Below are 54,768 nucleotides of genomic sequence, written 5' to 3'. Positions count from 1 at the left end.
AAACTTACTGTCCCAAAATTTGCTGATCATGATCATTTCTAATTTTAATTTTCCTTTAATATCATGCTCTTATTGCAACACATTCTCGAGTTGACTTGGTTCTTTTGTCATTCTCGAGTTTTGTTGTGTAATCTATCTACAAAAATTTATTTTGACTCCAAAATTTTTACTCATTTTTTACATCATTGATGTGTCCACTAACTTTTGTTTTTTTATTTTTTATTTTGTTATTTCTTTGCAAGGGCACACATGTGGAAGGTAAGGAGGGAAACTGAAATTAGCATATGAAGAAAGATGAATCCCAAAACGTTTGAGCGAAAACTAGAGAATCAACTTGATGAGAGAGAACCCCCAAATTGGTTTTGAGAGAGAAGTCAAAGTTCCCTCCTTTTGGCAGATCACTTCAATGAAAAAAGAAGCAATGCCTCGCAACTTCAACGAACAAAGAAACATGGCCTGAGGTTTGGGTTGTTGATGACGATCGGTGGTTTATCAGTGCATTTTATTCTTCATTTCATTCTTGCAATCACCCACGATTTGTGTTAGGTTCCTTTGCATTGTCCATTGTCGACTTCATTTGTGACACCCTGACTACTATAATAAATAATAATTATTTGATAAAAAGATGGAATTGATTTTTTTTTGTACAATAAGATTTTTCTTAAGAGGACACTAACAATAACATAACTTCATATATATATATATATATATATATATATATATATATATATATATATATATATATATATATATATATATATATATATATATATCAATAGTTTACATATCTGTAATTGTTCATGAAATATTATAAAAATATGTATTTGTATAATATTAAGAGTTCTACATCAGAATAGAAGATTATCTATATTTTTAATATCTTCTCAAGATATTAATATAAATTATAAAAAACAAGTCAATCTTCAGAAGATCTACCAATAATATCCCGAACAACTCTCACTAAGTAGGTTCCCCTTCTACTCATGCCACACGTACATATGAAAGAAAAATATGGAGGGAGTGAGGTATTTATAAGCCTTAAATATCAATCTTAATAAACTCAACAAACAATACATTTATAGACACATAAAAGAGATATATACTCACTACCTAACCTTTGCGATGCCAAGCAGGTATAGAATAGTCCTAAGTTTGGCCTATGAATATCTTAGTCTAGTGTGATATTCTGAACTATCCAGATATCACCTACTTGGTAAAACTTGTTGGCACAAGCAAACTTGAAGCGAAGAATTGATAAAGCCCTGTGCATGAAGATCATAGGTGTTTGATGAAGATTGATGAAGATCCATTTGAAGATTTAGTTTTAATGTATTAAATCTGAAAATACCATGTTAAATGTAATGTGTTGTGTTATATCTTGTTCGTAGGCTATATGACATAGGTTAGATGTCTTGTGTGCCTTAGTGTGTCTCTTTTAATTTGTTAAAATGAGTTTTAACAGGTTCAAAGGCTTGTTGTATATAGTTTCTGGTATGAATGCATTCAGTTAGTTGAATTATTTTTCAATCGACTGATTTCACTTAAGTAAAGTGAAATCAACTGACTGTATGGAAAATTCAATCGATTATTTTCACTTAAACCAAACTATATAAGTTGTGTTTTCGCGAGCAGAGGTGCGAATCTAAGATTTTTATGCACGAAACTTTGTCATTCTTCTCTAGAAAGCTCTCTCTCTTTGCAATACACAACTACAACTCGTGTTTTGAAGATCTTGGTTGATCTTGGAGGCATTTTGGCTTGTGAGTAGCTTGAAGAACACATGTATAGTTGGCTAGGGACAACCACCATCAAGTTTGGATGTTCTTGTGCCTTTGGTTGGTTTGCTTGATGTGATTTCAGGTATGTAAGTGTGATTCTTGCAGGGTGTGTGTTTAGATTTTTGTGTGAGTCAAAAATCTTGTGAGTTTCTTTGTTCAAAAGTATAATCTTGGTGTGTGATTTGTAAAACTTTTGAATGTAGTGGAAACCAGGCTCAGGTTGTCCTGGTAAACTAGATGTAGCTTTGTGATTGAGTGAACCAATATAAAAACAATTGTGCAATTCTCTCTCCCTCATCTCACTCACTTTGAATCTCTTTAAAAACTCAAGAAAACTAAGTAATTCGTTCTTTGGTGTGATTGAATGTGTTCTTATGTAATCTAAGGCTTTATACATGTATGTAAAAGATTGTTGTTTGAGTTGAATTTGTGAATTCTGCATTCTGCATAAATCTCCATTATTTTAGCCGACTGATTTGTCTTTTTAATCGATTGTTTCATAGCTACAAGAACAAATTAGTCTGCTGATTTATATTTTAATCGACTGAAAGTGTAATGGTCTTGTGCATTTACATCCAAACTTTTCAGTCCATTAGATTCAATTGAAAAGAGGATTAAACTTTCAAAATTTTTTTATAAAGCTAATTCAACCCCTCTTCTTGGCTAAAATCACCATTTCAAAACTAACAAAACTTCCTTAGACCCCACTATGGTCCTTGCCTTTCTTCTCGTAGTGTACCAAACTGTGACTTCCTAAATACAAACACTCTGACTGATTTAATCTCAACTTATTGAAACCAGAATTAACTCTACTTAACTAACATACTCTTGGACATTTTCAAAGGTCATAAAATGTGATGACTATCAAATTATGTCATTGTATAAACTATACACAAAGAATATAAAATAACAATAAAGTGTACATGTAATTTTTTTTCCATCCAAGATCACTGAATAAAATAATATTTACTTTTACTTTTTTTAACTTTTTTTTGAATTATAAAATATTGATAAAATAAGAATGAAAGCAAGAATTTTAAATAAATAACTAGATAAGGATTTAGAATGTTATAAATAAATATAATAACAAAAATATAAATTAAACAAGACTAGTGCGTAACTGCAGATATATTAGAAATAAATAAACAGACCAATGCATAACTGGAGATAGATTAAATAAAATAAATAAACAAGACCAATGCATAACTAGAGATAAATTAAACGAAATAAATAAATAGAACCCGTGCGTAACTGGAGATAAATAAAATAAAATAAATAAACAGGACCAATGCATAACTGAAGATAAATTAAATAAACAGGACCAGTGCATAACTAGAGATAAATTAAATAAAATAAGTAAACAAGACTAGTGCATAATTGGAGAAAAATTAAATCAATTAAATAAACAGGACTAGTACGTAAGTGAAGATTAAATAAAATAAATAAATGGGACTAATGCATAAGATAAATAAAATAAAATAAAGGAACATGACCAGTAGATAACTTGAGATAAATTAAATAAAATAATTAAATAGGATAAGTGCATAACTGAATATCGACTAAATAATATAAATATAAGAGGATAATAAATGAAAATAAGTTAAATGGAAGTAAATAAAATAATATATGATTCAAAATAAATAAAAGATTAATACAACACCAATAAGTTTATCAAGATTAATATAAAAATAGTTTAGCCTCACTCCCCCCTTACCTCCTTGTTAGTTGGGGGGACACTCTAGCAATACTTTTAGAAGTCTAAGATCTCTCTTTCAATCTTTATCTTCAACTTTCTCTCTTTCTTTCTCTCTCTCTCTCTCACTCTCTTTTCTTTTCTTCTCTTTTTTTCACATAACTCACCTTCACTCTTTTTACATCTCTTCCATGTATTTATAGGTTAGGATAAGATTCCTTTCATTAATGAAAGGTAAGCCAAAATTTTCCAAAGTGATCCATGTAATACATGTGTATGAAGTAATCTTAGGTCATCTTTCTTTCATCCATTTACAAGCCAAGCATGTGCCAACTTGTCCAAGTAATGAGTGCATGCATTAAATGTAAGGTTATCACTTCTAATTATTCTTATCTTCCATGTATTAAGATTAAACTCCTTTAAATCTCCTTATCTTCTTTCTTTTTGTTTTATTTCTATTCTTTTCTTTGTTTTTCTTTTTCTTATTTCCTTGTCTACTCATGTTCTCATCTTTTAGAAGTTTCGTTCTTTCTTTCTTTTTTTTATAATGCTTTAATATGTATATATATATATATATATATATATATATTTTTTTTTTTTTTTCTTCCTATTATTTACTTTTATTATTATTTTTATTTTACTTACTTATAATATTTCTTAAAACTACTCGATTTTTTTTAATGTTTAAACTATATCTAGATATAATATAAAACATTAGTAAAAGCACATAATTTTCTAACTCTTAAATTTAAAGTAAAGATACAATAAATAATAAAATTTATTAAAACTAAGGATGTTACACCATTCGATGGTTGTTTAGTGTGTTTGTTCACCAATTCAAGCATAGGTTATTGATGTTTTACCTTTTTCTTGGTTTAGAAATTGTTAGGGCATTCGTGCCTATATGTTAGGATTGTTGGGCAACGGTTTCGCGTTTGTGCGTGTGTTGTGGGGTGTAATGTTTGGTTGTTTGGAGGTTGTTTGAATGCTTATGAAATGAAATTCATGAAATGGTTTGACAGGTATCCTAAAAAAAGAAACAACATCTGTCACATTAATGTGGAAACCCCAGTGTAATTAAGTGGGGACCTGCGTTTTAGTTTTTGAACAAAATTTCAGAGATTTAATATATTTAAGGGTTGTGTTAGAAATGTGGTATGTGTGTGTCTGTTGTTGATTCTTCTTTGTTTTTTTTTTTTGCAGTTGATAGGATTTGTTCAAGTGATGGTTGGGAACAGTGCACATAACAAAAAGGTAATTCAAATGTGTTGTTAATTTCAGTTTTGTATTTTGTGCATTTTTTTGGCATAAATAATGTGAATATGTTATTTGAAATATATTTCCCTGTTTGAAGTTCAACAAGAAATAAGACTAATCCAACCAAACACATTAGTCATTACAATTATATGGTGAATGAATCTTTTTTATGACATTTGGATGTTAAATTATTGGTTTATATTGGTTTTTGTAGATATGATTCTGGCGTAATTGTTCTAAAGACTATGGAGCTGTGGGATGGTGTCAAAAAGTTTGATGGTAATAACATGCTTGATTACACCAATGTAAGGACTTCAATGTTACATTGACTAAGGTGTTGATATATGTTGTTTATTTATTGGTTTTATTTTTGTCTACACCAATCTGTGTGGTGTGAGTGAGAATATGTCGTTGTGAAGTAACAACTTAAGTATATTCGACAACAATACATATGTCAATCGATACTAGATGGAGACAACAATAAAAGGTAACAAGTTCTTCGAGAATATGACTTATTAGTTTAGGAGTTAGAAGTTATTCATCAAACCTGTCCACAATTTGTACAAAAACACCTGTGGAAATCCCCACTTATTTCCACATGACTCCCACATGTAATTACGACAGATGGTTTGAGATTTTTCCATAGAGACTGAATGCAATCCACTATTTTTTTCTCATAATTATTCCATTGTAATATGTTTGGTCCATTTTATGTACATAGAACATTTTGCAACTGTCCATAATTTGTACAAAACCCTAACATAACTTTTCACTTATTTACACATGACTTCCTACATGTGTGTCACTACTGTTGTGATATATATATTTCTTCGTTAAGATTGAGTCTAATGGATTATTTTGTTGTTCGTAAGGACTCCAATGTAATTTTTATGGTCCATATTAGTTACATAGAGTATGGTATATGTTCATGTCAAACTTGTCCATTATTTGTACAAAAAACCTCAATGCAACTCCCTCGTTATTTCTCCATGGCTTCCCACATGTCTTTATGACATGATGTGAGATTTGTTTCGTACATATTACATGCAATCCACTTGTGTACATAAAACGGGTGTGTCATAATTTGAAACCTCTTCATAATTTGTACAAAAATCCCAGCACAACTTTCCACTTATTTCCACATGTCTCTTCACATGTGTGCCACTGCTGCTGTGATATATATATATATATATATATATATATATATATATATATATTCTTCTTTTTTGTTTTTTTTGTTAAGATTGAGTCCAACGAACTATTTTGTCATTCATAAGGACTCCAATGTCATTTTTATTGTCCATTTTAGGTACATAGAAGATGGTCTATGTTCATGTCAAGCCTGTGGAAATTTATGCAAAAACCTCAACGCAACTCCCCACTTATTTCCACTAGCTCCCCACATGTGTTTGACTACTGTTGTGATACTTTATTATTATTATTATTAAGACTTAGTCTTATGGACTATTTTGTTGTTCGTAAGTACTCCAATGTTATTTGTATGATCCATTTCAAGTACATACAACATGAAATGTTAATTTCAAGTACATGCAACTTCCCACTTATTTTCAGATGGCTCCCCACATGTGTTTATGGCAGTTGGTGTTGGATTATTTTTGTAAAGACTGAATGCAATCCTCTATTTTCTTCTTTAGAATTATTCTTGTGTAATTTGTACGATTCATTTTAGGTACATAGAAGATGGACTGTGATTATTTGACCTAACATGAATGGTTAATAAATTAAGTCTGTTAAATTTTGTTCAAAGACTAAAACATAAGTCCCCACTTAATTGCACTAGGGTTCCCACATCGATGTGACAGATGTTGTTCCCTTTTTTTGGGATACTAGTCAACCCATTTCATGACTTTGATTTCATAAGCATTCAAACAACTCCCAAACAACCAAACATTACACCCCACAACACACGCACAAACACGAAATCGTTGCCCAACAATCCAAACACATAGGCACGAATGCCCTAAAATTTTCTAAACCAATAAAGGAAAAACACGAATAACATATGCTTGAATCGGTGAACGAACACACTGAACAACCACCGAATGTTGTCGACAATGGACAATGTAAAGGAATCCAACACAAATCATGGTCAATTGCAAGAACGAAACGAAGAACAAAGTGCACTGGTAAACCACCGATCATCGTCGACAAACTAAACCCTAGGCGTTGCTTTTTTGTTCGCTGATGTTGCGAGACAATGTTTCTCTTTTCGTTGAATTCGCAGATCTCTCTACTAAAAGGATGAATCTTTGGCTTCTCTCTCCCGAAACCAATTTGGGGTTCGCTCTCATCAACTGGGTTCTCTAGTTTTCGCTCAAACATTTTGGGGCTCATCTTTCTTCATATGCTAATTTCAGTTTCCCTCCTTACCTTCCACACGTGTGCCCTTGCAAAGAAATAACAAAAAGAAAAATAAAAAAGCAAAAGTTAGTGGACACATCATTGGTGTAAAAACTCAGTAAAAATTTTGGAGTCAAAATAAAATTTTTGATCTATCTATGTATATTCCTCTTTTACTTTTAGATATGCCATTTTTTATTGGCATTTTAGTGTTTGCATAACCCATTGTTATTATGATGCCAACACTAGCTGAAAGACATGATGGATGTCTAATGCTTTCAAATGTCTATCCATTTCAGGAAGCCATTTTCCAAGCTCTCTCCAACAAATACTTTTCATTTTTGTGCCTATCTCAAACCCTCAAACAAACGTTTTTCATTTCTATGCCTATCTCAAACCCTATGGAGACTAAATAGGGTTCATCATGTGATCGTTGTCATTTTTTTTTGTTAAATTTTTATTGACCTTTTGATTATTGTTATTGTTTATTTTGAGTGCTTGATTACCATGTTTTATAAACTTGTTAGACCTTGGTTTGTGGTTGTTTTTGGAAAGCTATCTTCAAAAAGTCTTTTTGCTTTCTATGCCGATCTACGGAGCATAAATGGAGATTCATAGTTGTTTCGCTAAAGAAGATTGGAGGCTTCACCAAAGACAAATAGTAAGAAGATCTTTCTTGACCTATGTAAGGGAGAGTACTAAGGTAAAAAAATTGTTTCGTCCCTTGGCTAGGTAGTTTATATTTTTATTTATAACAAAAGATCATTACAAAGTCAAATATCTATTGCTAATATTTAGGAAATATCCTCTTTGAATTGGATCGATAAAAATTAAAACAGAATAACCACTAACAACCCCTAGCCTTCCTCCATACGCTTGGTAAAAAGAATTTGGGATGTCAGGCCTAGCACAATACTCGACCCATATCTTAAAGAACTACTTCGACCCATATCAGATTGCTGCATGATAGGTGTTTGTTGAGTCTTTTGTTAGAGTAGCTATGTTAAGGTTGACCCTTTCTTGGACGGTACAATAGTGCAATGGTTGTATTTGTTGGTTAAATTTCTATTGAGCTTTCATCAATTAAGATTTTACTGTTAATGTTTGCTTGGATTACTTCATTATCATGTTGTATCATTTTCTATATTTATTTGGATTGCTTGGATTGTGGTTGTTTTCTTAAGTTCATATGTTTTCTATATTTATTTCAAATTTCGGCTTAGAATGCAGAAATAGTTGTATTTGAGGTTCATATCTATTCTCGTATGGTCAGATCGGGTATTCAAAGTGGAGCCGAGGCCACAATGAGACATCGAATTAATGGATAGACTAGATCTCTCGGTTTACTCTCTATTTCTTCTCCTTGAATCTTGTGTCCTTTTCTTAGGGGTGTTTGGTGCCTTTATAATCGTATTCTCATTCGATTCTCTGATATTCCGGTCCCTAGGAGGTTGGGATGTTCGTGTCTTAGTGGGTAGACATGCCTCTGATCCTCTCGAGAGGGTGGTTTCATGCATTTTTAGATGGGTCAAACGTTGAAGAGTTGTAGGCGAGATTAGGGGCCTGTATCTGAGCATGGCCTAGGTGTGTTGTGGCCCAATGTGTTGAGCGGACCCAGTTTGGCCCAAACTGAACAAGACTTTACGCGTCAGGTTGGCCGGAACCCGCCAGGATGTACAATATCTTTTATTCAACTAAGTACTAATATTTGAACTTAATATTTTGGTTCACCTTTGATGATGTAAGGTTACAGGATTAAGATTTGTTTGGAATGTTTTAGATGTATGATATCTGTCGTAACCGGAATCGCGACGGGACGACGAACCGAAAAAAAATGTGGGTTTAAAAAGAGATTGGGAGTCGCCACCACAGTTATTTTTGGAAAACTATGGAAAATCATAAAATAAAGAAAGTCTACGAAAAACCAAATTTTGGATCCGGAAGTCGGTTACGCGTAGGGAAGGTGTTAGCACCCTACGCGCCCACCCAAAGACGGTACCTTTAATTAAAAATGCAAAGTCGATGTGCTTTTCAAAATGTTAATTTTCCCCCAAAAGAAATAATAAGACAAAAATGCTAAAAAGAAACAATTTTTTTTTTAATTTTTTGGGTCCGGCAAAGATTGACCTTGGTCCTACGTATTCTCATTAAAGATGAGAAATCAGGGTTACATAGTTCTTTAAAAGATATTTGAAAAATAGTTGAGAAAAAGATTTGATTTTTTAGAGGTAAACCTGACAAGGACTGGTCTTGCTCCTACGTATCTCACGGTGGAGAATCAAGGATCACATAATTCTTAAAAAGATATATTGTTTAAAAACGTTGATGATTTTATATTTTGAAATTTTATATATTTTTTTGGTGTTTTTTGAATTATTTGAAAACATGTGTCATACGATGTGAGCGATCGGATAGACATAGACACTAAAGTATAAAGAAAACCATTTTTGGTATTTTGAAAATGAGTGTCACAGGTGCGGGCGACCGAACAGACACAATAAAACAAAAGAGAACATCTTTCGTTTTTTAGATTTTTCTATTTTTTGTAATTTTTTATAATTTAAAATATTTTCATTTTTCTCTTTTTTAGAAAAAGAAAAAAAATTAATTAACAAAAAAAAAAGATAAAAGTAAAAAAACAATAGTAGGGTGATGAGTAATGTGGGAGGTGCAACGAATAATACATAATCACATGCCCAAAAATGAAAAAAAAATATATATAGGGGGTGCAGTTATCAGATATGGGAGGTGCACGCAGTAAGTAGGCGGGGTGTGTGAGGTAAATGTGAAACAAGTACGGCAGGGTGCGAGATTAGTAATTATGGAGGTGTATGAAGTGAAAACAGAGGTGCAGAGATTAAGAAAAATGGGGTGCGCAGAGATAAAAAATGGGGGGTGTGCAGAGATTAAGATGGGATGCACAAAGATAAAAAAACGGGGGTGCCCAGAGTAAAGATGGTCTTCCAGCCCAAATCCAACTTTATTTTCTTAAAAAAACAGAAACCCTAAAAGGGTTTATTTCTGTTTCTCTTTCTTCCGCAGCCGCCACACCACTATGCCACCACACCACCATGCCACGCCACCATGCCACCGCGCCACCGCTGGAGGTCCCGTCGGCGAGACCCGCAGCCGTCGACGCCAACCACCACCGGAGGCGTCGCCGGCGAGAACCCAAGTCCCCAAATCCTCGCGTTTCGTTTCTTCTCCCGCGCGAGACAGTGTCGTGACCACCACCACCGGAGCAACACCGTCGACACCACTCTTCACCACTGGTTTCGTCGACGTCGGGGCCTCCTTCTCCATCTGCGTCGCGTTTGGGACACCAACTCTAGGGCCAACTATCACGCCTCCAACTCCGTTAGAAGCTTCAACTCATCACCGGAAATACCGCCAACGATTCTTTTCCGTCTCTTGGTTTTACCGTTTCCAATGGCATTGAATGGAATGGGGTTTGGTTTTGGTTCTTGTGGTTGGGGCGTGATGGTCAAGCCGAGGGTGGAAGAAAGGGATTAAGGCGTTGAATGTTATTCGGTGATGGAAGTCCGTTAGTGACTCTTTGGAAGAAGATTGGGTCTCTGTTTTTGGGTCTCTGTTTTTACGCAGGTGAGCAACGAAGACAAGACAATAAATAAGAATTTTGTAGCGTTTATGATGGTGTTGTATGGTAGCCATTATTCGATTTAACGGAGAAGTAAGAAAAAATAAATAAAATAAAATAAAATAAAATTTGTGTTCTGTTTTTTATTGTTTTTACGCAGGTGCGATGGGAATAAACAAAATAAATAATAGATGTAACTATGCTCACCTCAAATCATCTTTCATCCATACATTCATGAACATCAATATCAATTCACGTTAACAGAAGCTTCAATCATACATCCATGAACATCAACAACAATATCAAGTCACGGTAACATAAGCAGGAGTTAAGAACACTTACAGTGAAAATAAAACTTAATGCATTAACAGCTTTGCTTCGGTTTTCAATTTTGACTCCTTCTCTGATTTCTAGTGCCTTCTCCCCTCTGTAGTAATCCAAAAAAACCCCTCCTTTCATGAATCTTCCCTTTTTACTATGTAACTATCTCCTGTACACTTTTCTCTACATTTTCCAATCTCGAAATTTGGGATAAGACTGAGAACAGATGTTGCTTCCTGCTCCTTCAGCCATCATGACCATGTTACAGGTCATTCCCAATACAAAACCATGATAGCATAGCAGCCATGGGTTTGATAGTTACCTCTACCTTTCTTTCCCTTTTTCCTTTTCTTTTTTTTTTCTTTTTGTTGTTGTTTTTTTGTTTTGTTGTTTATTTTTCTTTTTTTTATTAAACTAGAATGAGAGACGTAAAACAAAAATGGAGCTATAATAATAGAAAGAAAAATAATTTAATAATAAAAATAATAAGCCCAAATAAATAAATAAATAAAACAAAATTAAATTAAAAAAATAATAATAATAAAATAAACATAGATATTTATTTTTTCTCAAACTAAAACATTTTTTTACCCTTTTCTTTTCTTTTATTAATTATTTATTTATTATTCTCAATTGAACTTTAATTAATTAATTTTTTTGTTTATTATTTTTATCATTGTTACCCGGACGAAATTGGGTGTTGACAATATCTCATCACCGTCTTACAACTTAGACTGTTGTTCTATTTTGATGTTTCTATTTAACAGAAATATTTTGATGTTTTAGCTAATTGAAAGATTGTGCAATTCCATAATGCTTTGTTTTAGCTAGCTAAAACTACCAAACCTACAAAGTTAAGTTCACATTTTTTAAAAACACGAAATGAACAAAAATTTCTCAGAATTAAGAGCTTTAAAAAAAATTTAAACAAGAGCTTTATATTTTAAAAAATAAAATCTTGGAGCTATTATTTAAATATTTTTAGATGGAGATTATAGTTTGATATTTCTTTCATTGAAGTTGACTTTTATAAGTTCTTTTAAAATTGAGTAAAATTTCCAAGTGATCTTGTTCCAATTCTTTTTATTTTTGTATTGTTTGTCTAGTTACTAAAGTAATCAAGGTGTTTTTGTGTTCAATAGAAGTTCTTATGATAGAGTTTCATCAAGTTTTATGTTGAAGATCCTATAGAGTTTAATTTCTTATATATTGTATTGCTCCTTATTGTCCCAAACAACCATGTAAAACTTGAAATTGTAATTGTAATGCATTGGCTTAATCATGGTCATTAAGCAATTAGATGTAACTTTCTTATGGACAAACAATAACATCAGTGGAATCCCCTCAACAAAGTCTCTAACCTTGTGATATAGAAATGCAAGAATAAATGTGGTGTCAAATTCAAATGCAATGACTTGCACAAGATACAAAAAGCTTGTAATAATGCTTAACTATTTGGGTAATGTTGTGTTGTGTAACATCACGGTCAGATATTACTAAATTTAAATAAAAAAAAATAAAGTCACATTTAATTAAATGTCTTTCCCAAAATGAGGGACAATGAAAACCTTTATTAAATCTCTATTAAATTATAATCCACAAAATTTAAATATCACTACAAGTTCCAAGTCTGATAAATGTAAATGTTTACAAAATATCTTAAATCCATAAATAATAAAAACTTGGTAAAAACTTTTCTCAGCTAGCCTTCTCTCTGATGCTATGCCTCACCAGCACCACTTGCAACATCATTTGCTCCCGTGTAACGCATTAGACCAAATTGGTTAATAATGTTAACAAAAATTGGGACCTAATTGAACAAAAATAACAAATATAGGGACCAAATTGAATTTAGAACATTGACTTTGACACGTGGCATGCTACTGGGTTGACACGTGGACATTTAAAAAGAATTTAAAAAATATTTAAAAAATATTTTTAAAAAATTCAAAAAAAAAAAAAAAACCACGAAGTGACACGTGGCACACTCCTGGGTTGACACGTGCACATTTAAAAAAAATTAAAAAAAATTAAAAAAAATTAAAAAATAATAATAATAAAAAAAATAAAAAAATTCAAAAAAACCACGAAGTGACACGTGGCAGTCACTGTTCATGGCCGTTTGATTTAAACGATGTTAGTAAAAAAGGACCCAATTGAACAAAATTAACGAAAATTGGGACCTATTTGAACACAACCAAAATTAGGACTTATTTGAAAAAACATGACGAAAATTGGGACCAAAAAGGTATTTTAACCTTTAATTAATGTATGATTGGTGTCATTTACCTGAATTGTAACTTAATCTATATTCATAATTGTGTTGACTTTTTGTGAATTAGTTGATGACCTGTGGTATATATTTTGTAATGATTTTGTAGGAGTAATTTTTTTCCCATTTAATTTATGGATTAAGTTTAACATTATTCACAATTGTTAGAGATAATTTTACAGGACAATATTTGCTGTATTTTTGACATGGGTCGTAAACGACAAGAAAATTTTTCTCCACAAGTGTGTTATAAAAGCAAGAAGACAAAGAAGGAAGAGAAGGATGAACAAGTTATTTTTTAGGCCTTGTGTTAATTTCAATAGATTTTTTTTTTAATTTGAGTAAAAAAAAATTTCTTGTTTAAATATATGTAAGAATTGTTCATAATTGTGACACAAAATACATTGTTGAAGCCAACAATTTACTCAAACACAGTGACCATAGAAGAATCGAAGTTACACCTTTTAGGTGGTGTTTGGAGCTGGGGAAGGTGTTGGAAATAAACCCCCCCTTGATTATGGAAGTTTTCTATAGGTGGGTTCCTGATGGGGACTTCATTCGTGTTGGGCAGTAGTTGCTCTAGTTATCAATATATGATGTTTGTATTTGCTTATGTGTAAGTATGGTTGGTAAATATGTTGAGTTTGATAGTGATGTAAGTGGCTTAGTAGGTTCACTCTTTAACAAAAAACCAATTACAGCAGGAGACATAAGTGAGAAGATTAAGATCTATGTGGGTAGGGATGATGATGATGTGGATAGTGTGTGTAGGCTTTATTTGTTACTCTGTTTTTATGTGTTTTATTTTCCTAGGACCTCTAGGACTGTCTCAAATATGCCTTCCAAAATCTTAGACAAGCTGGACAACTTAAGTGACTTTAATTGGGCAGAATGTGTCAATACGTTTTTGGTTGGTGCTTTGAGTCGTGGATATAAGGTTGTACGAGAAAAGCAAAATTCTCGTAGCCTTAATATAGTCGGTTATGTTGTAGTTGTACAAGAAAATAATAATTTGAAGAGCTCTTTATTTTTTTTGTTAATGATTTGTATATGATATCCCATTTTCCATTGACATAACTATGGGCTGCTCGTCAACTTCAGTTAGAAGATGTACATGGGAAAAATCATTTTCCACAAATTTTGTAGTGGCCATTGGTAAAGATTAAGACCGTTAACATTGAGTCCATATTTGAAAAAGCAATGGTAATGCTGTTTGATAAATTGATCTTTTTATGCGTGTTTGATTTTTTTAAACTACTTTGAATATGTTTTTTATTTATCGCATGGTGTGTCTGATTGGTCCCTAAGTGAGGATGACATGAAGAATCCAATTGTTGTAAGTGCACTCCAGATTCAGGATGAAGACACTTTTAAATTTTCTTACAGGGGCGGTGATGCTCGTTCTGCAGAAAATGCAGCTTTACAAGTGAAATTCGAAAAGCATGAGATGCTTATTATGGAGATGAAGGCTGAAATCAGGAACTTGCGGCTGAGTACTTTGGAAGTGGTCATGCTGACCCTCCTACTCCTAAAGGTTATGATCTTAATGAAGTTGGCGGTTCTCCTTCTAAACAAAATAAGTATGAACAGGTAGAAGAAAAGAACGTCCATGGTGATTTGAATACAACAGTTGAAGCAGACCCTTGTGATGTTGTAGAAAAATTTAAGTTCAGTTGTGGGTTCTGGTTCGTAGCAGAATGAGTGTGAGGAAGCTCACGTTTCTCCTTCACAGACATGTGGTCATGAAGGAAATGATTTTATTGAAGTTGGGGGTTCTTCTTCTCACCAAAAGTAGTGTCAATATGCAGAAGAAAAGAATATCCATGATAATTTGAGAACATGGGCTGAATCTGACCATTGTCACGGTGAACAAAATATTTTGATAACATGGTAACTTCTGCCAGCTAAAACAATCGAATTTGAATCTTAATTTGAAAGTCATGGAATAAAATAATGATTCCAACTGTGTTTAGTCTATTTTGTTTGTAGCCAACAACTACATGTACAAAGAGAAAAGACTGATTGGCCGAGTAAATAGAGTAATATTCATTCCTTTGTTTACGGTAAGTGGAATTACTTTGATAATCATGTGGTAATTCAATTACTTTGATAACTAATTTGCTTGATGTTTTTAGGACATTTAAATTTCAACGGTCATTTGTTATTTATCTGTGTTTGCAACTGCAGAATTTGAAGCACCTATTGTGGCTTTTGGTGGGTGATAAGAACCAAGACAAAGCATCCTTTGAACTCCTCGTTGATGATCTTCTTCAGCAACCAAATTTGTAAAGATAACAAGTTCAATAATTAGACTTCCATGTTAGATTAATCTGTTGATGTGTATTAATATTGTCTTCTTGATATTCAGGCATGATTGTGGCATTTTGGTGTTAAAGTATCTTGAGAAGTGGGATGGATTTAAAAGATTTGATGGGAAAACTATGCCCCCTTATTCCTCTGTTAGTAGGCTAACCTTCAAATTAATTATATTGATGCAAAGATTATTTTAACCCATACCATTCTGATTTTTTTTTTTGCCATAGGAGGAGCTCCAACATTTCAAACAAGAATACGTCTGTGAATGGATTCTTGACCCTGAAATATCCATTGGGAGACCGTTCTTCAAAATTTTTAACCATTTGTATATAAGTAGAAGTTATAAGGCACTTTGTAGGAGTTGGTGCACATATGTTGTTTTATTTGAACTAGTGTGCTTTAACGTACAAAAAGTTGTTGTTTATATGCATTGACAATAATCCTTTTTGTAATTTTGCCTTCACAATTAATTTGAAGCACCCAAGTTATTATTAAAGTCCACAAAAATAGAATACCATGATTTAATTGTCTCAAACAGTTGAATCAAATTTTCAGACCTGTGGGTGAAATTAAATGGTGGTCATGTATAAAAAGTATAAGGTTGGTCATCACTTGAAATATCCTTGCTAATCACTTAAGATTTCTAGTGAACTTAGGAGATATGTTGTTTGTTAATTTTTTAAAAACTTATTGAAGATTGAAGCACCCGAGTTATTATTAACCTCCACAAAAATAGAATATCATGATTTAATTGTCTAAAATAGGTGAATCAAATTTTCATACCTGTGGGTGAAGTTAAATGTGGTCATGTACAAAAAGTATAAGGTAGGTCATCATTTAAAGTGTCTTTGCTAATCACCTAAGATTTCTAATGAACTTCAGAGATATGTTGTTTGTTAATTTTTTAAAATCTTAGTGAAGATTACCATAACTTTAATAAACCTTGAAGCCCACTTTTTCATCACTTTTTCAAGATTACTTAGGTAGGTACTTGAGGTATGTTTTTGCAATAAGGTTTAACCAAATAGGAAAATAATCTGCTTACGCAAACATAATTGAAAATGATAGTTATGGAAGCTTGTCAATGCAATTTCAGTGCATTTAAAGCACTCACTGATAAATTATAAAGATCAAAATAATGAAATAATACATTTTCCAAGTTCTTATTATGTGATGGATTCTGACAAATTAAGTGGTGAGTCATGAATAAAGTTTTTCACATACATCACTATAGTGAACAAAACCAGAGTAAGACTTAAAAACTATGAAACTATCCATAACTAAACATGTAATTAACAAACACAAATCCTAATACCAAAAGGTGTTTTGTAATGCCATGTTGATCATGCCTATTGATCCAAAAGTGGGTGTTGTTTGGAAATTATTTCCTGCACAAGATGAGGCATACTTTAATCAAAGTTAACATCATAATAAATTATAAGAAATAAATATAGCATATGTATATTTTACCTAAATATTTCTCCACTTCCACAAACACACTACAAAATATCTTGTTAATTACGACAATTATTTGTGATATAAAATGACGCTTATGACTGCCATATTTTGCACCTGTGACGGGTCCAGGTACCGCCATATATCCTACCGCCACAAAGTATAATGTGACGGTGTCATGCGAAGCGCCGCAACACCCGTCATTTTATGCACTAGGCAAATAATGGCAGTTCAGACCGTCGTATTTGATACGTAAAATGGCAAGGGAAACTGTCGTAATTTGATTATTTTAAAAGAATTTGATATGCAGATAATGGCAAGTGAAACTATCGTAATGTGTTTATTTAAAAAGAATTCTAATGCAAAAAAAGACACATAAAAACGTCATTATTTGCACTCTACATAAAAGAAATACAATGTTTCAAACTGTCATAATTTGAATGTAAAATTATTTTTTCAATTCATTATTTATTTAACCTTTTTTTCGTAAAATCAGAAAAAGTTTAAAAAAATATTAGATAGACAATTTTTTCAATCACATTTTCATTCATAATTGATATAAAAAAAAGTCATTTATCCAACATCATCCAAAGGTTTGCATGTTAAACACCAAACAAAAAAATTCTTTCATCACTATAATACATCCTCATGTTGCTCACACACAAAAGAAAATCCTAAATTTCAATAATTACATTCTTAGCTAGTCTTGTTTCCCTCACTTGATCTTCTTTCACCAATCACTGATGGAACACCACCTTCCAACATCCGGTACCTGAAATTAAAAAAAAAAATTATAAGTTATTTAATTTCAATATTTATTGTAATAAACTATTTTAATTTCTTAAGTAAAGTACTAAATTTTATAAATGTTCAGCAGAGTATTAAATGCTGAAAAAATGTATAAATGTGGTCTTGAGAAAAAAAAAAAAAGTCTTTGTTAAAGCAATGGGGTCTTGGTAACTAGTGGTACTAACGACCAATAGGAAGCATAGACAAGTTTTAATGGCATAGCTTCAGGAACATGCCAGAATCCACCACACACAAAAAACCAGAAATACATAGAAAAAGAGAAGCATATTCAAACATTATAGCAATATACTATAACTATCATACAATGCTACTACAGTACTGTGTATGAATTTTACTTTTCAGTTTTCCTCTTTATGATATGGCAACGTTCAAGTCTCAACTTCAACTTCAAGCCTTCTTTCTCATTAAGCCAAACCTGCAAAGTATAATGGTAATACATATGGTAATAATATAGTATATATACCCACCATACACCATAAACAAATTTGTTGGATATTACTCAATGCAAGATGAATTGGGATTAGTGATACATTTAGGTACCTTGATCGCTAGATTCATTTTCTTCTCATTTACAATTTTTATCCTTTGCTTTATATACTTAAAGAGATAAGATCACAGGAAAAATGAAATATCAAATTTCTAGCTCACCTTAAATTTTGAAGGTCATACTTAGGTATCTCAAATTAAATCCTTAGATTGAAACACACATTAGGAATTAAGGTTGAAAATAAATAATATATTCCTCTATTTCAATCATTAATCTTGTTGGATTTGAATACTTCCACGGCATATATATATATATATATATATATATATATATATATAGGGATGTGTTATTACGAATTCCTATATCAGAAATGAAACATAGATGATACAAGAATAAACTAAACAAAAAAATTGCTTAAAATAATAGCAAACAAAAAAGAACTCATGTACAACTTTCATATACCCATCCCATTTAAGTAAGGCAAATAAACTCTAGCTTTTTAGAGTTTTAAAATGCAAACTTTAGCATGAGTAGATTCAGTTTTGGTTCTGAAATAAAATTTTGTGAATTTAGTTTTGGGTGAGTAGAATCAACCACATACGAAAAAACTCACATTCCATATCTTGTTACTATCCTCGAAATGTCCAAAGGCAGTAGGTCCTGTAGAACAATTATGGCAAAACATGGTACAATTTTAGTGGTAAGAACCTTAGCAAAGCAAATCATAAGCCATCCACCAACACAGAAAACACCGAATACTCTCATTGCTTGCATATTCGGAAATCAACCTTTTCACACCTTGGAAACCCGAAATAAAAGTAGTTAAGAAGTTAATCCCAAACAACTATCATAATTTCTTTGAACTACCATAATTTTCACACCTTGTACTTTTGCTGATGAATATTTGTAAAAGATTGAACAGGATCAAAGGGACAAATAGATTTATGCTGGCCTAAAGAGTGCATGAAAAGTGATATAGTTTATCACCATGTTGGACAAATAGATTTAGTTAACATCACCATGATATCAGTTTATCACCTGATAAACAAAATGTTGAAACTTAGAAACCAAACGACATTCAAAATGAAGAGTAAAAATGTTTTTTCTTTTCTTTTTATCGAGAGTTGTTGCAAATCTCTAGTTTACTGGTATCTGCAAAAGATATTGTAAATATAGTTAATAAAGAGAAGAAACATAAGTATGAATCAATATCCAATACTCAAAAGCAAGTTCGACTTTTTCTATTTCTCCAAATTGCACGGGAATCACCACAATATGTTACGGTACATATTCCATTAATTAAAATTAAGAGAAAAATCCAGAACAAAAACACAATTGGCAAGAATGTCCTTGAATTCGTGAGTGGAACATTTCAAGAGTTTCCTTGTCGGTGTTGATGAAAAACATTAATATTTTCAATCTCAATCAAAAGCAAGAGAGAACACTCAAATTTAATTGTGGAAGAAACTCGTAACAGAGGGAAAGACCTCGTCCGTACCAGTAATGGCTTTGGTGGAAATGAGTAGATGCAGAACGATGCTCGTGGCGACTGCCGGTGAATACGTAGAAGAAATGGCCCGTAACTGAAGCTATAACATCCCGAACAGATATTACGGATTTAAATAATAAAATAATGAAGTAAATAATAAAACTTCATTTATTATACCTGATATTCCCAAAACGCGGAAAATTAAAAACTTTTATTACTTTCATAATAAACCAAAATAATTACAATTTATTTGAAAGCATAAAAAAAACTTCATAAAAGTTTTGATAAAATCTTCTCCCAAAACTAGTCCCACTCCGTCTCTAGGCCTCACCAGATCCACCTGCAATAACATTTGCTCCCGTATACCGTGTACACGATCATCACCAAACACAAACAGATAGGGTGAGCTAACAAATTACACACACACACACACATATATATATATATATATATATATATATATATATATATATATATATATTGCACAATTATATATATCACACAATCACACCAATACTGTTGTAGTAAAATCGTTTGGTGGGGGACATGTACTGCCAAGCGCTGCTCGCTTCAAAACCGCTTGGAAGGTATGGTGAGTCGAACCTTGACTCACATTCAATAATTAAATTTTAGGAATTTAATATTATTTTTGCGCTTAAAAAATTGTATTTAGTTGCATATTACATTATTGGATATTCTTGAGTTTAATAATGCAACAATAATTTAATTTAGGTCCTTAAGAGTGTAAATAATGAATATTTTAATTCATTAATTATGTCCCAAAATAGGAATTTTGGAGAGAAATAGTTCTAGTACTAAATGCACCTCCAATTCTCATGTTTACACCCTTTTTTCAATTGGATTATCTAATTTTGAACAAAGACATTTCTGGAGCTAACTGCACCCCCTATTTTCAGGTTTACACCCCCTTTTGCAATTGGACTTTATATTTCTTTTTTGCACTCTATCTTTTTACTAATTTTCACTCCTAATATCATTTAAACTTCAGTCCACTAGATTGTGCCATGTGACAATCCTCCACTTACTACATTAACCAATTAAAATTTGCCATGTCCTTAATCCCACACTCACACACTCACTAAAATAACCACTCACAGTTTGCCACATCATCAATCCTCCACTAACTCAAATCATCAATCAAAACTTGCCACCTCATCACTCTCTCTCTCTCATTCATACCACCAAAACCCTAACCCTAATCTCTTTCTTCCTCTCCATCACTCTTCCGCCGCCGGCATCCTCCATGGCCGCCATGATTGCATCCGGCCACCGCTGCTCATGCCGAAATGCAGCCTTCCCGTCACACCATCATCGGAAAACATCGTCACCGTCTTTGGCAAACAAAAAAAATGTTAATTTCAAACTATTGTACAAGAATAAATATTACAAAAAATACTTTAACTTAATTCATTATTAATATACTTTTTACGTTTATTAGCAAATAATAAATAAAAAATTGAAGAAAAAATTCAACAATTTAAATTGATGTAACATTTATTAACAATTTAAATGATGAAGTACATTTCGATTCAAAAATAGTATATTTTAATTCAAAATTAGTGTGGTTTAGTTCAAAAATGGTTAAAAAAGAGTGTAATGCAGTTAAAAAACAATACAGTTCATAAAACAGTTCAGTTTATAACAATTCAAATCAGTCCATATTATAGTGCAATGCAATTTAGTTCAGTTTATTAGAAAAAGAAACAGTTTAGTTCAGTACATTTTACCCAGCCCTAATAAAATATAATTCTTTGTAAATATTTTGTTCAATTGCAGACTATAATTAACAATAAGGATTAAAAACATTAAGAAAAATGACAGATATTTATAAATGGATAAATTTTTTATAGAAACCAAGACACGACCATATTTGTACGAAGAAATTTTTAAATATTTAAAAACAAATACATAAAATATCTATCATTTCTTGTAATCACTAGTACAATTAAATTGCGGGGCAAATGCATTTCCTTCCTTCCACCATGTCAATTTTCTATTCACGTTGCATCTTTCACTTCTTTTAAAAATAAAATATAATGAACATTTCTTTTCATTTTAATTAATGTCTCTTACTATGATAACTTAATGGTACTCACTTTAGATGAAATGAAGTGTGTCAAATTGGTATGTGCAAAAAAAAAGTGTCAATTTGATCCCCTAATAAATTTAAGTGTATTAATCAAGTTCATCTCGTTAAATTCTCAGAAACAGCGTTAAGATTGTGGTGATGTGACAATGAAGAACGGATAGTGTGATTCTCTTAACATGTGTGAAAAAACTCCATCTTCTTCTTCACCTTTGGGATCCAACACGTCAAACCATCGTGACTTTTATTTCTATTCACATCCAACCTAATCTTCAACATTCCTAAATCCCCATTTTCACGCTGCCTTTTCCAAACACCATCTCCATACATCTCACACACTCCATGGCACTAAGATAACTGGATTTTCTCTATCCATTCGGTCATCAACCAATACACACTCAAAACACCCACACTTTAAAAGCTCACATCCTCTCCAACCACAATAGCCCATTCATCAACTCCACATTTTCATCTTCCATCACCATTCAAGACTACACATAAAAGCAAATTCACCCATACTTCCATCATCTTTTTCATCCAAAAATTACCCATTACAAAAGAGATATACATCTTCTTCCTCTGGGGCTCCTCATCTTTCTCCTCCATTATCATTAAAAACCTTCATACAATCCCATCTTCCCTTTACTCCTCCATTCACATAACACAGAGAGAATCTTCATGCTAACACACACATTTTCAACCTTCAACCTCCGTTCTCAACTCCTTACATCGAATACCAAATACAGAGACCCAATTCCCTCTTCCACTAAATTACTAAATCAGCACATGGACCAACCACCCCCATCTCTTTCCTTTTAATTTCCAAGAGGGAGCATCACTATGTCACATAGAAAATCCCTCATCCAATATTTATCATCAACCCCCCACGCACCATTCTTTCAAATACCCATCTCCATCAACACCCAATGTTATTCTCTAATTCGACGATCCTCTAATTGGCTTCCAACCTTCAAAATCATTAACCTAAAAATAGAAAACGTCACACACAACATGAAGGGCCAATAATCACTCAAACAGATTCGTGTTCTCTGAAGCCCACACCAATTGTGGCGGTGTTGTTCCTCTCTCCGATACGAAATGTAACACTAGCGGCACCGACGACACTATTGGCCCAAGGTACCACCGACAATCTCGATTAGGCAATGATGGCGCAGTCGCGAGCTATGGCAGAGGCCGCTTGGTCCCGTGCGAGAGAGAGAGAGGAAGAAGCAAGTCTCGCTCTTTCTAGAAAGGAAGGCTCGGTCGGCGTCGGCTTCCTGACAGCAACACCGGTGAGGACCTAAATGATTTAGGGCAAAACTAATTTTGGTTAAATAATTAGTACACGTAACACTGTATAATTGTACAATTCTATTTTTTTACACTATGTTCTTTAGGGAATGATAAGTATCCGTTCTTTAGGGAATGACAGGTATCATTGTATAATTGATATTTTATTTTTTACGAAATACCAATTTGACACACTTCACCCAAAATGAGTACCATAATTAAACCTAACCTAATATAACATATCAAATGTCATATGTTAGACCCAAGTTACTATTTGGTGACTCAAGATTATTCCAAGTTCCAATATCTTTCAGAATATCAAATATGTTTTGTTTATAAATCTTGGACAAAAGTTTAACAAAAACTTGTATCCATGATACAAATGTTAACAACTAACTTGATGTATAACAAAAGAAATATTCACACACAGGTAAACATAACTATGATAACTAAACAACAAAAACTAACTAATATGAAATCCAAAACATTCATCGTAGAAGGAAGACTCATATATAGACTTCCAGACGTGCCTGATACCGTTGCACAATCAAACTAATAAAGGAAAAAACTCAGAAAAATAAACATTGCAGGTCTACCATTTACCATATAATTTGATGCACATAAATTTGTTTGCGCTCATTTCCTATTCTTATGCCCAAAAGATTATACCGAACTTTCAAGGTCGTCAGAAAACAAAGCTCTTCCTTTAGGACGAACGCTGAGGCTGTTTCAAACCTTTGAAACACGTATAAGGAAACTATTCTTCTTCTAACAAACTCTATACTTCTAGAATAGCAACAACAACAATAAAAAAAATGGAGAAGAAGGAATGCTTGAACAGGGGTTTTAGGGAGCATACAATCAAATTTCTTGTTTGTGTTTCCATTGGATTTAAAAAGTAGTGGCTCACTGGAATTGACAAATTTCATGGGTTGATACTTGGACTTTGTCTGTCCACTTGGGTGTACAGATCTCTATTCGGTCAACCTATGATTATCAAACTCAAAATACAAGGAGCACACACGAAAAGAGATTTGACCAAATAGAGATAAGGCACCAAGTCCCATCTAATCTAAGTGAGAAAAAAATACTACATTCAAAATATTGAAAGTTGTACCCTTTTGTACTAGCACGTGGGAAGTGTGATTCAACAATAATGGAAAGAAAGTTAAATAATTATGGGATTAGCTCCGTCTTGGCTCAATCCACAACTTTCGAACAAGATAAGATAAGAACTTTATGTATTTCAGTTCTGTCAAATTGCTAGCAGTTACATGCAAAAGTGCTATTTAATTTAGATAAAAGGTAAACAATATTGGTATAGTGAACTAACTATTTTCAAATAATGGTTGTCGGATTCTGAGAAGGAAAAGCGTATAAAGTAAAAGCAATGGGAGAGTTAGCAGGTATGGAAAAGAATAATGTGTACCTCAACTACCAGTAGTCTCCACAGGAGAAAAACCCATCCTTGAAATGATGAAAACGATATTGATCTCTCATTATAAGCTCCCTTGAGGTGACCAAAGACAACAACTTTATTACCAAGTGACAATCGTTTGACACACGAAGATTCTTCATTACATGTATAGGCATCCAAGATGGTAAACTAAGCAACCCAAAAGCAAAAGCAAGCTTTTCACTATGGTACTTTTTACTCCTATGAGGAGAAGAGACAACACTAACATATCTTCCAGTATCTTCGACTTTTTTCATCATCTCCTCCAATTTTATATAAACCTCCTTTATTTGTGGATGACTGGTGTCATCTACAGTGAACACATGTACGCCGTTATCAACCTCAATCCAGCTACAACATGGACTCTTTCGAATTCCTTTCATTTTCATCAACTTTCGCATATCAGCAACATTTTCTAACTCCCCTGACTCGGCGTATATATTTGCTAGAATGACATAACCTCCAGAGTCTTCAACATTTAATTCCATCAACTTCTTCACGGCAGTTTCACCTAGTCTTGAATCATGATGGATTCAGCATGCTCCTAGTAGAGCACTCCAAACAGTGCCATTTTCCTTAAAAGGCATTCCATCTATTAAATTCTTGGCCTGGTCTAGTAACCCTGCTCGACCAAGCAGATCTACCATACAAGCAAAGTGCTCATTTGTTGGAGAAATCCCAAACACTTGAGTCATGGAATCATAATAATGTTTCCCTTCAGCTACAAGCCCCATGTGGCTGCACCCAGATAAAACAGCAACGTAGCTTATATGGTCAGGTTTGCACCCTGTACTCAACATATCCTCAAATGTTTCAATTACTTTCTTGCCTATACCATTTTGTGCAAATGCTGCCATCATGGCATTCCAGGAAATTGTTAGCAAAGGCACTCTATCTCCAAAAATATGATTTATTTCACTTGTGTATTTCATATGAGCAAGACACTACAATTTATAGGACTTACATTTGGCTTTTCATCTGCAAGCCATAATGTCTCCAATTATTATAAAAGCATAACACTAATCACCATTAACATCCAAAACATAACACATAAAACTTTTGACATTTCCTCTCCTAAAACATCACAAATGTAACCACTCATAAAGTCTGCTCAATAACTCCTAATTTAAGTTTATCCTAACAAAACTCCCCCGTAAACTTAAATACTTCTTCCATCCTTCATTCCGATTAGATTTTTATAGTTATTGAACAACACAGTTGGCAATGGCTTTGTAAATAAGTCTGCAATTTGATCTCTGCTTCCCACGTGCACCATCTCTACATTACCTTCCTTCACCTGTTCTCGGATGAAATGAAATTTCACATCAATGTGCTTACTCCTTCCATGGTTGACCGGATTCTTTGCCAACTCAATAGCCGACTTGTTATCTACTCGAATTACAGTCCCTCCTTTTTGTTTCATCTCCAGTTTGCTTAGAAGATTTCTAAGCCATATTGCATGACATACACTCAATGATGCTGCAACGTACTCAGCTTCGCATGTGGACAACGTCACTATAGGTTGCTTCTTTGAGAGCCAGGTAAACGCCGTGTTGCTCATGAAGAATACATACCCGGATGTGCTTTTTCGGTCATCTACATCTCCGCACCAATCACTGTCCGAGTACCCTACTAATCGGTAATCGTCCGACCTAGTGTAGTATAATCCGAGTGATGTTATTCCCCGCACATACCTCAATATTCTTTTCAGTGCTCTCCAATGTGTGTAGGTCGGCTCCTCCATGTATCGACTTATTATACCAACGCTTAGTAACAAATCCGGCCTTGTACTCGTCAAGTAACGAAGACTTCCAACCAAGCTTTTGTATTTGTTGGCATCTACGTGATCTCCTCCATCAAACTTTGAAAGTTTTGTACCTGGTTCCATTGGAGTTGAAACCGACTGCACCTCACCATCTTGAATTTACTCAGAATGTCCTCGGCATACCTTTCTTGAGACACAAAGATGCCTGTCTCAAGTTGTTTGACTTCCAACCCGAGAAAGTATCTCATGTGTCCCAAGTTCGTCATTTCAAACTCTTTCTCCATGGTTCTTTTGAACTTCTTGATTAATTCTGCATCATTACCCATGAACACAAGGTCATCAACATAAAGAGCTATAAACATTATCCTACCTCCATGCTTCTTTATATATAGTGCGTGTTCAACCGGACATTGTTCATATTTATTTTCCACGAAATAAGTGTGGATTCGGTCATTCCACGCCCTTGGAGCTTGTTTCAGGCCATAAAGAGCCTTCTTCAACCTCAACACCTTCTTTTCTTCACCTCTCCTCATGTAGCCGAGTGGTTGTTCAATGTAGACCTCTTCCTTTAACACACCATTCAGAAAAGCTGATTTTACGTCCATTTGGAAAATGGGCCATTTGTTCTGAGTTGCTATAGAAATTAGTAGACGAACAGTCTCCATCCTAGTAACAGGTGCAAACACCTCGACATAGTCAACTCCTTCCCTTTGTCTATAGCCTTTTGCCACCAATCGAGCTTTATATCGCTCTATCTCACCTTGTGCGTTCATTTTCTTCTTGAAAACCCACTTTACTCCAATGGGCCGAGCTCCTTGTGGTAACTCGGATAGTTCCCACGTGTTGTTACGTTCTATAGCAACAATCTCCTCGTCCATTGCCTTCTTCCATTTCTCATCCACCACGGCTTCTTCAAATCTAACATCTTCCGATTCTGCCAAAAGACACACAACATGTACCTCGTTATTTGTATTATATATGTCTTGTAGGCTCCGAGTTCTGGGCTGCAATGGTTCTTCTTCCTCGTCAGAGACCTTCTGTTGTCTTGCTGGTACATTGTCCAAATTTCTTCTTTCACTTGTCGGGCTTCCAAAGGTAGTTTCTGAGCTCCCACTTGTCGTTGCTATGCTCTTAACTGTCATTGCCGAGTTGTTCCATTCGTTCTCCTCATCTATTACAACATCTCGACTCACAAGAACTTTGTTTGTTACTGGATTAAACAATTTATAGCCCTTTGTTTTTTCATCATATCCAATAAAAACAAGTTTCTTACTCCTGTCCTCGAGCTTGGTTCTTTGTTGTGCTGGAACATGAGCATATGCTACACTGTCAAATACCTTCAAGTGAGATACACATGGTTTCTTTCCACTCCATGCTTCATGTGGTGTTCTTCCATTGAGTTTTGCATGAGGACACCTGTTTTGCACATAACACTGCACTGCTTCAGCCCAAAATTCTTTTGACATATTCTTACCTTTCAACATTGCTCGAACCATGTTGAGAATTGTCTGATTCTTCCTTTCAGCAACTCCATTCTGTTGTGGTGAGTATGAAGCTTTCAAAAATCTTCTAATGTCAAGCTCCTCACAGTACCTCATGAACTCGACTGATGTGTATTCACCACCTCTATCTGACCGAACAACTTTAATTTTTGTGCCCGTTTCATTCTCAATCATTACTTTAAATTTCTTAAACACTCCAAATACTTCAGATTTTTCCTTCAAAAAATAAACCTATGTCTTCCGAGAGAAATCATCAATAAATGTTAAAAAATACCTCTTACCACTGAAAGATACAGGAGTAATTGGTCCACAAACATCTGTATGCACCAGGCCGAGTTGTTCCTTCACTTGATACTCAATTGTCTTTGGAAACGAGGCTCTCTGGTGCTTGCCAAGTACACAATTTTCAAAAAAATTCTTCTTAAATTCTTTGTTTGGCAATCCACGCACCATTTCTTTTTGTACTAGCTCGGTCAACCTTCCAAAGTGCAAATGGCCGAATTGAAAATGCCACTTCATTGCTTCATCCTCGACGTCGAGTTTCAAACACCTCAGCTCTAGTTTATACATTCTGTTTTGTTTCATTTCTACTCGGGTAATAAGGTGTCCGAGTTTATCCCTCAACTCCAGCACTCCATCTTTCATGATGACTGAGTACCCCTTTTCCATTAACTGCCCCATACTCAATATGTTGGTTTTGAGGTCGGGTACGTAGTACACATCCTGAATTGTCCCAATTCGTCCATTCTTTTGAGAAAAACATATCGTACCTCGTCCTTTTACCATCACCTTGGAAGCGTCTCCAAATGACACATGTCCAGCTTCAATTTTGGAGAGCTCATCAAACATATTTTCATCTCCGCACATATGTTTACTAGCGCCAGTGTCTTGATACCAGATCGAGTTGTTTTGGACTCGCAAACCAAACTCAGTGTTTGTGCTAGAGTTCGAACCAAGCTCAATATCCGAGCTCTTTGTCAACAACATCTCATCCTCATCAATTTCCTCCCTTGCCAAATTCTTCATATCATCTACCGAGCTTTTCACATCATGTGCCAAGCTCGCTTTGCTACTGGCCATCAACAATATTCCAGCTTGTTCTTCAACCTCTTCTGTAAGAAGATTGGTTGATTCATTTCTCCTATTGAGACCGGCAATCCTTTGCAAAATGACCGGTCTTACCACAGTTATAACACTTGACCGATCTACACTCATTTGCATAGTGACCGGGCTTGCTGCACTTGTAGCACTCACCATTGTTGCCTGACCGACCTCCTCGGCCTCCACCTCGACCTCGTCCTCGCCAATTTTGCAGGCTGGGAGCGCCGTCTTCGTAATCATCTCGACCTTGACCACTACGTCCTCGACCTCTGCCTCCAGGACCTCGGTTTTGACTCCCGTGATCTCTTCCTCCTCTGCCCCGAGTGTTCTGAGTTCCAAACGCCTTTTTTCGCCTTGAAATTTGTCCTTGCTTGGAGAGCTTGGCCAAGGTAGTCCTCCTTCGTCTTTCTTCTTCTTTGTTTATAGGCTTCTAGAGACCCTGCAAGCTCCTCCACCGTGAGCTTTGAGAGGTCTTTGGATTCCTCTATAGCACACACAATGTTGTCGAAGTCAATTGTCATTGACCTCAAAATTTTCTCCACAACTCGGTTTGCAGGCAACGGCTCCCCATTCTTGCCAAGTTGGTTTGCCACAGTCTCCACCCGAGATATGAACTCGGTTACCCCTTCGTTCTCCTTCATCAGCAACCTCTCAAACTCTCCTCTGAGAGCTTGAAGATGAACCTGTTTCACACGGTCATCTCCCTTATATGTTTTCTCCAAGATCTCCCATGCCTCTTTTGAAGTCGTAGCGTTTGCTAACTTCTCAAGGCCTGCATCGTCCACAGCTCGGTACAATGCATACATAACTTTCCTATCTTTGACTCGTGTTTTTTTCAACGCAGCAATCTGGGCAACTGTTTGTTCATCAAAATCCTCTGGCTCTTCGAAGCCACCTTGAACTACATCCCACACGTCTTGGGATCCGAGGTAGGCCTTCATCTGCATGCTCCACTTATCGTAGTCGGATTTTTGTGTCAGCTGGGGTAAGGACATATTGTTGGCCATCACTCACTTTTTTCACTCTCAGACACTCAGGCTAACTGGCTCTTGATACCACTTTGTTAGCAAAGGCACTCTATCTCTAAAAATATGATTTATTTCACTTGTGTATTTCATATGAGCAAGACACTACAATTTATAGGACTTACATTTGGCTTTTCATCTACAAGCCATAATGTCTCCAATTATTATAAAAACATAACACTAATCACCATTAACATCCAAAACATAACACATAAAACTTTTGACCTTTGCTCTCCTAAAACATCACAAATGTAACCACTCATAAAGTCTGCTTAATAACTCCTAATTTAAGTTTATCCTATCAGAAATCAGGCTTTTCACATGTATTGAGTCAAAAAATTTATGTGTTTCTTTTATTTGTCCACATTTGAATACATAGTGACAATACTATTTGCAACAGAAACATCCGAACTAAGCCCAAACTTCATGGCATGAGATATGACTTGTGTCCTAAGTTTTACAATTGCCAAGTCAGCACAGGCCCAGATAGAGGTTGCAAAAGTGACCCAATCCGGTTTGACTGCTTCGCTTCTCATCAAAACATATAATTTCATCCCTTCTTCTGTGAACCCATGCTGGACATACATGCTTAACATGGAATTCCAAGTTATGACATTTCGCTCAGACATAGTGTAACAATATACACAAAAAGTATTCTAAAAATAGAATAACCAAAAAGATTAACAGATATATATGTATCAGAAAGGATAATAACGTGGAAATATTATTTATGTAAGTGTATCAAGTTGTATAACATTGCAGGGAAAGCTGAAATGTTAGACAAATGAGAGGAAATTTCCACGATAGAGGAACCTGAGAAGGGAAAGAGAATAATCAGAGAAATTGGTGAAGGATGCGAGAGAGAGAAATTCAGAAAGGCAGAGGTTACACATACCACAGGCACACTCCACTACGTCACATAATCTTTTAATTTTATGTTGCTTCTCCTCTTCCTCACACCTTTCCTCTGGACTCCCATTTCAGGGTCTGCCTCCACGTGTACTTAGGGCATAACTAACTTGGCTTGCTTTTCCCATTTCGCCCTTGATTTGTTACACGTTACAATACTTCCCCCATGGACAGTAACCTTGTCCTCAAGGTTAAAATTTGGAAAGTGTGAAGTAATGTCAGCAACATCCTCCCAAGTGGTGGAGTCATCATCATCTAAAGAATTCCATTGGATTAACACTTGGGGAACTAGCGTGGTGTTGTGCATGATCTTGCGAAAAGCCATGGCGCGCAATGGTTGAACTGCAGGCCCATATTCATTAGTAATAAGTGGCAACGGTAGATATTGTTGTGATGGTTGACCAATGAATTTCTTCAGCAGGGAAATGTGGAATATGGGGTGAATCCGTGCTGTCTCCGGAAGTAGGAGCTTATATGCAACACTGCCAATATGTTGAATGACTTCAAAGGGTCCAAAATAACGCATACTCAACTTTTGACTCCTGCGTCCAACTAGCGTATTCTGACGATATGGCTGCAGTTTGACTAAGACAAGATCTCCCACCGCAAAATCTAAGTCACGTCGCCTTTTGTCGGCTTTAGATTTCATATACTGTTGAGCCTTGGATAAATTGCACTTGAGTTGGTGTAATAGAGCATCACGTTGTTGCAGGATGTCCTTCACTGAGGGAGGGTCAGCTGTATGACCTTTATATCTGGTAACCACAGGAGCATCTTTAGCATATAAGGCCTTAAGTAGGGACATTCCAATACTGTGATGGAAAGAGGTATTATACCAATATTGGACCCAGGGCAACATAGAGTACCATTGCTTCGGGTTCTCAAAAACAAAGCATCTGAAATACATTTCCAGAGTTTTATTGAGTGCTTCTGTCTGTCCATCAGACTGTGGGTGATAAGAAGAACTCATAACCAAAGTAGTTCCTTGGGCCTTAAACAAATGTTGCCAAAAGGAACTGATAAAGACTTTATCCTTGTCAGAAACGATGGATCGTGGTATACCATACAGTTTAACAATGTTATGGATAAAAGTGTCAGCAACCACCTGACTGTTATAATATGATTTGAGAGGAATGATGTGCCCAAATTTAGAAAGTCGATCAACCACCACTAGAATCGTAGAAAACCCATAAGATCATGGCAACCCGGTGATGAAATCCATTGAAATATCATCCCAATTATGTTGAGGTATTGGGAGAGGTTGAAGTAAACCGGCTGGTACTGCATGGTCCAACTTAGCCTTTTGACAAATGTGACATTCATGTACAAATTTACGAATGTGTTTTTGCATACCCAGCCAAAAAAATTGAGCAGTGATTCAGGCTGTAGTTCGAGAAACTCCCGCATGGCCCCATGTTTTGGAAGAATGAAATTCTAAAAAAACTTATTGAATGGGATCCTCATTATAGGGCAGCAAAATTCTGGCTTTCCAAAATAACAAACCATCCTTCACTGTATAGTCACCAAAATGATTTTGGTGAGCGACACACTGATCATACAGTGGCTTGAGTTTGGGATCTACTTGAACTAACTCGACAACCCTTTTGAGCCACTGATTTTGGGGTGCAGACCAGGCCAACATAAAGCTGCGAGATAATGCGTCTGCAACAATGTTATCACGACCCGACTTAAATTGGATTGTGAAATCAAATCCAATAAATTTAGGGAGCCATTGTTGTTGTTCGGGTGTTTGTAGCTGCTGTTCTAGTAATTCTTTTAGGCCTTTTTGGTCAGTTTTAATGACAAATTTATGACCAAGTAAATAATGGCAAAATTTGGCTAGGGCTTCTATGATGGCGTAAAATTCACGCACATAAGTGGATTGGCGTTGCATTCGTGGAGACAATTTCTTGGAGAAATAAGCTATAGGATGGTTGTTCTGACTTAAAACAGCTTTTATCCCAGAACCAGAAGCATCAGTCTCTAACACAAATGGTATGGAAAAATCTGGAAGGGCCAAAACTGGTGCAGTGGTGAGTGCTCTTTTTAAAGCATAGAAGGCTACTGTGGCAGATGGAGTCCAATGAAAAGCATCTTTCTGTAGTAAATCAGTAAAGGGTGCAGCTAAATGGGCATACCCTTTCACAAATCGGCGATAATACCCAGTTAAACCGATGAAGCCCCTTAATTGTTTCACATTAGTAGATTGAACCCAATCAATAACTGCTTGTAACTTGGACTTATCCATAGCAACACCCAGTCCAGAAAGAGTATGGCCTAAATACTATTTATTGCACCCCAAAGGAACATTTAAAGAAACGGGCATATAACTGATTGTTTTGAAGAATCTGTAAAACAACTTCCAAGTTGTGAAGGTGGTTAGTCAATGTTGAGCTGTATACTAGTATGCCATCGAAAAAGACCAGTACAAATTTCCGCAAAACAGATTTAAAAATCTCATTCATCAAACTTTGAAAAGTCACTGGAGCATTAGTCAAGCCAAAAGGCATGACGAGCCATTCAAAATGCCCATGGTGTGTGTGGAAAGCTGTTTTATACCTATCTTCTAGGGCCACTAGCACTTGATGATAACCAGATCACAAATCTAATTTAGAGAAAATTGCAACGCCATATAACTCATTAATCAATTCATCCACTGTAGGAATAGGAAAACTATCCTTGATAGTTATTGCGTTGAGGGCTCGATAATCGGTACAAACTGTCCAAGAGCCATCTTTTTTTTTTACCAAAATGATAAGAGAAGAGAAAGGACTCCTAATGGTTTGAATAATACCCTCATTCAACATCTCTTCCACCAAACATTCAATCTTAGCTTTTTTACTATGGGGATAGCGGTATGGCTTTACCTTGACAAGGCCCGCACCTTCAATTAAAGGAATATGGTGGGCATGGGAACGGGGTGGAGGCAAGGTTGTTGATGTGGTAAAGACTGATGCATAAGCCTTTAATAGCGTCGCTAAGTTAGGTGCCATCAATGTAGGGAGTTCAAGACAGGGGGACAGTTTTGGACTATGATCCAATAATTGCATTGTATACACTTCAGCGACTGAATTCGTGTTGATCATACGTCTAATATGATGCAATTGAGCATGCTATGGTGCAGAATGAATCTCACCTTGAAGTGTCACCATTTGGCCATGATGCAAAAATTTCAGATTTAAGGCCTCATAATCAGCAACATGAGGTCCCAATGTTTTTAGCCAATTTGCTCCAAGTATCAAATCAGCACCAGAAATTGGAAGAAGGTAAACAAGCAATTGGAAACGATGACCTTGAGCTTGAAGGGATAAATTCTCAATAAACCCTTCGGCAGCCATATAATTACCATTGCCGACCATTACTTTGAACAAGGGAGCTGGTTCCACAAGTAATTTGAGAAATTTAGCAATCCGAGGTTAGAGGAAATTATCAAAACTGCCACCATCCACAAGTACTGTGATAAGAAGTTTATCCACACATGCCAAAAATCAGATTGTGCCTACACCTTGACCACCTTTCAAAGCATTGAAGGATAAGTGGGGATCCTCAACCAACGAGTTAGACAATTCTTTCGAAGTAGAGACGAGTGGTACTGACGCTGATGGAGACTCGGTATCTATATCCTCAAGTTGCAAGAACAAATATTGTTTGTTAGGGCATTTATGGTTGAAACTAAATTTCTCATCGCAGAAATAACATAATCCCTTTTCACACCGGATTTGCATTTCGGCAGGTGTGATTTTCTTAACATTAGCATCACGAAGCTGTTTGATGTTAGGTGCATGAAGTAATAGAGGAAGGGTGTTGTTGGTGGAAACCTTAGGAGAACTCGTAATAGCTGAAGCAGATGAGAATCCCACTTGAGAATAACGTCGAACAAATGGCAGTTTCGATTGTGGTAGAGCAATATATCGATCTTCATAGAGTTTCACTAAGGCAACTGCCCGCAACAATGAAGATGGTGCCTGGGCCACCACATCACGTCGAATCTCAACGTGGAGACAACTTAGGAAACAATTTAATAATGCTTCTACCGACAAGCCAAAAGAACGATTGGCAAGTGACATAAATTGGAGATAGTAATCGGAAATTGTACCAACCTGTTGTTGTTTGAATAACTCCGCCATCGGACAATCAAAAGGAGAAGGCCCAAATTGAGATTCCATAGCTTTGGTTAAGTCTGTCCAAGAACGCACCGCTGATAAGCATTGAAGCATTTGAAACCAGGGTACCACATCCTTCTCAAAATGAATGGCTGCAATATCGACCCTTTCAGCATCGGGAGTGTGATGATAGTTAAAAAACTTCTCGGCCTTAAATATCCATTCCAACACCGAAGATTGTCCATCGAAAGGAGGAAAGCCCAACGATAATTAGACTATGATTGTAATATCAGGTCCAATGATTGTTGTAATTGGTCCATACGGCCTTGGGCAGCAGATTGCACTTGCTGAGTATGAAGACGTTGTTCTCGGTCACGAAGCTCCAATAATGCTATTAATTTATTTTAGTTCCTCAGAATGGCCACGAACCTCGGCCTGAAGTTCCTTAAGACGGGTGTTTTCAGCCATGATATCAATGAAAGCACCAATGTAACAGTATGCACAAAAAGTATTCCAAAAACAGAATAACCAAAAAGATTAATATATATATATATATATATATATATATATATATATATGTATCAGAAAGGATAATAACGTGGAAATTTTATTGATGTAAGTGTATTGAGTTGTATAACAGTGCAGGGAAGCTGAAATGTGAGACAAATGAGAGGAAATTTCCACGATAGAGGAACCTGAGAAGGGAAAGAGAATAATCAGAGAAATTGGTGAAGGATGCGAGATAGAAATTCAGAAAGGCAAAGGTTACACATACCACAGGCACACTCCACTACGTCACATAATCTTTTAATTTTATGTTACTTCTCCTCTTCCTCACACCTTTCCTCTGGACTCCCATTTTAGGGTCTGCCTCCACATGTACCTGGGGCATAACTAACTGGCTTGCTTTTCCCATTCCGCCCTTAATTTGTTACACGTTACACATAGTATCAAAACATTGGCGTGCCCTGTCAATATCTCCGTTTTGGGAGAATGCATTGATCATGGCTGTCCATGATATGATATCTCTAAGTGGCATCAATCTAAATGCAAGGCTAGCTTTCTCAATATCACCACACTTTGCATACATTGTAATGATTGCGTTCCCTACAGGAACAGAGGATTCCATCCCACTGTTGATGGAATATCCATGAATTAGTTTTCCAGGGGCAGCATACTTCTGTGACCCGAACAAACTCCAAGTATTGTGGCCAGAGTGAAATCATCCAACACCACAAAATCCAATCTCATTTGGTTAAACAAAGTGAAAGCATCTTCTCCAAGTCCAAACTGTGCCACCCCAACAATCAAACAAGTCCAAGAAACTTGATTACGTTCACCTACACGGTCAAAAACACGCCTCGCAAGTTCTAAGCATCCACACTTGGCATACATGTCAATGAGACCATTTCCCAAATATAAATCCAGGCTATGTTCCATTTGAAGAATCCGAGCATGCAAATGGGCACCCCATTCTAGATCAAAAATGTTGGCACATGCACTGAGTACAGTACCATAAGTCATGAAATTGGGCCTAAAACCGAGGTTGCACATCTCCACAAACATACCAAGACAGCGGACCGCAAAGCCGTGTTGAGAGAACACAAATATCAGCGTGTTCCATGTAACGTTGTCATGTTGAGGCATTCGGTTGAATGCTCGGAGAGCTTCAAAGGGTCCATATAATTTAGAATATCCATAAATCATATTGTTCCAACAACACAAACTCGGGCTTTCAATGTCCAGGAAAACAACCTCAACCAAAGGGATTGCTCCGCACTTAATATACATATCAACAAGGGAGTTTTGAATGCAAGTGTGGGCTCCCAAATGTAACTTGACGAGATGGGCGTGCAACTGAAGAGTCAACTGAGTGGAGGCAAGGCAAGCACAAGCCTTCATTGTAGAAGTATAGGAAAAGGGGTCACAGTTTTGAATTTCATGATCAGAATCTCGAAGCATTGACGTAAAAGTTTTGATGCTATGGGTAGGGAGGCCCTTCTGACAATAACCAGATATCAATTCATTGTGGTCCAGGAAACAGAGAAAGCATCCATCATAAAACTTCTGAGATAGTTGCATGTAAGACATTTGCTTTTCTTGCACCACGCTTTTGAAGCAATACCATTATATATATAATTGCCCACCACTTTTATCTCTTGTCTTCATTATTCAAATCAAATATCAATCATTTCCTCATATTATTTTAAATCAGTGTGTAGGATAGGATTGATCGAATATCTCATCAACATGTTATCTAAGTAACAATTTTGAAAAAAAAAATTATTAGTTCAAATTTATTGAAAATCTTAAAAACTAACCTTATGGTGAATGTCAACCCTTTTGAAAAAACTTTCGCAGGAGAAAGAGACAAGGGATCCTTTATCTCTATTCTTGTTTCTGAATAAAGTTATGAGGAATATATATTCATTTCCTTTAGAGTGGAAACAATATGTTGTTGATAATTGGAAGATAAAACTGGAAAAACACTATGGCTCGTGAGACCAATTTGTAGCTATTCAAGGTTGCATTGAAGTTAAAAGTGAATTAAAAAAAAAATGCAATTGGTCAGTGTAAGAGCGGATTGTAACAGGTTAAGAAGAAAAACTTTTGATCAATGTCTTTCAGTGTAGAAGTCAATTGACAAGTTAGAATAACAAATGTTTACCATTTGGAGACAGTACTGTCATGGGCTAATCAAGGAGAAGATTGTATTTGACAATTTCTACTAAACAATTGATAGAATATGTTCCTGCAGAGAACAAACAAGATAAGTTAGGCACAAGCGTCACCTTACCCATGTAGTCCGCTATCTCCTCAGTTGGTCTCTTCCCGGTTGACACATGTCAGTTTGGACCCAGGAGGGTTTACCTGCAGAAGGGACTCCGAAGCAGAAGTATGTCTGATTATCCCATGGGCCGGGTCTTGGCTTGGGCTCTAGCTTGGGCTGTGAGTGGGCTTGGGCCCTAACCAGGCCCTTAAGACCTATTGAACGTGGGGGTTCCATTTTACTAAGTCTTTAAGAGCGGTCTGATCCGTTTACTTCTCAACTTGTCGGATGTCGTCCTTGGCCACACACTGTCCTAGGTTGGCCGTTTTGTTGTTAGTTTAGCCTTCGTTCAGTTACGAGTTTAAGTCCATGTCGGCCCAAGTCGTGTACTTGGGTTGTTTCCGGCATATATGTGAGGATTGTCATTTATATGGTTAAGTTGACCAGGCCCAGTACTCCAGTCCCCCAGCCTTTACCGATACGATGTGTCGGTGAAGGATGATATGTATTGATATGCTAGTCGAGATTGGCTAGGTGTGATACAGATGATATGTATTGATATGCAGATGTGCGGACTCAACGGTCGTTGTTCCGATGGTCGCGTTTACTAAAATCGTGGTTGAATTGTACGCCTATTTTCGAAAAGGGTGCGCGAAGGGACATAATTGCTCCAGAGCGGGTTACTGCTGTTGAATGCGCGTGCCATGGCCGAGAAGGAGCAGTCGAAGAATTCTTCTATATGTATATGTGCCACTTCTCACAGCTGCACATCTGACTACCTTTTGACGAATTCACTATGGGAGTGTTGCGATTGTTGAATGTTGCCCCTACTCAGCTTCATCCGAACAGCTGGGCATACTTGCAAGCTTTCAGATTACTGTGCATGGCGCTGTACTTGGAACCATCTCCCCGGGTGTTCCTATACTTTTTTGTCACGAGGCCGAAGAGTCCGATAACATGGTTGTCGTTAATCAGCCGGCCTGGTCCTAACAAATTGGAGGCCTTCACTCAATCGTTCAAGCATTTCAAAGATGGGTTCTTCAAAGTTGTAGTAAAACCGGCTAGTCAGTCACATTTCTATACTGCTGATGGTAATACTAAGTTTCCGTTCTTCTGGACCGGCAACCCTTGGAGATATAAGGTGATTTCGAGGGAAGATCTGTCGGTGGGTGAGAAGGATGTGGTGGATACTTTGATGCAATTTAGCGATAAGATGCCCACTAAGGGCTTAGTTAGGGTGTATAATTTAGTTCACCCTATTATAGATATTGAAGGTATTTTTTTTGTAACTTTGAGCATTGTTATTGATTGGAGTATTTTGACGATTTGTGTGTTGTGTACTTCAGGGCATATGGCGCAACTTGGCAAGAAGAACTTGACACTTTTCCAAGCCCTTCGTAAGGAGAAGGCGGTGAAGGCTAAAGTTGTCGGGAACACTATGGTTCCCAATTTGCAGGATTCGCTAGTAGACGTCCACGTGCATGGAGGTACAAAAAGGAAAGCGGAGTTGCCTATTAGGGCGGGCAAGGGCAAGGAAGTGAAGAAAGTGCGAGCTGCCGTGATGGGGGCAGGCTCGGCCAGTGGGGTGAAGGGGCCGGAAGCTGGATTGATTGAGTTTTTGGAAACTACTGTTAGGAAAGACATTGAGATTAATGTGCCGGAATCGCTGATAAATTCAATTGACAATATAGAGCCAAGAGCTTTGGTGAAGGCCATGGTTGAATTTAGCAGCAAGACCTTGCTGCTTAGTCGGTGTGTGGGTTCTTTATACGAACGAGAGTTGAAAGAAGGAAATCGGACCAAGGTGGAAGAGTTGCAGGAGAAAGTCGATAAGCACGGTGAAGAGAAGGAAACTTGGAAGAAGGAGAAGGAGGAGTGGGACTTGGAAAGGAAGAGGCTCGCTACGTGGAGGGTACGATGCCTTGATTCTGAGGAAAAGCTGAAGGGTCGAATTGCAGATCTTGAGGCCGACTATGATGATATCAAGGAAAAGCATGATGGGCTGGAGGGTGAACTAGAGGACTTGAAGAGCTGCATAATACTTGAACACATCAATGGCTTTCAGAAGGGTGTTCGACAAGCGTCATTTTATTATGAGAATGTTGATGCTAATGATGTTAGGTTTGATGTGAATAAGGATGTTGTCGATGGTGTGCTTATAGATGAGGCAAAATCTAGCCCAGAAGGAAATGGGGAAAAGGAGGCGGTTGACGCTGATGTTGGTGGTAACGAGGTGGTGGCGAAAGACGTCGAGCAGAAGGCAGCTTAGGATTTTTAATTTAATACTTCCAATTTGGTTTAATGATTCAAAGTCTGTAATAACTCGTACATTGCTCTATTTTGATATTTGATATGAATGTCGATTACTTTTGGGTTAATTGCTCTTTATATTTGTGTATGTATGGAATGTTTACGTACGCTATTGTATGTTAAGGGTGTTCGACCCAGGCTGCCTACTTGTAGTAAGGGTGGGGAACTTAAACGAATTAATATCAGATTAAGGGTGTTCGACCCAGACCGCTTACTTGTGGTAAGGGTGGGGAACTTAAACTAATTAACATCAAGTTAAGGGTGTTCGACCCAGGCCGCTTACTTGTGGTAAGGGTGGGGAACTTAAACGAATTAACATCAAGTTAAGGGTGTTCGACCCAGGCCGCTTACTTGTGGTAAGGGTGGGGAACTTAAACGAATTAACATCAAGTTAAGGGTGTTTGACCCAGGCCGCTTACTTGTGGTAAGGGTGGGGAACTTAAACGAATTAACATCAAGTTAAGGGTGTTCGACCCAGGCCGCTTACTTGTGGTAAGGGTGGGGAACTTAAACGAATTAACATCAAGTTAAGGGTGTTCGACCCAGGCCGCTTACTTGTGGTAAGGGTGGGGAACTTAAATGAATTAACATCAAGTTAAGGGGTTCGACCTAGGCCGCTTACTTGTGGTAATGGTGGGGAACTTAAACGAATTAAGATCAAGTTAAAGGTGTTTGACCCAGGCCGCTTACTTGTGGTAAGGGTGGGGAACTTAAACGAATTAACATCAAGTTAAGGGTGTTCGACCCAGGCAGCTTACTTGTGGTAAGGGTGGGGAACTTAAACGAATTAAGATCAAGTTAAGGGTGTTCGACCTAGGCCGCTTACTTGTGGTAAGGGTGGGGAACTTAAACGAATTAACATCAAGTTAAGGGTGTTCGACCCAGGCCGTTTACTTGTGGTAAGGGTGGGGAACTTAAACGAATATGAGAATAAAAACGTAGGAAAGTTATATAGTTGAGAACCCTTCATTTTATTTATTGAATATGGGGTGCCTCATTAAAACCTCCCTTGCCAAAACCCTCCTTAGGGAAAAAAGACCAGGTGAGGAAAAAGAGTACACCCAGGGTTACAAGTGTTCGGCTTATTGCAGCATACATTTAACTGAAATAGAGTTTGAGGTGGGATACATTCCAAGTGTTAGGTATCTCTTCCCCAGACAAATGTTCAAGGCGATAGGCTCCTCCCCCTGCGTCTTTACGTATGCGGTATGGACCGTCCAGTTGGTAGAGAATTTGCCATCCTTCTTTCTTGCACTGCTAGCCATTCTCCATACTAAGTCCCCGATTGCGAACGATCGTGGACATAGGTTTGTGTTATACTTTTTGGCAGCTCTGCGTTTGGCAGTTAAATTGCGTATCTGGGCTTTTTCTCTGAGTTCGGGTAGGAGGTCGAGATGAGTGGCCATGTTTTGATGGTTATGGGTTGGGTCGTATAGTTCTCGGCGTAGGGATGGTTCGCCAATTTCAACTAGTATTATGGCGTCTGCACCGTAAACTAGGCTAAAAGGGGTGCACTTGTAAGTCTATAACACTTCTACTAACTCTTCGGGCCATCGGCCTTTGGCGCTATCTAATCGTTTGCGCAGTTCCATTAGGATAACCTTGTTGGCCACCTCTGCTTGTCCATTAGTTTGTGGGTGTTCTACAGAACTTGTGATGTGTTTGATATCCAGGCCAGTGTAGAATTTGGCTAGCTCCTTATCTATAAATTATCGGCCATTGTCGGTGATGATGGTGTGTGAGACGCCATATTTGCATACAATATCCTTCCAAACAAATTGTTGAACCTGCTGGGCCGTGATAGTGGTTAGTGGTTTGGCTTCTATCCATTTGGTGAAGTAGTCGACGACTATAATCAGAAATTTCACTTGTCCCTTGCTGGGTGAGAAGGGGCCAAGGATGTCCATTCCCCATTTTGCGAAGGGCCATGGGGATATTATGTGATGGAGTTGTTCCTGCTTCTGGTGGATGAGGTTGCCATGTTTTCGGCATGGTTTGCACTTTCTGACATTGTCCTGGCAGTTTGCTTCTATGGTCGGCCAGAAATACCTGGCTCTAAGTACTCTAGTGGCCATGGTGCGTGCACCGGAATGGTAGCTGCAAAAGCCTTCGTGTAGCTCTTTAATAATATACTATGCTTGCTCTGCCGTGACACATTTGAGGAGGGGTTGGCCGTACCCGCGTTTGTAAAGGTCATCGCCTATCATGGTATACCTGGCGACCTTAGCCAGCCAAGTTTTGTCCGTATCCTATGGGAGGTTGCTGGTTTTTAGGTATTGGATATAGGGGGTGGTCCAGTTATGGCTTTGGGGGGGAGCGTGGGTTAGGTTTTGACAAGTATATGTTATGGAGGGTGTGGATAGTGTTTGCTGCAATAGGGATCGGTGGCGGCTTTTTAATTTGGTGTTGGCTAATTTAGAGAGGATGTCGGCTTTGATGTTGTCGGTTTTTGGGATGTGTTCGATCGGACTCGCTCAAAAGCAGATCGAATGACTGTTCGGACCAGATGGTAATATTGTAGAAGGATGAGGTCTTTAATCTGGAATTCGTCATTTAGGTGCCCTACAGTGAGTTTGGAGTCAGTTTTGCATGTTAGCATTTTGACACCTACTTCGTGGGCAAGGGAAAGGCCGGCAAGGATAGCTTCGTATTCGGCCTGGTTGTTTGACATTTTGAAGGCAAAGTGAAAGGGATTTTTCGATGAGGATGTCGTTGGGTCCTTCTAACACAATGCCAGCATCGACACCTTTTGGGTTTGAGGAACCATCTACATGAAGTGTCCACCGGTCCTCTGTGGGTGTGTGCTGGAGGTCGTTGACAAAATCTAAGAATTGAGCTTTAATGGGGCCATGGGGTTCGTAGCAAATGTTGAATTTCGACAGCTCGACGGCCCAGGATGACATCCATCCAGCTAAAACTGGTTTTTGCAAAATTTTTTGGATTGGGTAGTCGGTTTTGACGGTGATGCTGTGGTTTTGGAAGTATGGGCATAAGCGGCGAGCTGCGTGGACTAAAGATAAGGCCAATTTCTCCACCATTTGATATCTGGTTTCGGGATCCTGTAGTGTCCTGCTAACGAAGTAGACAGGATGTTGTGTGCCTTCTATTTCTTGGACAAGCGCGGCACTGACGGTGTAGTCGGTGGCTGTGATGTATACGAGGAGGGGTTGGTGAGTGTTCGGCTTGTGGAGGATAGGTGGTGAGGTGAGGGTGGTTTTTAGTTTTTGAAAGATTTGTTCACAATCAGTCCACGTCAACCAGGTGGATTTCTTTAAGAGTTAGACTATGGGTTGGGTTTGTTCGACCAGTTTGGGTAGGAAGCGGGAAATGGCTGTGAGGCGGCCTATGAGACGTTGGACCTCCTTGATGGTAATGGGACTGCGCATCTCGATAATGGCCTTGCATTTTTCGGGATTGGCTTCTATGCCGCATTGGGTTAACATATAACCAAGGAATTTACCCCAGTCGACATCGAATACACACTTGTCTAGGTTGAGGCGGAGGTTGTACTGGCGTAGCGTAGAGAAGACTGCCGAGAGATCCTCGGCATGTTGGTGGTGGCTTGGGGACTTGACAACCATGTCGTCAACATATACTTCGACACATTGTCCCATTAGGTGGCTGAAAACCTTGTCCATTAGCCGTTGGTAGGTCGCTCCAGCATTCTTGAGACCAAAAGGCATAACCTTATAGAAGTAGTTGGCATCGTCCGTGATGAAGGCGGTTTTGTTCATGTCAGATACGGCCATGGGGATTTGGTTGTATCCGGAGTATGCGTCCAAAAAACTAAGCACCTTATTCCCTACTGCGCCGTCAACAAGTCGATCGATATTGGGTAAGGGGTAGGCATCGCGAGGGCAGGCCTTGTTCAGATCCGTGTAGTCTACACACATCCGCCATTTGCCATTGGCTTTCTTCACCAAGACTACAATAGAAAGCCAAGTGGTGTACTGAGCTTCTTTTATGAATCCTGCGTTCAGTAACTTGTCGGCTTCAGCCTTAGCTGCTAGTCGGCGCTCTTCGCCAAGTTTACGTTTTTTCTAGGATACATAACGGGCTTCTTTGTAGATGGATAGCTTGTGGGATGCCACTAGAGGGTCCACCCGAGGCAGATCAGCGGCTGACCAGGCGAAAAGGTCTGTGTTGCTGGTGAGGATGGGTGTGATGATGGCACGCTCGTCAGAGTTCAAACCAGTGCCTAGGTTGATAGAGTGACCGTTGGGAAGCTCTAGGGGGCAAGTCTCCTCAACTGGTTCTAAACGAACATCCCGACCTACTCTAGGGTCTAGATCTTCGCCTGACAGGGCGATGCCGGATCCAAGAGGTCGCTCAATATGGTTGGTTTGTTGAATTGGGAGTTGTGGGCATAGGCTGACCATGCAGCATTCGTGTGCCAAGCGTTGGTCGTAGTGGATGGTGACGAATTCATCGGAAGGGGAAGGGAACTTCATGGCCAAATGAGGGGTGGAGACGACAGCGCCAAGGGTGTTGCGGGAAGGACGGCCCAGGAGGACGTTGTAGGATGTTGGCGCGTCGACGATAAGGAAGCAGATTGGAATGGTTTTGGTTTGGGTGCCATCGCAGAAAACGGTGTGGAGGTCGATGTAACCGCAGGTTCGCCAGAAAAGCCATATATTGGTTCGTCATACGGGACCATAGCTGTGTCTGGAAGTTGGAGTTTTTGGTATGTGGCCCAATAGAGGATGTCAACGGAGCTGTCTTGGTCAACAAGGACTTTCTTAACAGCGTAGTTTTCGATTTCAACAGTGATGACCATGGGGTCATCTTGTTGATGGTCGAGGCCATAAAAGTCGTCATCTGTGAAGATGATGGGAGGCATGCGACGTCTGTGGTGGGAATGGGTGATATGGTTGATGGATTGGATATGGCGGAGGTGTCTCTTTCAAGCAGAAGAAGTGGATCCTCCACTAGCGAAGCAACCAGAGATGGTGTTGATGGTGCCACGTAGGGGAGGGTCGGCAGGGGTGATGTCGGTTCGGGATCTTGGTTGGTGGGTTGGGTGGGGCATCTGTCGTGACGGGAGTCGTGTGGAGGGCGTCTGTGGTCGGATCGAGCGGGTGGCGGGATCGAGAGGGATGGTCATCTCGACGGATGAAACGGCGAAAGTGACCAGCACAGACCAATTCTTCTATTTTATCCTGGAGTGTTTTGCATTCTTTTGTAGTGTGGCCATGGTTGCGTTGGTAGCGGCAGTATTTGGTCATATCGGTGTTAGGAGGTGTAGTTATTTTGCGTGGTGGAGGGATTAGGTCAGCTTGTAGGGCTTCATCGAGGATGAGGGAGCGGGTTACGGTAAGAGGGGCATATCTGGTGAAGCGAGGTTGGCAGGGTTCGCGTGGGCGGACATCAGGGCGAGGAGGTTGCGGGGTAGGGTTGGCAGTGGTGGCTGCATAGTCATTGCAGAATTTGGTATGGAGGGTTTGCATCTCCTCCATGCGGACATAGTCGGCTGCACGCAATTTGAGTTCGTGCATAGAGGCAGGTGGGTGGAAGTAGACGTTGTTGGCGAAGGGGCCGGGTTGTAGGTAAGTGTAATACATTGGAGGATCATCTCCTGGTTGAGGTGTGGGGTGCGAAGAGCTGCCTTACTGAAGCGATCTATGAACGCTCTAAGTGGTTCACCTTGTTCCTACCTAATGCCCAGGAGGGAGATTGTGGTAGTTTGGTGTGGACGCTGCCAACAAAATGGATGGAGAACATGTGGGATAGAGCGTCGAAGCTGTCGATGGAGTAAGGTGGAAGGGTTGTGAACCATTCCAAGGCAGGGCCCTTGAGGGTGGTGGGGAAGGCTTTGCAGAAGACTACGTCTTGGGACGTGTACAGGGCGACATGGGTGATGTAGACTTTGAGGTGCTCATCAGGGTCAGTTTCACCAGTATAGCGGTCCAGGGTGAAGGGTTTCCATTAGGTAGGAAGAGGGGTGTTGGTGATAAAGTCGGTGAAGGGGTGACGGCGTCTGGGCTGGTGGGGGGGGAGCATATGGGGTGGGATGGGATGAGTGATCATAGCGGGGAAGGTAGAGGTACGGTTGTGAGGGGGGATGTTGCTTGTTGGAGGGTATTGCGGGTTGTATGGTGGAACATGTGTGTTATGTAGGGTGGTGGGTGTGCTGTAGGGGATCTGGGAGGTAGGAAGGGTAGCGGCAGGGGTTAGGGTTGCGGTATGGGGATGGGTGGAAGGAATGTGTGTTTGTTGGGTGGTGGTGAAGGTGTGAGGGGTGGGGTTGTATTCGCTTTCCTCCTCTGTGGGCTGGAAGGTCGAGGACCTTGTAGCTTCAGAGGTTTCCTTGGCCTTTCCCTTAAGGGTGGGATCAACTTCGATCTTTCGCCTAAGGCGAGAGTTCTCTTGTCGCAACACCTCCATCTCATCAGCACTGCGTTTCTTCAGGTCTGCCAGCTCTTCTTGCATCTTCGCTTGGCCGTCTAGGATGGCGGCCAGGTCAAAGGTGATGCCAACAGGTCTTGAGGGACCAGCATCCTCCTGCTTGTTCACTCCAGCTTTGCTACGGGTGGAAACCATCTTCGGAGAAAAACGGGTACTAAAGGTGTTCATCTCGTGCCCCACGGTGAACGCCAATTGTTCCTGCAGAGAACAAACAAGATAAGTTAGGCACAAGCGTCACTTTACCCATGTAGTCCGTTATCTCCTCAGTTGGCCTCTTCCCGGTTGACACATGTCGGTCTGGACCCAGGAGGGGTTACCTACAGAAGGGACTCCGAAGCTCAAGTGAGTCAAAACTCTCAAAAAGGTCAAATATGTGATTAATGAATGCGTACCTTTAATTACTAGGGTCCACGCGTATTTATAGAGCATTAATTATGTCTGATTATCCCATGGGCCAGGCCTTGGCTAGGGCTCTAGCTTGGGCTGCGAGTGGGCCTGGGCCCTAACCCAGGCCCTTAAAACCTATTTGAACGCGGGGGCTTCCATTTTACTAAATCTTTAAGAGCGGTCTAATCCGTTTACTTCTCAACTTGTCGGATGTCATCCTTGGCCGCACATTGTCCTAGGTTGGCCGTTTTGTTGTTAGTTTAGCCTTCGTTCAGTTACGAGTTTATGTCCATGCCGGCCCAAGTCGTGTACTTGGGTTGTTTCCGGCATATATGTGAGGGTTGTCATTTATATGGTTAAGTTGACCAGGTCCAGTACAGAATATAAAATATGAGAGAAAATAAGAAAACCAAAAAAATGCCACAACTAGAAAGAATTTATAAGTAGAGGAAGAAGATTTTTGGTTAAAGTTCTCTTTTAGTCTCTTTATTATTTGTCAAGTAATATCAATTTGTTCCTTAAGTTTTTTTTGTCTCAATTTGATCCTCAGTTTCTTAAAAATGATTGGTACTTGCTATTAATTTTGACAAAAACGTGTCAATTTCTGGTTTTTATAAATTTTTTAAATTTTTTAATTTTTTTTTTATTTTTTACACGTGTCACTCCACAGTTGTGCCACATGTCAAAATGATTCAATTTGGTCCCTATATTTGTTTTTAGCTTCAATTTAATTCCAAATTTTGTAAAAATGAAGCAATATCGTTCCTCCTTAAATTGACACTCAATCTAGTTTTTGTAAAAATCTTATGATGATATCGTTACTAAAATTGAAATTTTTATTAAATATTTGTAGAAATATTTTTAAACAAGTTTTTTTTTCTAGTTTTATTATTAAAAAAAGTTAAACCCTAAACTTAATTTTAACAATTAACAATTTTGTCATTATACATAAAAACATCAAGTGTATCATATTATACAAATTTAGTGAAGATTAAAAATCAAATAACTTGTCACACATAAGTTTAGGAACTAAATTTCAAGTTTAAAACAAAACCAAAGTTTAATGTTTTATATAGAATTTAAAGTTAATTTTCAAATATTTATAGAAATATTTAATAAAAACGTTAATTTTAGTAAGAATATAACCGTAAGATTCATAGAAAAGTATATCGAGTGTCAATTAGAGGATAGACTGTAAGGCCCATTAAATTCCTTATGCTTTTCTACCCTAAATTAAAAGGGTTGCCTCTTGTGAGTTGGGCCTAGGGCACGCCCATAGGGAGCCAAATACCCTAATCTGACCTAACTCCACCATTCCATCTCATTTTCCAGAAAACACAAGATCCCTGCTCCTCCTTGAGTAGTCGCGAGCCTCAACTAAGGTTTTGCTTTCACTGTTACGTTGAGCTAGGAGGACCGTTGTTCCAAGTAAGTTAACTGCCCAAACATTCTCTCCTTATTTTAGCTTTATTATCAGGGTTTGAAATGAGGTTCCCTTATTAATCTCGTTTCCACTCTGTTTCTCTAATTTCTAGTTCATTAAGATATACTCGTAGTTGTTGTGCTCGCTAGTTCTGGGTTGGGAGTCTTGTACTAGCTTATTCCAGGTAAGGGAAGCTGGACTTCATGTTTTTGATTCACTTTTTGGTGTGCTTTGGTCCTGTCGCGTGTTGTTTTTGGTGATAGTATGTTGCTTCTGATGGTGTGAAAGTGCTTTGGGTGTTGTTATGAATGAATCCCTGATTGAACATGCGTGGTACAGTGGTGAGCACTGATATACTCGCCCAGGCGAGAATAACGGGAACTCGCCTAGGTTTTCTGCTCGAGCGCTCGCCTAGGCGAGGGGCTATATTTTGAGCAAAGAACTGTCTCGCCCAGACGAGACCACCTCGCCTAAGCGAGAGTTCGCGAAACCTTCCAGGGGTATTGTCGCAGCCTCGCCTAAGCGAGAGTCTACAGCTTGAGCGAGAGCACTCCTCTCGCCTGAGCGAGAACTCTCAGTTTGAGCGAGACCTAGCTTGGGTTTTGGCTATGATTCATTTCATGAATATTGTTGGTTGTTTGATGGGCTGGATCATTGATTTATTGTATAAAGGGGATGGATATGCATGTGCTATGTATGTTATGGGTGGGAGCTACTTAATTGGTGATGAGCTTGGCATGATATATGATTGATGGTTGATCATGTATACTAAATGACATGTTAATGATATGCATAGGAACTCCATGATTGGTTGATTATGTATGAGTATGTTTTATGTAGGACGTAATCCCATGACCCTTGTAGTTGGGCTCGTGGTGGTGCCTCATCATATGGACATAATTCCGCGGGCCCTTCTAAGGGGAGTTCACAGTGGTGCCTCAGTTATGTGACCTAATTCCATGAATCTCGAGGTGAGAGTTCACGATGGTGCCTCGAGACTAGGACGTAATTCCACGAGGGTAACATGGTGGTGCCTCACAGCCAGGACGTAATTCCACGAAGGCCACGTGGTGGTGCCTCTTGTAAGGGTGTAATTTCGCGAAGGCCCCGTGGTGACGCCTCACTACTAGGACATAATTCCACTAAGCGTATCCGGATAGTCAAGTCTTGGTGTTTTTATATGGTTTGGTACCTCATATGTGATGTATGCTATTTATGCTTGAATATGAAATCGTATGTTTAGTGTATGATATGATGACTTCTTCGCTAGCTTACCCTTTCGCTTGCTTGTGTGTTATGTGTGGTTTCCTCCTTTGCGATGATCATCAACCTTGTTGATGTGAGCAGATGTGAAAACTTCTGGCAGTGGTAATAATAATGGAGATGCTGCGATTTGATGAATCTTGGACGTCTATAGGGCTCACTTGGGGGACCCATAGCTTTTGGGAGTTTAGTAGTAGTAGTCCTCTCGCACATGACGAGGCCTTGTACTTTGTTTAGGTCGTGTGGGCCTTTTCCCTTTTTTTTATTAATATGTTGGGATACTGTGTACTTCATATTCCAGTTTTCCGCACTCTCTTAATATTTTTATATGTGGCATTTTATTTAAATTGATGTTATCCATTTAATTGGGATGTTACGTTTATGTTATCAGAGCGGTCGACCCTTAGGATCTATGGTCTAGTGTGCCTGCTTAGCTACCGTTGTAACTTGCATGTTGCTAGCTAAGCTCTCAGCTAATCAGGTCTAACTCTTGTTTTTCCTGTGTACCAGTGACATGGCACCTCAGCGTAGGAACTCTTAGCCTTCTCAGGGTGACGCACCAGATATCGCCAGGGCGATAGAAACAATGGTGGCTGCTATGACGCAATAAAGTACAACAATGATGCAATAACATGAAGCATCAATCCAGTGGCAGGCGACATCGCTTGAGTAGCAGCAACTGGTAATGCAGCAGATGGAGGCTGCTAGAATGGCTGCTGAGGACACTCACAGACAACACATGAAGGCCCTCCGTTAGTTGGAGGAAAACTGAACCGAGACCTCACCATCGGGAATAGAGTCTTGAGGACTTTCTGAAACACCATCCAGTCAAGTTCAATGGGAAGACCAGTCCGGACGTCACAGATCAGTGGCTGAAGGATATTGAGAGGTTATTCGACGCCAAAATGTGCCCCGAGGAGAGTAGATTAGCGTTTGTGGTGTACATGCTCACGGGTGAGGCTGAGCACTAGTGGATCAGCATGAAGTCCATCATGGAGGAGAGGCAGGTACCAGTTACTTAGGATGTCTTCAGGAGGAAGTTCCTCTCCGAGTATTTCCCTGACAACGTCAAATATGCTAAAGAGGTAGAGTTCCCATAGTTGACCCAAGGAAGCAAGTCAATGGCTAAGTATGCAGAAAAGTTCAAGCACCTCAGTCATTTCTACACCATGCCACTGGATGAAGAGTGGCGATGTAGGAAATTCGAGAATGGCCTCCATGGAGACCTTCGTTTGATAGTGGCCCCGCTATCCATCAAGGACTTTGCAGCCTTGGTGGAGAAGGCAAGGGTCATGGAGAAGATGAAGGTGGAGGTGGAAACTCAGCACCCATCCCAGCAAAGAGTGGGAGGACTATCTGGGTCCAGGCATAGGCACGAGGAGAGGAGGAAACCCTATACTAGGCACCATTTCCAGTCTCAGGGGTCTAGGGAGTCTTCTTCCCAGCAGAGCAAAATTCAGTGCTACTAGTGTGGGGGACCGCACAAGAGAAATGTTTGCCCCCAACTGCAGGCTTCAAGAGGTGCAACAATTGTGGCAAGGAAGGCCACTTCGGTAGGGATTGCCCCACCCTCACGAGGACAACGACACGTCCCCCAGTTCCAGCCCCAGCTTAGAACCAGTAAAGGAGAGGAGGCAACATGCCTCAGGCATCGGGCAGAGTATACGCCATGACTAGAGCTAAGGCAGCGGGTTCAGGTAACCTTATTATAGGTCATTGTTTGATAGTTGGGAAGGCTTGTTGTGTGCTATATGACTCTGGAGCGACACACTCATTTGTGTCAGATGCATGTGTGAAAAAGTTGAGTCTGCTGGTGTGTGAGCTGCAGTGTGAACTTGTGGTGTCTACTCCAGCATCGGGTTTGGTCAGGACGTCGTCCTTGTGTGCTAGGTGTCCGGTAGAGGTAGAAGGACGGAGGTACAAAGTGAATCTGATCTGCCTACCTCTACAAGAGTTGGAAGTGATCTTGGGGATGGATTGCCTATTTGCCAACCGCATCCTTATAGATTGTCGAGAGAAAAGGTTGTTGTTTCCCAACTCAAAGGAGCCTGAGTTGTTATCATCCTAGGGAGTCGTGAGGGAGATTCAGAGGGGCGTGCAATGCTTCATAATTTTCACTCATCTGGAGTTGGAGTAGGAGGAAGGGACATCGGCCATACCAGTAGTACACGAGTTTGAGGATGTGTTCCCAGAGAAGTAGAGTTCTCGATTGACTTGGTACCTGGAACCGGGCCAGTGTCGATGGCTCCATACCGGATGGCCCCGGCAGAGTTAGTGGAGCTTAAGAAATAGATAGAGGAGTTGTTGAGGAAGCAATTTATCTGGCCTAGTACTTCACCTTGGGGAGCGCCAGTGTTGTTGGTAAAGAAGAAGGATGGGAGTTAGCGTCTGTGTGTGGACTATAGGCAACTGAATAAGATGACGATCAAGAATGAGTACCCCCTCTCCAGAATTGATGACTTGATGGATCAGTTGCACGGATCGTTAGTGTTCTCGAAGATTGATTTGGGGTCAGGATACCATCAAATTCTAGTGAAGGTAGATGATGTACAAAAAACGACCTTCAGGTCCCGGTATGGACACTATGAGTATGTGGTCATGCCTTTTGGTGTGACCAATGCTCCGGCGGTGTTCATGGACTACATGAACCGGATCTTTGGACCATTCCTAGATAAATTTGTCGTGGTGTTCATTGATGACATTCTTATCTACTCCAAGACTCAAGAGGAGCACGCCGAGCATCTGAGACTAGTGCTTGGTGTCTTGAGAGAGAAATAGTTGTATGCCAAACTGTCCAAGTGCGAGTTCTGATGGATGAGGTACAATTCTTGGACCACGTGATATCGGCACAGGGCATTGCGGTGGATCCAGCGAAGGTTGATGCAGTGGTTAAGTGGGAAAGTCCCAAGTTAGCAACCGAAATCAGAAGCTTCGTAGGACTAGCTGGCTACTATAGGAGATTCATAGAGGGATTCTCCAAGATAGTGGCGCCTTAGACACAACTCACATAAAAGGACCAACCTTTCACTTGGACAGATAAGTGTGAGGAAAGCTTCCAACAGCTTAAGCGGAGGTTGACGAGTGCTCCAATCCTAGTGATACCCGATGTTGGAAAGCCCTTTGAGGTTTATTGTGATGCCTCTCACCTAGGGCTGGGTTGTGTGTTGATGCAAGAGAAGAAAGCAGTGGCCTACGCTTCGAGGCAACTAAATGTGCATGAGAGAAACTACCCAACACATGACTTGGAGTTGGCGGCTATTGTGTTTGCCTTGAAGATCTGGAGGCACTACCTCTACGGTGCCCAATTCCGCATATTCAGTGATCACAAGAGCCTTAAATATCTATTTGATCAGAAGGAACTGAACATGAGGCAGAGAAGATGGATGGAATTCTTGAAGGATTATGATTTTGAGCTTTTATATCATCCAGGGAAGGCGAATGTGGTGGCTGATGCGCTGAGTAGGAAGGCAGTGCATACCGCACACCTCATGATCAAGGAGGTGGAACTGTTGGAGAAGTTCAGAGACATGAAGCTCTAGGTGGAATTGGAATCAGAATTTATCAGATGTAGTAACCTGACTATATCTACTGACTTCTTGGACTCAATTAGAGAAAGACAATTGTTGGATGCTAGTCTAAACAGAGTTAAAGAGCAACTTGGATCAGAGGAGACAAGGGATTTTGCATTGGATAATGACGGCATCCTACGATTCAAGGGCAGAGTGTGTGTGCCTGACAATGTTGAGGTGAAGAAGTTGATCCTAGAGGAAGGACATAAAAGTCGTCTTAGTTTGCATCCGGGCATGACTAAGATGTACCAGGACCTCAAGGAAAATTTCTGGTGGCAAGGCATGAAGAAGGAGGTGGCACAGTACGTGTCTGCCTATCTGACCTATCAGAAGGCAAAGGTGGAGCATCAGAGACCCGGTGGGATTATGCAGCCCTTAGAGATACCGGTGTGGAAATGGGACAGCATCTCGATGGACTTTGTGACCCATTTGCCACGAACTTTTAGGGGAAACGACACCATCTGGGTCATAGTGGATCGATTGACTAAGAGTGATCACTCTTTGGCGATGAATCTGAGGATGTCGATGACTAAATTGGCTCAGTTGTACATTAAGGAGATTGTGAGGCTGCATGGAGTGCCCTCGAGCATCGTATCAGATAGGGATCCACGGTTTACTTCCCATTTTTGGCAAACACTACAGGGGGCTTTGGGAAGCAAGCCCACGATGAGTTCAGCCTATCATCCTCAAAAAGATAGTCAGTCAGAGAGGACGATCCAATCAATTGAGGACTTGCTACGGACATGCATACTAGATCACTTGGGCGCTTGGGATGAAGTGTTACCATTGATTGAGTTCACCTACAACAATAGCTTCCATGCGAGGCTCTTTATGGCCGGAAGTGTAGGACTTATTTGTGTTGGTATCAGGATGCGGAGGCGGTGTTGGTTGGACCAGAGTTATTGGAACAGACCACCGAGAAGGTAAGATTGGTGAGGAACAAAATGTAGGCTTCGCAAAATAGAAAAAAGTATTATGTCGACCGCAGGAGGAGGCCTTTGGAGTTCGCAGCCGGAGATCATGTTTTCTTAAGGGTGACCCGAACCACTCGAGTGGGAAGGGCTCTCCGCTCAAAGAAGCTATCTCCTAAGTTCCTTGGTCCTTATCAGATTTCGAGGAGGATTGGGCCAGCGGCCTATGAGATTGCCTTACCCCCTCAGTTGGCGAACCTCCACCCGGTATTTCATGTATCGCAGTTGAGGAAGTACGTCTTTGATCCATCTCATGTGTTGGAAGCCGAGGATGTTCAGATTAGGGAAGATCTTACTATGGAGGTACCACTAGTTGCCTTGGAGGAGAGTCGAGTTGAGGAACGTAGAGGAAAGCCAGTCAATCTCGTCAAAGTCATTTGGGATCGGAGGACTGGTGACTCCACTTGGAAGTTGGAAGAGGATATGAGGAAATCACACCTCATCTTTTACATGGTAAGTTTTCATTTTCGAGGTCGAAAATTTTTCCTGTTGGGGAAAATGCAAGGCCCATTAAATTTCTTATGCTTTTCTGCCCTAAATTAAAAAGGGCTGCCTCTTGTGAGTTGGGCCTAGGG

At 38.7% G+C, this 54,768-nt stretch overlaps 1 protein-coding gene, 1 long non-coding RNA gene and 2 pseudogenes across 2 annotated transcripts; 2 read left to right on the top strand and 2 right to left on the bottom strand.

Annotated features, from left to right (window-relative positions):
* Positions 1 to 4,576: 4,576 nt before the first annotated feature.
* LOC146888228 (uncharacterized) lies at positions 4,577 to 5,408 on the top strand. The gene is made up of 2 exons (XR_014990176.1): positions 4,577 to 4,725; positions 4,943 to 5,408. It is a non-coding gene; the product is annotated as an uncharacterized LOC146888228 (long non-coding RNA).
* A 19,260-nt stretch (positions 5,409 to 24,668) lies between these two features.
* On the bottom strand, positions 24,669 to 37,208 carry LOC114174390 (pentatricopeptide repeat-containing protein At2g13600-like; annotated as a pseudogene).
* Positions 33,590 to 35,589, bottom strand: LOC146888227 (uncharacterized; annotated as a pseudogene).
* A 14,084-nt stretch (positions 37,209 to 51,292) lies between the features above and the next one.
* Positions 51,293 to 51,721, top strand: LOC114174389 (uncharacterized). The gene has a single exon (XM_028059229.1). It carries the CDS (start codon positions 51,293 to 51,295, stop codon positions 51,719 to 51,721), a length of 429 nt encoding a protein of 142 aa, XP_027915030.1.
* The last annotated feature ends 3,047 nt before the right edge of the window (positions 51,722 to 54,768 follow it).

This window comes from Vigna unguiculata, chromosome 2 (genome assembly GCF_037176805.1).
Source record: "Vigna unguiculata cultivar grain cowpea cultivar isolate G323 ecotype 2 chromosome 2, ASM3717680v1, whole genome shotgun sequence".
Taxonomy (NCBI): Eukaryota; Viridiplantae; Streptophyta; class Magnoliopsida; order Fabales; family Fabaceae; genus Vigna; species Vigna unguiculata.
This window is presented reverse-complemented; position numbering and strand designations above follow the sequence as displayed.

What these genes read in the sequence shown, in the direction of transcription:
- LOC114174389 (XM_028059229.1), top strand. Translation starts at nt 51,293, where the DNA reads ATGCCTCAGGCATCGGGCAGAGTATACGCCATGACTAGAGCTAAGGCA.